The sequence below is a fragment of the Mirounga angustirostris genome, unplaced genomic scaffold (assembly GCF_029215605.1).
Source record: "Mirounga angustirostris isolate CCGP_5_RB_7025 unplaced genomic scaffold, mMirAng1.0.hap1 SCAF_9, whole genome shotgun sequence".
Classification (NCBI taxonomy): Eukaryota; Metazoa; Chordata; class Mammalia; order Carnivora; family Phocidae; genus Mirounga; species Mirounga angustirostris.
The window spans coordinates 91,630,568-91,702,656 of NW_026991717.1; the positions used below are offsets into that span (position 1 = coordinate 91,630,568).

Sequence of the window (72,089 nt, forward strand, 5' to 3'; positions counted from 1 at the left end):
GGTGATAACCACCATTCCAGGAATTGTCAATAAATTTTTATTACTTAAGCTGAAAATAAAAAACTGGTGGCTTTGAGAGTTCCCCCAAATTTGGAATTGGTGTCAGAAGTCAGAGCAGTCTTAGGGACACTGTCCTTAAACCCTATAGTGTGCTAATTCTTGAGTAAAATGATTTTTTATCATGTAAGTTCATATAAATGACAATTCTTGACTTTGGATTTTCCATCTGTGGTAAAGTGTTCAAAAAAAAAGATTAGGGCGCCTGGGTGGCTCAGTTGGTTAAGCGACTGCCTTCGGCTCAGGTCATGATCCTGGAGTCCCGGGATCGAGTCCCGCATCGGGCTCCCTGCTCAGCAGGGAGTCTGCTTCTCCCTCTGACCCTCCTCCCTCTCATGTGCTTGCTCTCTCTCATTCTCTCTCTCTCAAATAAAAAAAAAATCTTTAAAAAAAAAAAAGATTAAATAGCAAATCACTAAACTCTTCATAAGCAAAGTGATGTATGATTCTACCAATCATAATTTTCTTGACAAAGAAGTTATTACCTAATTTTAAAAATATCTCCAAGTACTTAATCCTTGTTTGGATAAAGATAGATATGATTTTCTAATTTTTCCTGAAGGCCATACCCATAAGATCTACCAATTATTTAAGATTTTTGCATATCGAAAAGGGTTACACCATCATTAAGGTTTTGTTTTCTTATAAAATCATGATGAATTTGTCTAAATTGCAATATTCAGGCCAGAGTCCTGTGACACCTGACAAATTTTTTTTAATTCAAGAAACAATATCCCATCTACCTCCTTTTAATTTTTGGAAAGCATTTATATCCCACCAAGATCAGTCCTGAATGTCTATATCATATCCTGGAGAGGCCATAGGATAAAAAAAAAACAGGTGATTAGGGCAGCTCTTTTATGTATAGTATAAAGATTTTTAGAGCTTGATTAAATTACCATCAGTGTTCTCTCCTTTCTCAGCAGTATTCAATTGAGTGTGATTTTTCCCCCAGGGACATTTGACCATGTCTAGTGACATTTTTTGGTTGCAACAGTTGGGGAGAGGAGTGCTACTGGCATCTAGTCGGTAGAGACCAGAGATGCTGATAAACACCCTACACGGGGAGGTTTCCCACAACAAAAAATTGTCCCATCTCAAATACCCATAGTCCTAAGGTTGAGAGATCCTGTTCTAGAGATGTTATACAATTTAAGTCAAACTGAATGTTTTGTCTGAGATCAATACAGAATTTCATCTTGGTTCTTTCTAAAGATATCATTGTTCTTCCCATATTTAATGAGGCAACCATACCTATAGGCCCAAATCAAATACTCTTTCTTATGTGAAGTAAAATCCTGAGGTATTTATGCTTCATAGGGGCTACACATGGATATCCTTTGGAGAAACTAAAAGTGCAAATTTCTCAAGTTCTTCTTTTGGAAATTCTTAATATTTATGGATGGGACCTATGAATCTCTATGTGTGACTACTCTCCAGATGATTCTAATTAGAAACTACCTTTGGGAACTGCTAACCTAGAGAGCCATCTGGAGTCTTCAATAAAAATACAGATTATCAGGCCTACCCTAGAGCCACTGAATCTGAATTTCAAGGGCTAAGACCTGAGAAGTTGTATTTTTAACATGTTTCCCCAGATGACTCTTATCATCAGGCATGTTTGGGAAACTTTGGCAAAGAGGGTATCTAAAAACTTAGAATCTGTGATCACTGCTTACAAAGAGAGTAGCATCCTTTCATGAGGATGACATAACTAAAAGAGACAAAAATTGTTAAAAGCTAAATTCAGTCTATAGTGCCCCAGAGGAGCAGGGACTATTATATTTTTGGTTGCAAGAAAATTGAAGTCTGACAGAACACCATGGGAGGAAGTGTTTGACCTCTCCTCTGTGAAGCTATTGTCCCTAGAACTGTTGAAAATATTCTTTGTAGAAAGAAATATCATTAGTAACTTTCCCTTTCCGTGGATATTGTAGAGGGAATTTTCTCCACGATTGCTTTGGATACCATGTCCAGATTTGTGAACATTGACATAATGGTCAACAGAGACAATGAAGAACAGCAGACCAGGACCCATGATATGCTTCACCCTCTGCCAGGGTTGAAGCCCTCCAAAATTAGAATTCCCAAGTGACCTCTTTAGTCATGGGTACAAGACCTCAGCCTTGAAGTGCACTCCTGCTAGTACTTCTGACTTCTTTTCTCTCAGCTAAATGTCTCCAATCTTTCCACTGCCCAACATGTGACGTAATATTGAGCCAAGTCCCTAACATCTGCCTGGCCACCCATAAATGTTCTAGTTAGAGTATCACAGCCCAGAAGAAATGCAGCCTTATAGTGCAGAGTGGAATGGGGCACATTGTAGATACCATTTCTATTAGTGCAACCTAGCTGTTCCCATTCATGCATCACCGTTGACCTTACCTTAGCTAAATCTCAATCCCTCTTTACAATCATGTTACATTTCCCGGTCAAGTTCCTCTTCCATTCCCCCACACATCCTAGTCTAAATCTTTATTTAACATTCTATTAAATCCCATCTCTGATACCCTTATTCTTAGCTGATAACCATGCTCATAATCCATGGAGAAAATACAGGTCTACTGTGTCTCCAACCCACCAAATTAACATCTGACACAACACATACTATCAAATTACCAAATCAAAACCACACATATCAAAGACTTTACATATTTTGATTTCTAGTAATAATGTCAAGCACACAAGCAATCTAGAGGCACAAAGAAAGAGAAGTCTGGGATACCCTGTATGGCTCCCTAGGCCCTTCCTTTCCACATTGGACAAAAGTCATCTGACCCAGAATAGATGAGGTCTCCTAGTGAGGTTTGTGGATCACCTTACATAATCAGAAGGGTTCAATTATGAAACATCTTAGTTTATACCCCAAAGAATTGTAGAACTTATGTGACATTTTTCAGGACCCTTGCCTCATAAATCCATAAATCCTAGATGCATTTCCATAAGCAATTATAAGCCAGGGATGGCCTATAAAGAACATTCCATAGATAAAGACTCTCCTCCCAACAAATATTACTCAAAGGACCAGTTGCCATGTGTATAAGGAAATGAGAACAGGTCACCTGCCTTCTTTTCTTTCCCTCAGAAACATCACCCTGGTAATCAGGGGAGAAATGAATCATGGGCCTGATGCTTTAACTCTTTTCTCCCCAATATATATACTTATTCCTTACTTATTTCTGTCTTAGAGAAAGAAGTCCTGCATTATATTAATCAGGTGTTCTGCATGTTATTCTCCCAATCATTCTTTTTCATTATGCCATCTGATATAGCTTTATTACTATTATTATCATTATTATTATTGTTATTTTGCCTTTTTCACTTTTATATGATGTCTAATAAAGCTTTAATGTATTCCTATCAGCATCTTCTCCTTAACATATAAATATACTAATTCTCTCCCATTTAAGAACTATTCTTCAATAATTTATTACCCAGGAGATATCTAATATCCTCTCTTTCTTTACTACAACTAGAATTCTTGATACTTGCTTAGACCTAAATGCTGCCTACTGAACATCTCCATATGGGTGTACCATAAGCACCTAAAACTCAGAATATCTAAACCTAAAACTGTCATTTCTAATTTCTCTTCCCCAACATGTATTTCTGTGTCTAGTTTCCCCTTTTAGTGAATGGAATACATGTATTCCCACATGTCCAAACTATGAAATCATGTGAAATGTTCCTTTCTCCACTGAGACTGACATCCAGTCAGTCAGTGACTGCCATTATTTGTGTGTCTCCATAATAAATCTCAAGTCTACTTCCCTTTCACCCCCAATAACAGTGTCTTGATTCAAGACTTTATCAGGTGGATTCAATAACAAAATCTAAATCAAGTCATATCCAGCCTACAGTTCTTCATATTTTCTAGTCATCAAAAGAAATCTCATTAAATTCTAAAATCAGGATACACTAAGTCTAACATGTTTTTCTAACCTGCTAATTCAGAAACTTCATCAGTAAAGGAAATTAGCCAGTAATATGGTAATATGATTTATTCTATCATATCACTTGATTGTTACATACTACATGATTTCTTTTGGGTTTTTTTGTTTGGTTGGTTGGTTTTGTTGTTGTTGTTTTGTTTTTGGTTTTTGGTTTTTTGACTCTATGCCAGTTCTTACCATAGCCATAAAGTCTTTCTAATCATCAATTCCCATGGTGACATTTTAAAACAAGCTTCAAAGGGGAAAAAAATCAAGATTTGTTTGAAACTTCAAATACATAATTTGAGTTGGCCCAACTTTACATGCAAATTGCAAATATCTCTCTAGAAAAGCCAAAAGTGACAACTTCTCATCACAGAAATCATGTTTTCAGAATTCTCTTAACAGTTCCTAAATACTTGGGAGATTGGTCAAACCCAGTTATGTTATTTTACTGAAACAGTAAAATATGTTCATTAAAGACAATGTGGTGTATAGAAAAATAAAAAGTAAAAAAAAGACAACCATAATCCCAAACTCAAAGATAACCATTATATCAGTCAAGATATAATAGGATATATAGAGATGTATATTATATATATATAATAAAATACTTTTTATCATAAATATATGTAACTTTATATATGTGTGTGTGTGTGTATAATGAGACTTATTTTAAGGAATTGCCTTCCATAATTGTTGGGGTTTCCAAATCCAAAATTCATATAGTAGGTTGGCAGGCTGGAAACTCAGGTGAGCATTTTATTTCAGTCTTAAGACAGAATTTCCTTACAGGGGGAAACCTCTATTTTTGCTCATAAGCACTTCAACTGATTGGATGAGGTTCACCTACATTATCAAGGGTAATCTCCTTTACTTAAAGTCAACTTGTAGCTACTATCCATATCTGCAAAATACCATCACAGCAACAGTTAGATCTAAATATGTGATTAAATAACTGGGTACGATAGCCTAACCAAAGTAATAATATTATCAGCCATCACAGCCATATAACAATTCCTTTAGTCTTTTTTCTAGGCCAAAGTGGGAAAGCACATGTGAGTTCTATGACAAAACCTAAAAAAAGAAAGCATCTCAAAAGAAATTTCTTGTGTCAAATTAAAAGGTCATGCTAATAATGAAGAGTTTATATTAAATTTTTTTTAATTTTACTTATATACTGTTGTAAAAGGAGACACTGACACCTTCACATTCTCAGAGATGTGTTTCATTTGCTAGTTGAATTGTGTGTAGTTGGCTTCAAAAAGAACTCCCAATGATCCGGGAATTTTTTCTGGTTGATGGTCTTGTAAATATCAGTTACGACCTGAAGAGTAACTTCAAGTTCCCTTTTTCAAGACTCATTCTTGGAGTTCTGCCGAAGGAGATAAAAATTTCTACCCAACCTCCTCCCCACTCACATGACACTTTAAAATAATGGAACATACTTTGATTTATAATATCAACATATGCTCAAAGCAGAGCACTTTTCCTACTTCTCCATCTTATCTCCATTTTCTATTTTTTTTCTTATAGGACTGCACTTGTCAGGATGCACTGTGCCACCATAAGTATTCCTATCTTTCATAGCCAGTTATGTTCTCAAAATTGGTTTCATTGTCTCAGGTGCAAATAAAAAGATATTGATGGAGATGGAAAACAACATTCCAGCTATTTCAAAATTGTAGCACCTTTACAGGGGAAAGATATCTATCAGTCATACAAAAGGAGGTTTTGAGTAGGCCATCTGAGAGGTCTGGCTGGGGAGATATACACTCAGATGATATAGATGGGATTTGAGCCACAAGATTAAGTGAGCTCACCAAGGAAGTAAATGTAGAGAGAGGAAAAAAAGAGAAAAGAAGAGATACAGGAACATAACCCTAAGGTTCTTCAGCATTAGGAGGCGTGGAGACAAGGGAAATCAGCAAAGAAGATTGAGAATAATTAGCAATAAGATAGGAGGAAACATCTCAGAAGCAAAGAGGATGATATAGCAAGGAAGAACAAATACCAAATGCAAATGTTCCACTGTGTTAAATTGTGTTATTGGACTAAATGAGGATAGGTGTTACCTATTGGATTTGTCAATGATTACTGAGCAGTTTCAGTGGAGCCATAGGAGTGAAAGCCTGTTTAGAACAGGTTCAAGAGAATGGGACAGAGTAATTGAATATGGTACTTACTGTCAAGGAAATCCAGTAACTTAAAGAGACAGTATGAACAGGATATCTATTTGCTTATTTATTTAAGGTGGGTGAAAATAAAAAGCATGTTTGAAAGATAATGAGAATGAATAGGAAGAGAAACTTTGATGAAATTTGATGAAACACTGATGGTGCAGGAGGAAAAGGAGAGATTTACCAAATCTGTATCATTGAGTAGGCAGGAAGGGATAGAATCTGGCACCTTGGTAAAGGGATTGGCCTTTGTTAGGACCAAGAAGAATTATTCATGGTAACAGTAAAGGAGATACAATCCACAGGGACAGAAACTTGTCAGTGAGTAGATATAAAAGATGATGAGCACTAGCTTCAAGATAGTTCTCATGCAGAAGATGCTGGCTAAATTATGACCTGACAATAGGATCTCATAAGTCAGAGATTATTAATGGAGATCAAGAAAATTCCAAATAAGGAAAAAGAGACTTCCAGTCCGAGCAAGATTGCATATATTCATTTCTCCCTGTTCTACCCTGCTAAGTACAACTCTAAACCCTGGGATGTCTGGGTGGCTCAGTCAGTTAAGGGACTGCCTTCAGTTAAGTGTTAAGGGTCCTGGGATCAAGTCCCGCATCAGGCTCCTTGCTCAGTGGGGAGCCTGCTTCCCCCTCTGCCTGCTACTCCCCCTGCTTGTGCTCTCTCTGACAAATAAATAAAATATTAAAAACAAAAAAAACAAAAAACTCTAAACCCTGGAAATAATTCAAGAGGCAAGAGACAATGACAGGAGAAATCTGAAAGGTGGAAAAGTGGTAGGCAAAGTGGTTAGAGACCCCAGGACTAGAGGTCCAGCATATTGGTAGGACATTTTACAACCCTTCACCCAACCAAAGACCATGACACACTGTTACCCAATGGATAACGTAGCAACAGAAGGCAGCCCAGGTAGAATTCTTCCTCCCCTGGATCAGAAAGGAGCCCTGCCATCAAGATCAGGCAAACCCAGCAGGTACTCGAAGGGAAATTGATCAGAAGCTCTACTAATAATGTGGAGCCAGGGAAATTCTCTCCTAGCCAGATCTGAGATTAGCCATTTCTCCACCTAGAGACACTAGTGGCACCAGGAAGAGGAAATCCCATCACAATAATGTCTAGCCTGGAAGCCTGTTTGTCCCCATGGGCCGAGATGCTCCATCCTCCAGAAGGAGACACGGTGTGACAGGGGCACCAGCAAGGAAGATTCTGCCACACAACTGCCTGTCAGGGAAACTTCCTATTCTTGGTGAGAATGAAACTCCCCCTCCTCTACCCCAGAGGCACCAGGCAGCCTGGCCAAGGAAAGCTCCTTTTGCTCCCTCAGGTAGCTTCAGCAGGAACCAGTGGAAATTCCAGGATAAAAAGCAAACCAAAATAGCACCACAAAGTCTTTGAAAATTAAATTTTCATTGAAACCACAGCCCATAAAAGTAGGCCAGGATCTGTATGCTAAACCAAAGCAGGACAACTGCCTTTTATTTAAATAAAAACTTTAAATATGACCCAGGGGCATCTGGGTAGCTCAGTCAGTTAAATGTCTGACTTGATTTTGGCTCAGGTCATGATCACAGGGTCATGAGATCAAGCCCCATATCGGGCTCCATGCTCAGCCAGGAGTCTGCTTGAGATTCTCTCTTTCCCTCTCCCTCTGCCCCTCCCCCTGCTCACATGTGCTCACTCTCTCTCAAAATAAACAAATAAATATTTAAATAAATAAGTAAATATGACCCAGACTACCCAGGAGTGGGACTAAATGACTAAAACACAATGAACAAATAAGAGGCAGTTATAGCATAATAATCATTGCCAGGTATGGTAAAAACTTAAATACAAAAAATGAATGTCACAAGAAAGAAGTATGCAAGTAATAATGATGAAAGCAGGAACCAGCATTTGTTCCTGGTTCTGTACTAAGTACCAATCAAAGAACTTAATATGGATTAACTATTTTGTTACAACAATCCTATTGGTTAGGTATTATGCTTATTTTTCTTATTTTTCAGATGAGTAAATGAGGCATGGAGCAGTTAATTAACCTGAACTTGCTAAACAGCTCATAAGTAATGGAGTCAGGATTTGCTAAATGGCAGTCATGATTTTAACCTTCACTTTCTACCACTACCCTGTATTTGATGAGGGTGGTATAAAGTAGGCTATAGTGGATGTAAAGGGTCATGACTATCATTTTAAGGAATATAGGATTTATTCTGTAAGCAAATGACTGCATGAGCAAATGTGTATTATAAAAAATAACTCTGGCATAATAGGAAAGATTATTTAGAAGAAGAAAGACTAAAATAAGAAAAGCACAAAATGGCCACCATAAACAAAGCAAAGGATATTTAGGGTCTAAACCTGACAAGTAACAATGAGAGGCTCTTACCAAGAATAAAATGAGTCTTTTCCAAGAAGACAATAATTCTAAACATTTATGCAACTAATACCAAAGCTTCAAGATATATGAAGCAAAAACTGATAGAACTTGAGGGAGAAACTCTCAATAATCTAGAGAACAGGTGAATAGAAAATCAGTAATGATATAGAAGAAGTAAACGACACTATCACCAATTGTTGATTCTAAAACTGACATTTATAGAACCTTCCAACCAAAAACAATAGAATATTTTAGAACACAGAACACTTACCAAGATAGGCCATATGCTAGGCCATGAAACAAGTCTCAATAAATTGAAAAAATCAAACTAAGTATATTTTATGATAAAAACACAAATTAAAATATCAATAGCAGAAATAAATCTGGAAAATCCCCAAATATTTAGAAATCAAATAACACACTCTCTAGTAACTTATATGTCAAATAATAAATCTGAAATGAAATTATAAAATATTTGAACTGAAAGACAGTGAAAGCACAAGGTATTGGAATTTATGGGATGCAGCTAAAACATTGCTGAGAGAAATGCAGAGTACTAAAAGATCACATTAGAAAAGAAATAAAAACTAAATCAGTGACATCAGATTCCATCTAAAAAAAATAGAAAAACAGTACATAAGGAAGTAGAAGCAGAAAGATACAAATAATAAAGATGAGAGAAGTCAATGAATTAAAAAAAATAGGGACATAAATGAAACCAAAGGTTGATTCTTTGAAAAGATCAATTAAACTGATGTACCTCAAGCCAGACTGATTTTGTGAAAAAAGAGAGAGAGATACAGAAAGAGACAGAGAAAGAAAATAGTTACCAATATATATTGATATGTAAGGTATATATATATATATATATATACAGATCCTGTGGACATAAAAAAGATAAAAAGATAAAAAGATATGTTATAACAGATACCACAAATAGCCCTACATTTATTCAAGAAATAGAATTTTTTAGTTAACTTTCTTGTGGAAATTTTCCTAAGCAAAAGTCCCACTCAGGGTCCAGACCAAGATGGCGGGACATAGGATGTTCCTGTATTTCCCTCCTTCCACAGATGCACAGATACAGCTACATATAGAGCAATTCCCTCTGAGAGAAATTCAGAAACTAGCCGAATGACTTCTACACACCAGGCAAATTAGAAAATAATTGAAATGGATAAGAAAGTCTGAAACATACTCTTTCTATAAATCCTACCCCAAAGCACAGCACCATATAATCAGGAAGGAACTCTCTAACTTCCAGGTTCTTCCTCAGAAGTAAAAGGCTTGAACCATACATTTAGTGCCCCAACTTTTAAGCCTGCCACCCAGGGCTTGGGCCTCTAAATCATCTATTTCTGAAAGCCAACAAGGTTTGCACTCATAAGTCACAGAAGACCATAACAAATAAAAAAGCACCTGTTAGTCATATAATCACCTTAATAGAGGCAGACAAAATCAACATACTTTCATGATAAAACTATAAGCAAATTGGATAGAAAAGGAACTTACCTCCATCATAATAAAGGCCACATATGACAAGCCTACAGCTAATATCATACTCAAAGGTAAAAAGCTGAAAGCTTTCACTCTAAGATCAGGAGCAGGACAGGGATGTCCCTTTTTGCCACTTTTATTCAACATAGGACTGGAAGTCCTAGCCAGAGCAATTAGGTATGCAAAAGATATGAAAGTCATCCAAATTAGAATGGAAGATGTAAAATTGTCTCTATTTACAATGCCATATTTTAAAAGAAAACCCTACAGATTTTACCAAAAACTGTTAGAATAAATGAATTCAGTAAAGTCGCAGGATACAAAGTGAACATACAAAAATCAGTTGAGTTTCTATACACTATAAATGAACTACTGGAAAGAGCAATTAAGAAAACAATCCCATTTATAATATCATCAAAAACAATAAAATACTTAGGAATAAGTTAACCAAGGAGATGAAAGATCTGTACACTGAATAAGACATTGATGAAAGAAATTAAAGACACAAATAAGTAGATATTCCACATTCATGCATTGGAAAAAATAAATATTGTTAAAATGTCCATACTACCCCAAGTCACCTATAGATTTAATGCAATCCCTATCAAAATTCTAATGGCATTTTCACAGAAACAGAAAAAAAAAATCTAAACTTTTGTGGAACCACAAAAAAACCCTAATAGTCAAAGAAATCTCGACAAAGAAGAAAAAAGGTGGAGGCTTCCCACTTCCTGATTTCATACTATACAACAAAGCTTTAATAACAAAAACATTATGTTATTGGCATTAAAACAGACAGATAGATCAATGGACTAGAGAGCCCAGATTAACCCATGCATATAATGATCAATTAATTTTCAACAAAGGTATAAGAATATGCAATGGGGAGGGGAAGACACCTGAGTGGCTCAGCTGGAAGAGCATGCTACTCTTGATCTTGGGGTTGTGAGTTTGAGCCCCACACTGAGTACAGGGATTACTTAAATAAATAAAAAACTAAAATATGCAATGGGAAAGTCTATTCAATAAATGGTATTCAATAAATTGGATATTCACATGCAAAAAAGTGAAACTGGATCCTTATCTTATATCATACATAAAAAATAACTCAAAATAGATTAAAGACTTGAATGGAAGACCTGAAACCATAAACCTCCTAGAAGAAAATATACAGGGTAAGCTCTTTGACCTTGATCTTGGCAATGATTTATTTTTTAGATGCCAAAAGCAAAGAAAACAAAATCAAAAATAAATAAGTGGGACTACATCAAATTAAAAAGCATTGGTACAGCAAAAGAAAATCATCAACAAAATGAAAGGGCAACCTATGGGATGGCAGAAAATATTTGCAAAGCACCTATCCAATAAAGAATTAAACCCAAAGTATGCAAGGAATTCATACAATTGCAAAACACACACACAAAAAAACCAATAACCCCATTAAAAGAGACAAAGGAGGGGGGAGGAGCAAGATGGCAGAGGAGTAGGACACCTAAATTTCATCTGGTCCCAGGAATTCAGCTAGATAGCTATCAAACCATTCTGAACACCTACGAACTCAACAGGAGATCGAAGAAAAGAATAGTAGCAACTCCCCCTTCCACACGATCACGCTGAGCTAGTACCCGGGCTTGGAATCGGGCCGCAACCTCAGCCGCGCCTGCCGCCTTTCACCGCCTCTGGACCATGGACCCCCGCAAAGTGAGCGAGCTTCGGGCCTTCGTGAAAATGTGTAAGCAGGATCCGAGCGTTCTGCACACCGAGGAAATGCGCTTCCTGCGGGAGTGGGTGGAGAGCATGGGAGGTAAAATACCACCTGCCACTCATAAAACTAAATCAGAAGACAATATCAAGGAAGAAAAAACAGATAGTAAGAAGGCGGAGGAAAACATAAAGACAGACGAACCATCAAGTGAGGAAAGTGATCTAGAAATTGACAATGAAGGTGTGATTGAACCAGATACTGATGCCCCTCAAGAAATGGGAGATGAAAATGTAGAGATAACGGAGGAAATGATGGATCAGGCAAATGATAAAAAAGTGGCTGCCATTGATGCCCTAAATGATGGTGAACTACAGAAAGCCATTGACTTGTTCACAGATGCCATCAAACTGAATCCTCGCTTGGCCATTCTGTATGCCAAGAGAGCCAGTGTCTTCATCAAATTACAGAAGCCAAATGCTGCCATTCGAGACTGTGACAGAGCTATTGAAATAAATCCTGATTCAGCTCAGCCTTATAAGTGGCGAGGGAAAGCACACAGACTTCTGGGCCATTGGGAAGAAGCAGCACATGATCTTGCCCTTGCTTGTAAACTGGATTATGATGAAGATGCTAGAGCAATGCTGAAAGAAGTTCAACCGAGGGCCCAGAAAATTGCTGAACATCGGAGAAAGTATGAGCGAAAACGTGAAGAGCGAGAGATCAAAGAAAGAATAGAAAGGGTTAAGAAGGCTCGGGAAGAACATGAGAGAGACCAGAGGGAAGAAGAAGCCAGACGACAATCAGGAGCTCAGTATGGCTCTTTCCCAGGTGGCTTTCCTGGGGGAATGCCTGGTAATTTTCCTGGAGGAATGCCTGGAATGGCAGGGGGGATGCCTGGAATGGCAGGAATGCCTGGGCTCAATGAAATTCTTAGTGATCCAGAGGTTGTCGCAGCCATGCAGGATCCAGAAGTTATGGTGGCCTTCCAGGATGTGGCCCAGAACCCAGCGAATATGTCAAAATATCAGAGCAATCCAAAGGTTATGAATCTCATCAGTAAATTGTCATCCAAATTTGGAGGTCAAGCATAATAATGCCCTTCTGACAAATAAAGCCCTTGCTGAAGGAAAAAAAAAAAAAAAAGAATAGTAGCAACTCTCTGAACAGAAAAGCGACCACTTTTTGAAGGTGGGACATGTGGAGAAGTGAATCCCAGGCAATATTCGGGAAGACAGACCACAGGGGAGGGGCCTCTGTCAGCCACTACCGGCAACTGACAGAACCCTGGAGTACAATATTGGAACTTTTAGAAGTCTGCTCCTCTGAGGGACGTTGCTCCAGTGACTAAGCGGGGGGTGGAACCTTCGCGGGACAGTGTGGTCTCAGGACCCTCGGGGTCACAGAAAGACCAGGCATGCCTGAGTGCGGCAGAGCTCCCAGGTATCAGAGCGGGGAAGCCGGCTGCAGAGACAGAGCCAAGGAGCAAGCTCTCAGCTTGGGGTTGCCATAAACTGTGATCCGTGGCACAGTTGGGCCACTGCTCTCCCAGCAGGGACCCAACAAGCAGCAGATCTGGGGAGACTCACCTTCTTCCCCCCCAGGGAGTGAAGGGAAGCTCACCACAAGAATCTGCTGGATTGGGAGACACCAAATGGGATCGTGGGCCAGAGATAGATATGCTCAATCACAGGCTGGGTGAGCACAGAGTGCAGCCGGAGACCAGGGAGACAGGAGTGATTGACTGCTTTTCTCTGGGGGCTCACTGAGGAGTGGGGCCCCAAGCTCTCAGCTCCTCCAAGGTGGAAATTGGGAGGCTGCCATTTTCACTCTCATCCTCCAAAGCTGTACCGAAAGCTTGCAGGGAACAAAGGCTCCTGAGAGCAAACCCGAGCAGATTACTTAGCCCAGACAGGTAAGGGCAGGGCAATTCCACCTCCAGCAAAGACATCTGGGAACCACGGCAACAGGCCCCTCCCACAGAAGATGAGCAAGAACAGCCTGCCAAAAACTAAGTTTACTGATCAATGAGAATGGCAGAACTCCAGCACTAGGGGAATACAGCACATAGAATTCATGGCTTTTTCCCCCCTGATTCATTAGTCTTTCGAAGTTAATTTTTTTACTTTACTTTTTTTTTCTTTTTCTATTTTTTTTTTATTTTTCTTTTTCCCTTTTTCAACCAACATCTTATCAATCCCTTTTTAAAATCTTTTTTATTTTTCATTTTTAGAGTCATATTCTATCCCTTCATTGTAGTTAACCTTATTTTTGGTGTATATATAACTTGTTCTCTCTTTAAAATTTTGGATTACAGTTTCTTCTAACAGACCAAAATATACCCGAAGTCTCTAGTGTATGGCTTTGTTCTAGTCTCCTGCCTGATCACATTCTCTCTCTCTCTTTTTTTTTTTTTAATTTCTCTTCTTTTTTTTTCAACCAACTTCTTATCAATTCCTTTTATAAAATCTTTTATAGTTTTCATCTTTACAATCATATTCCATCCATTCATTTGTATTTACCCTTATTTTTGTACATATATAAGTTTTTTTATTAAAATTTTGAAAGGCACTTTCTTCTAACAGACAAAAATATGCCCAAAATCTAGTGTGTGGCAATGATTTATTCACCAGCCTGATCATATTTGATCCTATTCTTTTTTTTCTTTTCTTTTTTCTTTCTTTCCCTTTCTTTTCCCCCAGCTTCAGGTCTTTTCTGATTTGTTTAGTGTATATTTTTCTGGGGTCATTGTTACCCTGTTAGCATTTTGTTCTCTCATTCATCTGCTCTCCTCTGAACAAAATGACAAGATGGAAAAACTCACCTCAAAAAAAAAAAAAAAACAAAAAACAAGAGGCAGTACTGACTGCCAGGGACCTAATCAATATGGACATTAGTAAGATGTCAGAATTAGAATTCAGAATGAAGATTATAAAGATACTAGCTGGGCTTGAAAAAAGCATGGAAGATACTAGAGAAACCCTTTCTGGAGAAATAAAAGAACTAAAATCTAACCAAGTCAAAATCAAAAAGGCTATTAATGAGGTGCAATCAAAAAAGGAGGCTCTAACTGTTAGGATAAATGAGGCAGAAAAGAGAATCAGTGATATAGAAGACCAAAGAACGGAAAATAAAGAAGCTGAGAAAAAGAAAGATAAACAACTACTGGATCACGAGGGCAGAATTCGAGAGATAAGTAATACCATAAGATGAAACAATATTAGAATAATTGGGATCCCAGAAGAAGAAAGAGAGAGGGACAGAAGGTATATTGGAGCAAATTATAGCAGACAACTTCCCTAATTTGGGGAAGGAAGCAGGCATCAAAATCCAGGAGGAACAGAGAACCCCCACTCAAAATCAATAAAAACAGGTCAACACATCTAATAGTAAAACTTACGAGTCTCACAGACAAAGAGAAAATCCTGAAAGCAGCTTGGGAGAAGAAGTCTGTAACCTACAATGCTAGAAACATTACGTTGGCAACAGACCTATCCACAAAGACCTGGTAGGCAAGAAAGGACTGACATGATATATATAGAGCACTAAACCACAAAAATATGCAGCCAAGAATACTATATCTAGCTAGGCTGTCATTGAAAATAGAAGGAGAGATAAAAAGCTTCCAGGACAAACAAAAACTAAAAGAATTTGCAAACACAAAACCAGCCCTACAAGAAATATTGAAGGGGTCCTCTAAGCAAAGAGAGAGCCTAAAAGTAACATCGACCAGAAAGGAACACGGACAATATACAGTAACAGTCACCTTACAGGCAATACAATGGCACTAAATTCCTATCTTTCAATAGTTACCCTGAATGTAAATGGGCTAAATGTCCCAATCAAAAGACACATGGCATCAGACTGGATAAAAAAAAAACAAGATCCATCGATATGCTGTCTGCAAGAGACTCATTTTAGATGCATAGACACCTCCAGATTGAAAGTGAGGGGGTAGAAAACCATTTATGATGCTAATGGACATCAAAAGAAAGCTGGGGTGGCAATCCTTATCCCAGACAAATTAGATTTTAAACCAAAGACTATAATAAGAGATGAGGAAGGACACTTTATCCTACTTAAAGGGTCTATCCAACAGGAAGATCTAACAACTGTAAATATCTATGCCCCTAACATGGGAGCAGCCAATTATATAAGCCAATTAATACCAAAAGCAAAGAAATACATTGACAACAATACAATAATAGTAGGTGACTTTACCACCACCCTCACTGAAATACACAGATCATCTAAGCAAAAGATCAACAAGGAAATAAAGACTTTAAATGACACACTGGACCAAATGGACTTCACAAATATATTCAGAACATTCCATCCCAAAGCAAGAGAATACACATTTTTCTCTAGTGCCCATGGAACATTCTCCAGAACAGATCACATCCTAGGTCACAAATCAGGTCTCAACCGGTACCAAAAGATTGGGATCATTCCCTGCATATTTTCAGACCACAATGCTTTGAAACTAGAACTCAATCACAAGAGGAAAGTTGGAAAGAACTCAAATACATGGAAGATAAAGAGCATCCTACTAAAGAATGAATGAGTCAACCAGGGAATTAAAGAAGAATTAAAAAAATTCATGGAAACAAATGAAAATGAAAACACAACTGTTCAAAATTTTTGGGATGCAGCAAAGGCAGTCCTAAGAGGAAAGTATACAGCAATACAAGCCTTTCTCAAGAAACAAGAAAGGTCTCAAATACACGATTTAACCCTCCACCTAAAGGAGCTGGAGAAAGAACAGCAAATAAAGCCTAAACCAAGCAGGAGAAGAGAAATAATACAGATCAGAGCAGAAATCAATGAAATAGAAACCAAAAGAACAGTAGAACAGATCAATGAAACTAGGAGCTGGTTCTTTGAAAGAATTAATAAGATTGATAAACCCCTGGCCAGACTTATCAAAAACAAAAGAGAAATGACCCAAATCAACAAAATCATGAATGAAAGAGGAGAGATCACAACCAACACCAAAGAAATACAAACAATTATAAGAACATATTAGGAGCAACTCTATGCCAGCAAATTAGATAACCTGGAAGAAATGGATGCATTCCTAGAGATGTATCAACTACCAAAACTGAACCAGGAAGAAATAGGAAACCTGAACAGACCTATAGCCGCTAAGGAAATTGAAGCCATCATCAAAAATCTCACAACAAACAAGAGTCCAGGGCGAGATGGCTTCCCAGGGGAATTCTACCAAACATTTCAAGAATTAATACCTATTCTTCTGAAACTGTTCCAAAAAATAGAAATGGAAGGAAAACTTCCAAACTCCTTTTATTAGACCACCATTACCTTGATCCCAAAATCAGACAAAGACCACATCAAAAAGGAGAATTAGAGACCAATATCCCTGATGAACATGGATGCCAAAATTCTCATCAAAATACTAGCCAATAGGATCCAACAGTACATTAAAAAGATTATTCACCACGACCAAGTGGGATTTATTCCTGGCCTGCAACATGGGTTCAACATCTGCAAATCAATCAATGTGATACAATACATTAATAAAAGAAAGAACAAGAACCATATGATCCTCTCAATAGATGCAGAAAAAGCATTTGACAAAGTACAGCATCCTTTCTTGATTAAAACTCTTCAGAGTGTAGGGATAGAGGGTACATACCTCAATATCATAATAGCCATGTATGAAAGACCTACAGCAAATATCATTTTCAATGGGGAAAAACTGAGAGCTTTCCCCCTAAGGTCAGGAACACACCAGGGATTTCCACTATCACCACTGCTATACAACATAGTACTAGAAGTCCTAGCCACAGCAATCAGACAACAAAAAGAAATAAAAGGCATCCGAATCGGCAAAAAAGAAGTCAAATTCTCACTGTTTACAGATGATATGATACTTTATGTGGAAAACCCAAAAGAGTCCACCCCAAAACTGCTAGAACTCATATAGGAATTCAGTAAAGTGGCAGGATATCAGAAATCAGTGGCATTTCTATACACCACCAACAAGACAGAAGAAAATTAAGGAGTCAATCCCATTTACAATTGCACCCAAAACCATAAGATACCTAGGAATAAATCTAACCAAAGAGGCAAAGAATCTGTACTCAGAAAACTATAAAATACTCATGAAAGAAATTGAGGAAGACACAAAGAAATGGAAAAACGTTCCATGCTTATGGATTGGAAGAACAAATATTGTGAAGATGTCAATGCTACATAGAGCAATCTACACATTCAATGCAATCCCCATCAAAATACCATCAACTTTTTTCAAAGAAATGGAACAAATCATCCTAAAATTTGTATGGAACCAGAAAAGACCCCAAATAGCCAGAGGAATGTTTAAAAAGAAAAGCAAAGCTGGCGGCATCACAATTCCGGACTTCCAGCTCTATTACAAAGCTGTCATCATCAAGACAGTATGGTACTGGCACAAAAACAGACACATAGATCAATGGAACAGAATAGAGAGCCCAGAAATGGACCCTCAATTCTATAGGCAACTCATCTTTGACAAAGCAGGGAAGAATGTCCAATGGAAAAAAGACAGTCTCTTCAACAAAGGGTGTTGGGAAAATTGGGCAGCCACATGCAGAAGAATGAAACTGGACCATTTCCTTACACCACACACAAAAATAGACTCAAAATGGATGAAAGACCTAAATGTGAGACAGGAATCCATCAAAATCCTAAAGGAGAACACAGGCAACAACTCTTCGACCTAAGCTGCAGCAACTTCTTCCTAGAAACATCGCCAAAGGCAAGGGAAGCAAGGGCAAAAATGAACTATTGGGACTTCATCAAGATAAAAAGCTTTTGCAAAGCAAAGGAAACAGTCAACAAAATCAAAAGACAACTGACAGAATGGGAGAAGATATTTGCAAATGACATATCAGATAAAGGGCTAATATCCAAAATCTATAAAGAACTTATCCAACTCAACACCCAAAGAACAAATAATCCAATCAAGAAATGGGCAGAAGACATGAACAGACATTTTTCTATTTATACAATGGAATATTATGCAGCCATCAAAAAAATGAAATCTTGCCATTTGCAATGATGTGGCTGGAACTAGAGGGTATTATGCTAAGTGATATAAGTCAATCAGAGAAAGACATGTATCATGATCTCATCAATATGAGGAATTCTTAATCTCAGGAAACAAAAAGGGTTGCTGGAGTGGTGGGGGGTGGGAGGGATGGGGTGGCTGGGTGATAGACATTGGGGAGGGTATGTGCTATGGTTAGCACTGTGAATTGTGTAAGACTGTTGAATCACAGACCTGTACCTCTGAAACAAATAATACATTATATGTTAAAAAAAAGAAGAGAGAGAAGATAGTAGGAAGGGAAAAATGAAGGGGGCGAAATTGGAGGGGGAGACGAACCATGAGAGACTATGGACCCTGAGAAACAAACTGGGAGTTCTAAAGGGGTGGGGGGATGGGTTAGCCTGATGATGGGTACTAAAGAGGGCACATATTGAATGGAGCACTGAGTGTTATACGCAAACAATGAATCATGGAACACTACATCAAAAACTAATGATGTAATGTATGGTGATTAACATAACATAATAAAATAAAATTTATAAATAATTAATTAATTAATTAATAAAATAGACAAAGGACCTGAATAAACACTTTTCCAAAGAAGACATAAAAATGGCCAATAGGTGCATGAAAAGGTGCTCAACTTCACTAATTATCAAGGAAGTATAACTCAAAACCAAAATGAGGTATCACTTCACAATTCAGTTGTTCAGATGTCTATTATCAAAAAGATAAGCAGTAACAAATGCTGGAGAGGATGTGAAGAAAAGGAAAACTTGGTCACTGTCAGTAGGATTATAAATTGGTATGGCCATTATAAAAAGACTATGGAGGTTCCTTGAGAAATTAAAAATAGAACTACCACATGATTCAGCAATCCCTCTTCTTTGTATATATCCAGAGGAAATGAAATTATTACCTTGAAGAGGTGTGTACTCCTATGTTTATTGCAGCATTATTCACAATAGCTAAAGTATGGAAAGAACCTAAGTGTCTATCAAAGGATGAATGAATTGAGAGTATTATGCTAAGTGAAATAAGTGAGGCAAAGAAAGACAAATATTGTAAGGTATCATTTAAATATTGTACAATATTATTTGTACATGGAATCTACAAACTCAGGACAGTAGAATGGTGGTTGCTAGGGGCAGGTAATGGAGGAAATGGGAAATTTTGGTTAAAGGGTACAACCTCCAGTTTTAAGATAAATAAGTTCTGGGAAACCAATGTACAGAATGCTGAGTATCATTTAAAAATACTGTTATATACTTAAAAGTTGCTAAGAAAGATCTTAAGTTGTCTCACTAACAAAAATAAATTGTAATCATGTGAGGAGATGGATATCTTAACTAAACTTATTGTGATAATTAGTTTACAATATTACATGTATCATATCATCACCTTGCCCACATAAAACTTACACTGTTATTAGTTAATTATATCTCAATATAGCTGGAGAGATAAAAAATTAAAAAAGCAAATACAAAAAAAAATTTTTTCAAAGAAGAGGAACCACAATAGAAAATCTAAAATAGACCTGGGGAAGATGGCAGCAGAGTAGGAGGACCCTGGCTCACCTCATCCCATGAATACAACTAAATCACTATAAAATCATCCTAAATACCCCACAAATTTGACAGACTCTAGCAGAAGTCTAGCAGAACAAACCTGACAACTAAAGGTAGAGAAGAGGCCACATCAAAGAAGATAGGAAGTGTGGAGACATGGTTTAGGGGAGAAACAGAACCTGGCTGCTGCAGATGAGAGGGAGCTGCAGTCATGGAGAAGCGCTAGAGAGAGGGGAGCACATAAGAGAATGAACAAGGAGAATGTTTCCCCACAGCCATTGGGTTAGAAAGTGAGAAGAGCTGAATTTTGTGAGCTCTTGCAAGCGAGGGGCATAAAGCCTGAAGTTTTAAATCTCAGTAGGCTGGCAGAGTTCAGAGGCATTGGGGCTGCTCTTGGAAAGAAGGTGGGCAAACAACCTGAGGAAATAGAGCATGGAAACAGCAATCTGAAGAGTGCCTGGAGGCACAGTGAGGAGTTTATTTGTTCTTCTTGGAGTATGTCCCTAAGAGGCAGTGTTCATGGACAAAATTCTCCAGGAACAAAGGAGCTAGCTGGTGCCATTTCCCTCCCACACTCCTCAGCATAAGTACAGGGCCACCTGTGGAAACTAGTACAGTGTGGACAATGGCTGCCTAACTTGCTTACACTAAGCTCCCCGGTACTCGAGTGGAACTGCCTTTCTCAGTCACACTTCAGTCCCAGTATGGTGGGCCCTTCCCCCAGAAGACCAGGACAAACCCCTGCCCACACCATGTCTCCCAACCAGATAGTTTTGTAGGGCCTCAGTTCCAGTGGAGGTGGTGACAGCTCTTATTTCACAAGCAGACCAGAGTATACCTAGTTAAAACCTGCCATATTCAGGCCAGGGACAAAACACTGCCCACAGCACGCAAGCAGAGCCTCTCCAGATGACTTCCCTGAGGGACAGAACAGCCAGAACACAACAATAGAGTGCATGCAGCACACACCAGAGACACTCCCTGAAGCACCAGGTCCTGGGCACTACATGACCTCTCCTTCCTAAGGCCATTACTTTCAGGAGCAGGAGGTTTAACTTGCATTTCTAACACACAGAGCAGGCAGAGACTTAGACAAAATGAGAAAACAGAGGAAATTATCCCAAATGAAAAAAAAAAAAAAAAAGATAAGGCTATGGCCAGAGATCTAAGTGAAACATATATAAGTAACATGCCTGATGGGGGATTAAAAGCAATGATCATAAGGATACTCACTGGACTTAAGAATGGAAGAAATCATTACTTACTACAGAGATAAAAGAGTTTAAAAAAAGAATCAATCAGAGAGGAAAAGTACAATAAATGAGATTAGAAACATGCTTGATGCAATGAACAGCAGGTGGAAGAAGAGGAGGAATGAATTAATGACCTAGAAGACAAAACAATGGAAAACAATGAAGCTGAACAAAAGAAAGAAAGAATTATGCAAAACGAGAATAGACTTAGGGAACTCAGTGACTTCATCAAACATGTTATTATGTTTGTAATAACATTTGTATCATAGGAGTCTAAGGAGAGAGAGAAAAGGGGGCAGAAAATTTATTTGAAGATATAATAGCTGAAAATTTCCCTAATCTGGAGAAGGAAACAGATATCCAGATCCAGGAGATACAGAGAACCGCCAACAAAATCAACAAAAGCAGATCCTCACCAAGACATATTATAATTAAACTGGCAAAATAGTTATAAGGGAAAAAATCTTGAAAGCAGCAAGACGAAAGAAGACTGTTACTTATAAGGGAAAACTCATAAGGCTCTCAGCAGATTTTTCAGCAGAAACTCTCTAAGTCAGAAGGGACTAGCATGATATATTCAAAGTCCTGAGTGGGAAAAATCTGCAGCCAAGAATACTCTATACAGCAAGGCTACCATTCAAGATAGAAGGAGAAATAAAGAGTTTCACAGACAAACAAAAATTAAAGGAGTTCATGACCACTAAACTACCCTGCAAAAAATATAAAGGGGACTCTGTCAGTGGAAAAGAAAGACCAAAAGTGACGGTATGAAGGTAGGAAACACAAAAGCAGTAAAAATGAATATTTCTATAAAAAATTAGTTAAGGAACTCACAAAATAAAAGGATGTAAAATATTACAAAAACTACCTAAAACTTGGGGAGGACAACAGTAAGGAATGGATTCAAACATAAACAACTATCAACTTAATATGGACTGCTATATACAGAAGATATTGTATACAGACCTAATGGTAACTACAAATCAAAGTCACTAATAACTATGTAAAGAATAAAGAGAAAGAAATACAAATATATCACTAAAGAAAACCAGCAAACCATGAAAGAGACAAAGTTAAAGGATCAGAAAAAATCTCCATAGATAACCACAAAACAAGAATAAAATGGCAATAAATACATACCTGAATAAATAAATACTTTGAATGTAAATGGACTGAACACTCCAAACAAAACACATAGGGTGTCAGAGTGGATAAAAAAAATACCCATCTATATGCTGCCTACAAGAGACCCATTTTAGACCTAAAGACACGTGCATATTGAAAATGAGGGCATGGAGAAACATTTATCATGCAAATGGAACTCAAAAGAAAGCCAGAGGAGCAATACTTATATCAGACAAACTAGACCTTAAAACAAAGACTGTAATAAGAGACAAAGAGCACTATATCATAATAAAGAGGATAATCCAACAAGAAAATGTAACAATTGTAAATATTTATGCATCAAACATGGGAGCACCCAAATGCATAAAACAATTAATAACAAACATGAAGGAACAATCTATAATAATACAAAAATAGGAGACTTTAACATCCTGTTTACATTGATGAACAGATCATCTAAACAGGAAATCAACAAAGAAACAATGTTTTTGAATGGACACTCTGGACCACATGGACTTAACATATATTCAGAGCATTCCATCCTAAAATAACAAAATATACATTTTTTTCAAGTGCACATGGAACATTCTCCAGAATAGATCACATATTAGGCTACAAAACAACCCTCAACAAATTCAAGAAGGTTGAAGTCATACCATGTACCTTTTTCTGACAACAATGCTGTGAAACTAGAAGTCAACCACAAGAAAAATCTGAAAAGACCACATATATATGAAAGTTGAATAACATACTACTAAACAATGAATGGGTCAACTAGGAAATTAAAAGATGTAAAAAAAAAAAAAACACAGAAACAAATGAAAATGAAAACACAATGGCCTACAACCTTAGGGATACAGGAAAAGTGGTCCTAAGAGGGAAGTATATAGCAATACAGGCCTATCTCAAGAAGCAAGAAAAGTCTCAAATAAACAACCTAACCTCATATTTAAAGGAGCTAGAAAAAACAACAACAACAACAAAACCTAAAACCAGCAGAAGGAAGAAAATAATAAATAGAGCAGAAACAAATGACACAGAAACTAAAACAAAACAAAACAATAGAACATATCAATGAAACTAGGAGCTGGTTCTTTGAAAAAATCAGTAAAACTGATAAGCCTCCAGCCAGATTTATCAAAAAGAAAAGAGAAAGGACTCAAATAAATAAAATCACAAATGAGAGAGGAGAAATAACACCACTACAGACATATAAACAATTATTAAGAGAATATCATGAAAAACTATATGCCAACAAATTGGACAACTTACAAGAAATGAAAAAAATCCTAGAAACAAATAAATTACCAAAACTGAAACAAGAATAGAAAATTTGAACAGACTGATAAACAGCAAAGAAATTGAATCAGTAATCAAAAAACTTCCAACAACAAAAAAAAAGCCCGGGACCAGATGGCTTCACAGGCGAATTCTACTAAACATTTAAAGAAGAGTGAATACCTATTCTTCTCAAACTATTCCAAAAAATAGCAAAGGAAAGAAAACTTTCAAATTCATCCTATGAGGCCAGCATTAACCTAAAACTAAAACCAGATAAAGACACCACCAAAAAAGAGAACTACAGGCTAGTATCTCTGATGAACATAAATACAAAATGCTCAGCAAAATACTAGCAAACCAAATCCAACAATACATTTAAAAAATCATTCACCATGATTAAGTGGGACTTATTCTTGGGTTGCCAGGGTGGTTCAATGCTCGCATATCAGTCGATGTGATATGTTCCCATAAATAAAAGAAAGGATAAGAACCATGTGATCATTTTAATAGATGAAAAAGAAGCATTTGACATAGTACAACATAAATCCATGATAAAAACTCTCAACGAAGTAGGTTTAGAAGGAATATACCTCGACATAGCAAAGACCATATGTGAAAAACTCACAGCTAACATCAATCTCAAATGGGGGAAAACTGACAGCTTTTCCTCTACAGTCAGGAATAAGACAGAGATGTCCAATCTCACCACTTTTATTCAACATAGGACTGGAAGTTCTAGCTACAGCAATCAGACAACAACAACAACAACAACAATAAATAAATAAATAAATAAATAAATAAATAAATAAATAAATAAATAAATAAATAAAATGGCATCCAAACTGGCAAAAAAAGAAGTAAAACTTTCACTATTTGCAGATTACATGATATAATATATAGAAAACCCAAAAGATTCCATCAAAAAGCTACTAGTACTGATAAATGAGTTCAGCAAAATCACAGAATACAAAATCAACATACAGATATCTGTTGCATTTCTATACACCAGTAAAGAAGCAGCAGAAAGAGAGATTAAGAAAACAATCCCATTTACAACTGCACCAAAAAACAAGAAACCTCAGAATAAACCTAACCAAAGAGGTGAAAGACCTGTACTCTGAAAACTATAAAACACTGATGAAAGAAATTGAAGGTGACACAAAGAAATGGAAAGATATTCCATGCTCATGGATTAGAAGAACACATATTATTAAAATGTCTATACTACCAAAAGCAATCTACACATTTTATGCAATATCTATCAAAATATCAACAGCATGTTTCACAGAACTAGAATGATCCTAAATTTTGTATGGAACCACAAAAAACCCAAATAGCCAAAGCAATCTTGAAAAAGAAAAACAAAGCTGGAGGTATCACAATTCCAGACTTCAATTTATATTACAAAGCAGTAGTAATCAAAACAATATGGTACTTGGCATAAAAATGGACACAGATCAATAGAACAGAATAGAAAACCCAGAAATGAACTCACAATTATGTGGTCAATTAATCTTTGACAAAGCAGGAAAAAATATCCAATGGGAAAAAGACTGTCTCTTCAAAAAATGATGTCAAGAAAACTGGACAGCAACAGGCAAAAGAATAAAACTGAACCACTTTCTTTCACCATACACAAAAATAAATTCAAATGGATTAAAAACCTAAATGTGAGACGGGAAACCACAAAAGTCCTTGAAGAAAATACAGGCAGTAATTTTTCTGACATCAGCCATAGCTACATTTTTTTGATAGGTGTCCCAAGGCAAGGGAAGCAAAAGCAAAACTAAGCTATTGGAACAACATCAAAATAAATAACTTCTGCAAAGCAAAGGAAACAAGCAACAAAACTAAAAGGCAACCTAGGAAATGTGAGAAGATATTTGCAAATGACATATTCAAAGAGGATTAGTATCCAAAAAATATGTAAAGAACTTATAAAACTCAACACCCAAAAAATGAATAATCCAATTAAAAATGGGCAGAACACATGAACAGACATTTCCCCAAAGAAGACATACAGATGGCCAACAGACACATGAAAAGATGCTCAACATCACTTATCAGGGAATTGCAAATCAAAACTACAAGATATCACCTCACACCTGTCAGTATGGCTAAAATCAACAAGAAACAACAGGTGTTGTGAAGATGTAAAGAAAGGGGAACTCTCATGCACTGTTGGTGGGAATGCAAACTGGTGCAGCCACTCTGGAAAACAGTATGGAGGTTCCTCAAAAAGTTAAAAATAGAACTATCTTATGATCCAGCAATCACATTACTAGGTATTTACCCAAAGAATATAAAAGTACTAATTCAAAAGGATACACGTACCCCGATTGTTATAGCAGCCTTCTTTACAATAGCCAAATTATGGAAACAGCCCAAGTGTCCATCAACTGATAAATGGATAAAGAAGCTGTTATATATATATATACACACACACACAATGGAATATTAGCCAGAAAAAAGAATGAAACTTGCCATTTGCAATGACATAGATGGAGCTAGAGAGTATTATGCTAAATGAGATAAGTCAGTAAGAAAAAGACAAATACCAAATGATTTCATTCATATCTGCAATTTAAGGAATAAAACAATCAAACAAAGGGGGGATAAAAGAGAGAGAGAAACCAAGAAACAGACTCTTAACTATAGAGAACAAACTGATGGTTACTAGAGGGAAGGGGAGAGAGGTGATAGGGATCAAGGAGGGCACTTGTCGTGGTGAGCACTAGGTGTTGTATGGAAGTGTTAAATTAGATTATATACCTGAAACTAATATTACACTCTATGTTAACTAACTGGAATTTAAATAAAAACCTTAAAAAATCTAAAATAGAAAAAGAAAACTTCAAATTTAAAAAAAGGCATTTAACTGGATTTAAGTATCCCAGAAAACAAAATAATTTAAGGGATTTGGAAATATCAAAAAAGCAATCCTCATCAAGAAGTCTAGGATAATGTTTCCCAACCTCAAATCTGGCACATATTAAAAAAAAAATTGTACTCACAAAAATTTTTATAAAGTTCCAGAAGAAAAATCACTTAAAAATGTCACATGCTCTTATTGTACACACTGTACAGAGGTAATGAAGAATGTGAGAGGGGCGCCTGGGTGGCTCAGTCGTTAGCGTCTGCCTTCGGCTCAGGTCATGATCCCAGGGTCCTGGGATCGAGCCCCGCATTGGGCTCCCTGCTCCACGGGAAGTCTGCTTCTCCCTCTCTCACTCCCCCTGCTTGTGTTCCCTCTCTCTGTCAAATAAATAAAATCTTAAAAAAAAAAAAAAAAGAATGTGAGAAACATCTAACAATTATAGGGCATCAAAGTTTAACAAGGTCTGGAATCATCAATCTAGAGTTTTTACTATACAGGGAAAAACACTAACAAAATTAAATTTTTAAGAGAATAATCTCATTATTTCAGCATATAGTAACTAAACTATAGTATAGCTAAAGAAAATATTTTCCCAAAAGTGGCCATAACCATAGAAACCAAGATGTCATTTATTAACAGACATCTTATATTAATCCATAATTACTCTTTAAAAATGTCAATAGCTTATCCAGTAGTCCCCCATTACCCACAAAGGATACCTTCGGAGATCCCCAGTGAATGCCTGAAATTGTGGATAGTACCAAGTCTTATGTATACTGTTTTTTCCTATTCTTACATACCTACAATAAAGTTTAATTTATAAATTAGGCACAGTAAGTGATTAACAACAATAACTAATAATACAATAGAACAATTATAACAATATTCTGTAATAAAAGTTATATGAATATAATCTCTTTCTATTTCAAATATCTTATTGTACTGTACTCACCTTTCTCCTTGTGATGATATGAGAGGATAAAATGCCTACATAATGAGATGCAGTGAAGTGAATGGTGTAGGCATTGTGACGTAGCATTAGGCTACTACTGACCTTCAAGGAAAGATACATCAGAAGGAAAATATGCTTCTGAACCACAGCTGATTGCAGGTAAGTGAAACTATGGAAAGCAAAACTGCAGGTAAGGGGAGACTACTGTACTACAACTACTCATTCAACTTTATGCAAGTTTCTCTTCATCACAAGTTCAGAGTACAAAAAATGAGCCAAGCTTCCAAAGGATTCATCACATTCCAAGTTGAAATGAAATTAAAACTAAGTAGAAATATGCCCTCAAGGCCATCTAAGTATACTTTTCTTTATGTTTACACACCTTTTAAAATACTTTATCCAGGCTATCTTCATTAAAAAGAAGGTTTTTACAAAGGAATTAAGTTTCCCTATCCAGATATGGAAATGTAAAACATGCAAGAAGAGAGGGATGAAAACAGGAAAGAAACGCTGGCCTCAGAAGGAATCAAATATAAAGAGAATTAGAGATATTATGTATTATAATAAGGAGAAAAAAAACACATACCTCTAGCTATGTGACTAGAACTCAAGGAATTTAGATGAGAGAACTGCAGCAAAGAAACTGCCTTTTCCACTACAAGCTACATGTAGTGAAAAGAAAATATAGCTATAGAGTATATTTTACCCTTTTCAACAGGGTTTATTATAGAAAGGATATTTCAAGTAATTATTTCAATCAACAACTTACTTTGTTTCCAAATGGGTATTTTATATATGCTAGATTTGAATGAAAATAACACAGTAATTTTAAACCACTAGTTTTTATTGTCCATTTTCCAACCAGTGGTCCACGTCTTGGGGTTTCCTTTTATCTCCCTGTTCACAAAGCTACTTCCAAATGCCTACACTTTTCTAAAGTGTTTATGTCCCCTAGCTTCTGATTGCTAACTTAGTTAAGACCTGATTACAGCTGAGGAAGAGGCCTCTATTTTATTTCTATATGAAAGACACCCTCCACTTTGAAGGCCAGGACCTGTTCTTTCTTGATATTAGACAAATCTTCAGGGGCAGGATCCAGTTCTAAAGGCTCTTCAAGTTTTTGCTGATCTTCCAAAACCAGTGATTCTAATTTTACCACTGGGACATCTGTTGTCTGGAGATATTGATATTCAGTCGACATATGTTCTACCAAAGCTTCATTTACAGCAATGTGTTCAGATGGTGGAGGCTGAACTTTAGCAAGGACATCTTCTATAGAGATTTGTGTAATAAAGTCCTCTTCAGCTGCTGGAAACTATTTGTCAACAGGGACCATTTCTAAAGTAGTTTCTTCATCTGATGGATGAAGTTCAATGAGGACTCCTCCAGCTGGTGCAGACCCAACTTCAGCTGGGGTATCTTCTTTAGGGACCTCCTCTGCTGGTGGAGACCAAATTTCAGCTGAGGCGTCCTCAGCTGGTGCAGACCAAACTTCAGCTGGGGTATCTTCTTTAGGGACCTCCTCCGCTGGTGGAGACCAAATTTCAGCTGAGGCCTCCTCAATCGGTGGAGACCAAATTTCAGCTGAGGCCTCTTCTGCAGGGCTTGCCTCAGCTGGTAGATACCAAACTTCATCTGGGGCCTCTTCTGCAGGAGCCTCCTCAGCTGGTGGAAAATGTACTTCATCTGGAGCCTCTTCTGCAGGAGCCTCCTCAGCTGATGGAAACTGTACTTCATCTGGAGCCTTTTCTGCAGGAGCCTCCTCAGCTGGTAAAGACCAAATTTCATCTGGAGCCTCTTCTTCAGGGCCCTCATCAGCTGGTGGAGACCAAACTTCACCTTGGGCCTCTTCTGCAGGAGCCTCCTCAGCTGGTGAAGACTGAACTTCAGGAGATGTCTCAGCTGGTGGAAGCTGAACTTCAGTTGGGACCTCTTCTGCCAGGGTCTCCTCAGCTGGTGGAGACTGAACTTCAGGAGATGTCTCAGCTGGTGGAAGCTGAACTTCAGTTGGGACCTCTTCTGCCGGGGTCTCCTCAGCTGGTGGAGACTGAACTTCAGGAGATGTCTCAGCTGGTGGAGGCTGAACTTCAGCTGGGGCCTCTTCTGCAGGGGTCTCTTCAGCTAGTGGAGGCTGAACTTCAGCTGGGGCCTCTTCAGAGAAGGCCTCCTCAGCTGGTGAAGACTGAACTTCAGCTGGGGCCTCTTCTGCAGGGGCCTCCACAGCTGGTGAAAGCTGAAGTTCTGGGGCCTCTTGTGTAGGAGGCTCTTCAGCTGATAGAGGCTGAACTTCAGCATAAGCCTCTTCTGAAAAAGCCTTTTCAGCAGGGATAAACTCTACTTTAGCAGGGGCCTCTTCTGCAGGAGTCTCCTCAGCTGGGGAAAGCTGTACTTCAATAGAAGCTTCTTCAACTTTTGGAGACTGAACTTCATCAGGAGGCCCTTCTGAAAGAGCCTCTTCACCCAGTGTGGGCTCTACTTTAGCAGGGGCCTCTTCTGCAGGAACCTCTTCAGTTGGTGGAGGCTGAAGTACAGTTGGGGAGTTTTCTGTAGTAGTCTCCTCAGCTGGCAGAGGTTGCACTTCAGCAGAGATCTCTTCTGCAGTGGGAGGCTGTACTTCACCTAGAACATACTGCTCATCTTCTGAAAATTCCAAAGAACCTTTTTTGCTTTGTTGACCAAATAGAAATCTGCTATGTATCTGCCCAATTGCTTCATCTTTACTTGTTGAGGGTTGCAATTCAGGATGTTCACTAATGAAAAACTTCCCTGAGGATTTACGTTTCTGCACAACTTCATTTGACTTTGAAAAAGAGCTATCTGGCCTGCCAATAACCATTATTTCTGTTTCACTAAAGTACGTCTGCTGTTCCTTGTCCACTTTTTGAGGAATGTTCATCATTGTCCAGTCTCCAGTACAACTAGTCTGCTGAGATCTATCTATTTTGAATTGAACTGAATGTCTGCTTGGTGGAATTTCTACTTCCTGAACACTCTCTGGAAAGTCAGGGACTGCTTCTCCAACAGCAGCTAGCTTTTCTTCAGGTATCACTGTTTCACTAATTGACATGATTTCTTCTTTTTTCTCTTCTACAGTAGCGTCTGTTTGCAGAGATTTATCAGTCATATCCTGTACACGCTTTCTCTTTGTCCAAGTTTGCTGAAGTTGAGAAGATACTCTGAGAGACTCATAGTTGACTTTGCTTCCAGGAATATTACCAATACTAAGGGTAGCTTTAGGGCCAGATGATTGTGCTATAGGCAAGTGTTTCTTTTTCTCTGTCACTTCAGTCTGCTGGGATTTGTCTACCATTGGTTGGCTGGGTCGTCTTCTCTTTCGAATTTCTTGTCTCCCTGCTGAGATAGGCTGATCAGGTTCATCACCTTCTTCCATTTCTAAAACTGGTGAATTTCAAACATATTACTCTTCAAGTAATTAATCATCAAGAATCACAAATGTACCAGATAGGTAAGCCTTTGTCTTTCTTCATTAAGTGTTGTTCTGTTGAGCTACCTTAGAAAAAAGTAATTAATAAATTACTGCATTCTGTACTACACTCTTGTTGGATCCCACCTCAGTAAGCATCTCTCTTGTTTAGTCTCTCATATGACTAATCTCACTTCTAGAAGTTTCCCTTAAAGGTCTATGACATCACAGTCAATTCTCCCTACAAGGTTACATTGGTGGTGTTCCAAGCACATTTTAACTTGGTATAAACACTCATAAACAATGGCTACAAGTGAGAGAGCTACTATTTGAAACATCAAGTTGAAAAAAGCATTTGTCTATCAGAGGGACATCAAGTAAACTCCAGTAATGTTGCTTCCTAATTGTTGAAAGTGTTGTTTTTGAACTTTCAATTCTGTTATTTTCACCCTACTATCAAAGACAGTTATATTGCAGAACTCAGAATGCTGCAGCCTATTTTCAATTGTTGGAGAAAACAAATGATATATGTATGTGGCAATGTTCTATCAAAATGTATACTTACCTGATTTAGAAGAAAGTGAATATTGTTTTAAAAATTTGAGTTCTGAGGTCCATTCCATGTAAACTCCATTCCTCTGTCCTCAGCACTCAGGAACTACAAGAGTCTACTATCTATATTGATAGTAGGATATATAGATATAGATATATATGTATATATATATATACTACCTATATATTATAAATGCAAATATGGTACCTATATATATAGCATATTTGCATTCTCAAACAACTTGAGATATTTTTATTTTCAACTATTTCAGAAAATAGTTCCACCCAAAGTTTGCCAAATAAAAGAATGTTAAGTCTAAAGATCTGTCAAATGAAATAAAATGCCTTTTTAAATATACAAGCTACTGAATAGCCACCTAGGAATAAATTCCCCAATGAAGATAAAACTGTAAACTGAAGCCTTGAAATAGAGGAAACCCAGTTAAGCAAATTATAAATGATATTATAATAGATTAGGAATGTAAATAAAACTTTAACTTACACATCTCACAAAAATTTTACTAGCAAGATGAAAATATATCAAAAGATGTGCAAAAAACACATCACTTTGGTCTACAGAAAGTTAAAGGGAAGAAAACAGACTTCAAAAATGTAGTCACAGAGACAAACATATCTAAACAATCATTATGACTTGATTAACCTAGAAATATTTTTAAATTTCTTTATGCCTCAAGGAAATATAAAAATGTCATTGAATAATTACACTTGTTTGACATGCATTAGTCTTAATTGTAGTTAGGTCATCTTAGCCAAATAAATTAACATTTTTCACATTCTTTGACCCAGTTCCTAAAACAACCTCAGTCTCTTGGTAGGGATCAGTGAATATTTGTTCAGTATAATTGGATGAATGTGTTAAAAACCATGTTGCTTGTCTTACAGCTCAACTGGCTCTGCTTTAATTTTTGTCCATTCTGCTTCACTATGTTCTATCTTTCTAAGAATTAATAAAGTGAAGTATAACAATAGTCATTTTACAAAAGAACTGACATAGGTTTTCATCAGACTGGCTATAGTTTGAAAATTAGGTTGTTTATCAACCTCTTTGTGGTCTGGTGTTCTCAACTGCATCTGTCACACATTGCATGTGTCTTTTGTAATCAAGTTTCTGAGATTTTATAGAATATCTTCAAAGTCCATTTGGGGTTGATTTATAACAAGAAATAAATTTCAAAACCAACATTTTATTCATTGGATTATGCAATTGCATGTACTGGATTAATTTTGCTGCCTCAACTTAAATAAGATTTTACCAAATCTTCCATAGCTATAACTTGAATTTTCAATATCAGTTAAAATTTCAATTTCTAATTATTTGATATTTACTTTCCCCTCCAAGAAATAATAAAGAATTTGATCAATCTTAATTATACACCAACCTATTGCACTAAGCTGCCTTTATCACTAGCTTATTTATAGAAACAAATTAGCATGCCTAAATAATCAATTAAAAATTTACTTGAGGGCGCCTGGGTGGCTCAGTTGGTTAAGCGACTGCCTTCGGCTCAGGTCATGATCCTGGAGTCCCAGGATTGAGTCCCACATCGGGCTCCCTGCTCAGCGGGGGGTCTGCTTCTCTCTCTGACCCTCTTCCCTCTCGTGCTCTCGGTCTCTCATTCTCTCTCTCAAATAAATAAATAAAATCTTTAATAAAAAAAAAATTAAAAAAAAAATTTAAAAATTTACTTGAGATTCCAAATGGAATTACAAGGGATTTCATAGAGCAGTTTCTCATTACATTTCTTAAATCCACAAATGCTCCTTTTCCCCTGCTGATCTACCTACCCAACTAATCATTATTCAACCTATCTTGTCAATTTAGGATTTGGTATTTTACCCTTTGTTCTAGAAATCTACATGATTCCATTTTCTCCCATTTACTTGGTTCACATCTGTTATGGATTGAATTGTGTATCCCAAAAAGATGTGTTGGGTACTGTGAATGTGACGTTATTTGGTAAAAGGATCTTTGCAAATGTAATCAGGTCAAGTGGTTCTTATAAAAAGAGTGGGAAAAGACACAGAGGGAAGATGTTCATGAGAAGATGGAGGCAGAGATTTGTGTTATGCTGCCATAAGGCAAGGAATACCTAGGGCTACTAGAAGCTGAAAGAAGCAGGCTTCAGAGGGAGCATGGCTCTGCCAATGATTTGGGACTTCAAGCCTCTAGAACTGTGAGAGAATAAAGTTCTGTTGTTTTAACCCAGTATGTGGTACTTTATTACAGCAGCTCTAGGACACTAATACAACATTCTTTCAGGACCCCATATTTCTGATTTCTGCTTGGAATGCTGTACTCCAACTCTTTCTCAATCTCTAGAGCTAGTTTCTTTATTTCTAATTCAGGTCTGGCATTTGGTTTCACACAATATTTGACTCATTTCCATAATCATAAAACCAGAAGGATTTGCTGAAAGGCTTCTACGTGATGATTTACATTTAATGTTAGCACAAACAAATTTGCAAAGTAGCCCTTAATTTCATTTTTTATTATAATAACTTGGAAAGCTATCATTTAGAAGTGGCAGAGATATTTCAAATCAATGTAAACCAAATATCTAAACTGTGACCTATATTGCTTTGTTCTCAGTATATCAAATAAGGTGAAGTCTGAAAAATGCCCACTGGATATAATAACTATAAGATTATTGGTAATTTTAGTAAGAGCAGTTTCAGTGAAAGGGTGGGAATAGATGCCATAAAATTCTAAAATCTCTGTGAATTAAAAGTAAAATTAAAGTGCAATGAAAATCTAGGAAAAATAAGTGCAAACTATCACGTAGACAAAGAGCTGTATTTAATATACTAAAAGATTTTAGAAATCAATATAAAGGTAACAATAGAAAAATTAACAAAGGACATGAATAAAAAAATTATAGAAGAAAAATAAGTGAACAATAAATATATAAAAGAGATCAAGTTCACTTCTAAAATAAAAATTAAAATACCAATGTAACATTAGCAAATATTTATTTTAAAGTTAATACCCCCCAAAAGTGAAAGTATTATTAAATGGATAGCTTCATACATTACTGGCAGAAGTTTGAATTGATACAAACTTTATTCTGGATAATCTGAAAGTAAATATCAAATATTTCTAAAATGTGCATACTATTTGCCCACAATTTTACTTCCAATTCTACTTAATTTTTGGAAATAATTATTACCTCAAAAAATATGTATTGAGTATCTATATATTCTAGGGACATTGCCAGGTATTGAGGAAACAAGAACACAAAAAGACATTGTTCCCTATCCTTGTGAATCTCACAGTCCATTGGGAGAAACTGAATAAACAAATATAAAAATTGTAAAAAATATTGTTAAGTAGTGAAGAGAAAATATATTTTACCTGGAGTAATAGGACCAAAAGGGTTTTTTTTTTTTAAATATTTTATTTATTTAATTGAGAGAGAGAATGAGATAGAGAGAGAGAGCATGAGACAGGGGAGGGTCAGAGGGAGAAGCAGACTCCCTGCCGAGCAGGGAGCCCGATGCGGGACTCGATCCTGGGACTCCAGGATCATGACCTGAGCTGAAGGCAGTCGCTTAACCAACTGAGCCACCCAGGTGCCCCTTTTTTTAAAAATATTTTATTTCCAAAAGGGTTTTATAGGAGAGAGCATCTAATTGAGAAAGCATCCAAGGGAGTAACAATAGAAAGAAAATTCTAAAAACTGTAAGAAAAATCTGCTGTGGCAAGAGGAAAGGCTAAGTGAGCAAAGGAAATCATTCATTAGAATATGCTGGAAGAAGTAGATAGGGGACTGATGATGCATTGACTTGCAAACTCTAAGTATTGTTATTTTGGATCTAACAATTATAAATATTTATGCACCCAATATCAGAATACCTAAATATACAAAACAAATATGAAGAGATCCGAAGGGATAAGTAGACAACAACACAATAAAAGTAAATGAGTCGATTACTCTGCCGTCATTAATGAATAGATAATCCAGATAGAAAATTAATAAGAAAACTTGGCCTTGAACTACACTTTAGATCAGATGGACCTCACAGACGCATATAGAACATTCTTTCCAACAGCAAGAAAATAAACATTCTTCTCTAACACAGACAAAACATTCTTTAGGATAGATCATATGTTATCTGACAAAACAAGTTTTTTAAACATTTGAGAAAACTGAAATCATATCAAGCATCTTTGCTAATCACAATGGTATGAAATTAGAAATCAATTACAAGAAGATAACAGGAAAATTCACAAGTATATGGATGTTAATCAACATATTGCTGAACAACCAACCCCAGGCATAAACATATGGCTACCTGAGAGAACCACCTCCACAACAACATTCACTATCTAACATGTTTACACCAAGCCCTGCCCCCCCACCCCAGGCTTTGGCAGATCTGCCTTTTCTAGTCACACTTGCTTCAGTCCCAAAACTGCAGGTCCTCTACCAAGCAAACCTTGCCAACAAAGCATCTACTGGCCCACACACCGTGCAGGGCCTTGGTCCCCACTGCAGTGGTGGCAGCAGCAGTGGTGGAAACTGCAAGTCTCATTCACAAGCAGGTTGGTGTACACCTTGTTAAAACTGTGTGCCCCATCCCAGCTGGCCCAGCCCCCCTACTATGCTCTTAGCTGGAGTCCATTCAAACGAGGGTCACCAGCCTGGCAGTGTGCAAGCAGCCCTGATAGGGACCGTCACCACTCCAAAGTGAATCCTTCCCTGGAATGAGGGAAGATAACCACACACAGCAGTCACATGGCACCCCCAGCCAGGGGCTGGGAGCAGACAGTTGGTCTGATTATAGGCCCTGCCCATTAATGAGAACATCTCAGTGGAAGGCACAGGGAAAGTGCCCTGCATTTTGGTACTATTGCCTCTCTGGCAAATGCCTGGTCTGACCCAACTCAAGCCCAAGGGGGTCCCAGACTAGTCCACTAACCAAAAGAAACCAAACACTGCCCACAATAGACAAAGAGAGACACTGTAGACAAATGGACTGAAAGAAAAAGCAGCCAAGGCAAAACAGCAGGGTGAATGCAATACATATAGGAGATACCCCTGAAGTCCAGCTTCTGGTGAACAGGGGACACTGCATTGGCACTACAGGACCTCTTCCTCATAAGGCCATTGCTTTCAGGAGCGAGAGATATAGCAGACTTTCCTAACACATAGAAACAGACACAGAGAGTTAGACAAATTGAGGAGACAGAGAAATATGTCCCAAGTGAAAGAATAAGACAAAACCACAGCAAGAGGCGTAAGCATTTTATTTTATTTTTAAATTATTTATTTATTTATTTACAGAGAGAGAACACAAGCAGGCAGAGTGGCAGGCAGAGGAAGAAGGAGAAGCAGGCTCTCTGCTGAGCAGGGTGCCAGATGTGGGGTTAGATCCCAGGATCCGGGATCATGACCTGAGCCAAAGGCAGCTGCTTAACTGACTGAGCCACCCAGGCACCCCAAGGCCTAAGCATTTTTAAATGGATAAAAGTAATTATGCCTGCTAGAGAATTTAAAGTAATGATCATAAAGATACTCACTGGACTTGAAAAAAAAGTGGAGGACATCTGTGAGACCTTTGACAAAGAGAGAAAAAAGAACCAATCAGAGATGAAGAATACAATACATGAAATTAAAAATACACTAGATGGGGAGAGTCCAAGATGGCAGGGGAGTAGGAGACCTTAGTTTAGTCTGGTCCCAGGAATTCAGCTAGATAGATATCAAATCATTCTGAACACTCTATGAACTCAACCGGAGATCAAAGAAAAGAAAAGCTGCAACATTTTGAATAGAAAAGTGACCACTTTCTGCAAGGTAGGAGGTGCAGAGAAGTGAATCCGAGGCAATATATGGGAATATAGACTGTGGGGGGCGGGAGCCTCTGTCAGCCAGCTATCAGCAAGTGATAGAGCGGCAGAGCACTAAATTGGAAATTTTTAGAAGTCTGCTCCAGTGATGGACATCACTTAGGAGGCTAAGCAGGGGCAGAACCCTAGCTGGGACAGTGTGGTCTCAGGCCCCTCAGAGTCACAGGAAGACCAGGGGTGCCTGTGTGTAACAGAGCTCTCAGGCAACAGAGCAGGGAAGCCAGCTACAAAGAGTGAGCCCAGGAGTGGGTTGGTGAGGATGCAGAGAAAGGGAAACCGTCCTACACTATTTGTGGGAATGCAAGCTGGTGCAGCCACTCTGAAAAACAGTTACAAAAAGTAACAAAATGGCAGTATGGAGCTTCCTCAGAAAGTTGAAAATAGAGCTACCCTATGACCCAGCAATTGCACTACTGGGTATCTACCCCAAAGATATGAATGTAGTGATCCAAAGAGGCACCTGCACCCCAATGTTTATAGCAGCAATGTCCACAATAGCCAAACTATGCAAAGAGCCCAGATGTCCATTGACAGATGAATGGATAAAGAAGAGGTGGTAATAGAATATTATACAGTCATCAAAAAATGAAATCTTGCCATTTGCAATGATGTGGATGGAACTAGAGGGTATTATGCCAAGTGAAATAAGTCCACCAGAGAAAGACAATTATCATATGATCTCACTAATATGTGGAATTTAAGAAACAGAGAATGATAGGGGAAGAGAGGAAAAAATAAAAAAAGATGAAACCAGAGAGAGAGATAAACCATAAGAGATTCTTAATCATAGGAAACATTCTGAGGATTGCTGGAGGGGAAGGGGATGGAGGTATGGGGTAACTGGGTGATGGACATTAAGGAAGGCATGTGATGTAATGAGCACTGGGTATTATATAAGACTGATCAAGCACAGGCCTCTACCTCTAAAACCAGTAATACATTATATGTTAACTGAATTTAAATTTAAAATTTTTAAATAAATAAATACATACCTACCTACATACATACATACACTAGACAGAATAAGTAGACTAGAAGAGACAGGGAATGAATTAGTGACCTGGAGGACAGAGTAATGGAAAGTAATCAACCTGAGTAGGTGAGAGAGAAAAAATTACACAAAATCAGAATAGACATAGGGAACACAGTGATTCTATCAAGCATAACATTTCAGTATATGGATCCCAGAAGAGAGAGAAAAGGGGGCAGAAAATTTATTTGAAGAAATAAAAGCTGAAAACTTTCCTAATCTGAGGAGAGAAACATATCCACATCCAGAAGGCACAAAGATTCCCCCCAAAAATCAACCCAAGGAGGTCTACACCAAGACACAGAGTATTTAAATGGCAAAAAATAATGATAAAGAAAAAATTTTTAAAGCAGCAACAGGAGAGAAGACAGTTATATACAATGAAAACCCCGTAAGGCTATCAGTGGATTTTTCAACAGAAACTTTGCAGGCAAGAAGAAAGTGGCATGATATATTTAAAGTGCAGAAAGGGAAAAATGTGCAGCAAAGAATACTCTACCCAGCAAAGCTATCATTCAGAATAGAAGAAGAGATAAAGAGTTTCCCAAACAAAAGCTAAAGGAGTTCATGACCACTAAACCAGCCCAACAAGAAATGTTAAAGGGGACTTGCCAAGTGGAAAGTAAAGACCATAAGTCAGAAATGTAGGAAGCACAAAAGCAGTAAAAATAAGTATATCTTAAAATACTTAAAACAAGGGTGCCTGGGTGGCTCAGTTGGTTAAGTGACTGCCTTCGGCTCAGGTCATGACCCTGGAGTCCTGGGATCGAGTCCCGCATCGGGCTCCCTGCTTGGCAGGGAGTCTGCTTCTCCCTCTGACCCTCCCCCCTCTCATGTACTCGCTCTCTCTCATTCTCTCTCTCTCAAATAAATAAATAAAATCTTTAAAAAAAAAATACTTAAAACAAAAATAAGTATATCAGTCCAGGTACACAAAAAATAAAAGGTATGACAACACTTACCTAAAATGTGGGGTGAGAGGAGTAAAGAAAGTTTCAAATATCAACTTAATATAGACTGCTATATGCAGATGTTATATATAAACTGAATGGTAACCACAAATCAAAACATAGTAATAGATATGCAAAGTATAAAGAGAAAGGAATCCAAATATATTACTAAAGAAAGCTAGCAAACCATAAGAGAAGAGATCAACAGAAGAAAGGATCAGAGAACTATAAAACAACCAGAAAAAGTAACAAAATGGTGGGGCGCCTGGGTGGCTCAGTCGTTAAGCGTCTGCCTTTGGCTCAGGTCATGATCCCAGGGTCCTGGGATCGAGTCCCTCATTGGGCTCCCCTGCTCAGTGGGAAGCCTGCTTCTCCCTCTCCCACTCCCCCTGCTTGTGTTCCCTCTCTCACTGTCTCTCTCTGTCAAATAAATAAATAAAATCTTTAAAAAATAACAAAATGGCAATAAATACATACCTACCAATAATTACTTTGAATATAAATGGACTAAACACTCCAATCAAAAGACATAGGGTGATAGAATGGATTTAAAAACAAGACCAATTTATATGCTATAAATAAGAAATAATTTCAAGCCTACTTACATTGAAAGTAAGGGAATGGAGAAATATTTACCATGCAAATGGATGTCAAAAGAAAGCCAGGGGAGCAATGGGTACTCCAGTTAAAATACACATTAAAACAAAGACCGTAACAAGAGACAAAGAAGGATATTATATAAAGGGGACAATCTAACAAGACAATATAATAATTGTAAAAGTTTATGTACCCAACATGGGAGCACTCAAATACATAAAACAGTTAATAGCAAACATAAAGGAACTCACCGATACTACTACAATAATAATAGGGGACTTTAACACCCCATTTACATCAATGAATAGATGATCCAAACAAAATCAACAAGGAAAGAGGGTCTTTGAATGACACACTCGACCACATGGATTCTACAGATATATCCAGAACATCCCATTTTAAAGGTACAGAATACACAATCTTTTTAAGTGCGCATGGAACATTCTTTAGAATAGATTACATAATAGGCCACAAAACAAGTTTCAATAAATTCAACAAGATCAAAGTCACACCGTGCATCTTTTCTGACCACAATGCTATCAAACTAGAAGTCAACCACAAGAAAAACTCTGGAAAGAGCACAAATACATAAAGGTTAAATAACATGCTACTAAGCAATGAATGGGTCAGCCAAGAAACCCAAGAGGAAATTTAAAATACATGGATAGAAATCAAAATGAAAACACAACCATCATTGGGTCACGGGGTGGAGGGAAGAGCAGGAGGGTGGGAGGCGCCGGGGTCACACGCGGAGGAGAGGAGCTACGACCAGCCGCGAGGGGACGCCGAGCAAGCGACTACCAGCCAACCAAGCCGCTGCCGCACCCCCATGGCGTCTCCAAGGACACCCATGAGGACCATGACACCTCCACTGAGAATGCAGATGAGTCCAACCACAATCCCCAGTTTGAGCCTATAGTTTCTCTTCCCAAGCAGGAAATTAAAACACTGGAAGAAGATGAAGAACTTTCTAAAATGCGGGCAAAGCTATTCCGATTCGCTTCAGAGAATGATCTCCCAGAATGGAAGGAACGAGGCACTGGTGACGTCAAGCTTCTGAAGCATAAGGAGAAAGGGACCATCCACCTCCTCATGAGGAGGGACAAGACCCTGAAGATATGCGCCAACCATTATATCACGCCGATGATGGAACTGAAGCCGACCGCGGGCAGTGACCGTGCCTGGGTCTGGAACACCCACGCTGACTTTGCCGACGAGTGCCCCAAGCCAGAGCTGCTGGCCATCCGCTTCCTAAATGCTGAAAATGCACAGAAATTCAAAACGAAGTTTGAAGAATGCAGGAAAGAGATCGAGGAGAGAGAAAAGAAAGGGTTGGGCAAAAACGACAATGCCGAGAAGGTGACAAGCTAGAAGCTCTCTCCACGAAGGAGGAGCCAAGGAGTCGTAAGATGCCAAGAACAAGGCTGGAGCAGAGGAGGAGCAATAAGCCACCTCCCCTTGACTTCTCTTCCTTCCGTTCTTTTCCTCCTTTTTCTTTTTTTAAATTTTGCCCTGCCCCTTCTTTTCAGTTTGTTTTTATTCTGTTTTGTTTTTACAAGGGACCTTATATAAAGAACTGAATTCCAACAACAACAACAAAAAGAAAACACAACTATCCAAAATCATGGAGATGCAGCAAAAGCAGTTCCAAGAGGGAAGTTTATAGCAATGCAGGCCTATCAAGAAGCAAGAAAAATCTCAAACAACCTAACTTTATACATAAAGGAGCTAGAAAAAGAACAAAAAACAAAACCACAAACCAGCAGAAGGAAGGACACAATAAACATTAGAGCAGAAATAAAAGATATAGACACTAAAAAAACAATAGAACAGATCAATGAAACCAGGAGTTGGTTCTTTGAAAAGATCAACAAAATTGATAAACCCAACAAGACTCATCAAAAACCAAGGAGAGACTCAAACAAAATCAGAAATGAAAGAAAAAAAAAACAAGTGACACCACAGAAATACAAAGGATTATAAGAGAATATTATGAAAAATTATATGCTAAAAAACTGGACAACCTAGAAGTAACAGATAAATTCCTAGAAACATGTAAACTACCAAAACTGAAACCAAAAGAAACAGAAAATTTGAACAGACTAACTACTAGCAATGAAATTGAATCAGTAATTAAAAAAAAAAAAAAGAAAAAACACTCCCAACAAAAAAAAAAGTCCACAACCAGATGGCTTCATATATGAATTCTAACAAATATTTAAAGAAGAGTGAATACCTATTCTTCTCAAACTTCTCCAAACACTGGAAGAGGAAAAAAAACTTCCAAATTGATTCTATGAGGCCAGCATTATCTGGGTACCCAAACCAGAGAAAGACACCATTAAAAAAGAAAACTATAGGTGAAAATCTCTGATGAACATTGAGGCAAAAATCCTTGACAAAATACTAGCAAACCAAATCCAACAATACATTTTAAAAAATCATTCACCGTGATCAAGTGGGATTTATTACTGGGATCCAGGTTAGCTCAATATTCAGAAATCAGTCAGTGCAATACTTCACATCAATAAGAGAAAGGATAAAAACTCTTTGATCATTTCAATAGATGCAGAAAAAACATTTGACAAAGTACAACATCCATTCATGATAAAAACTCTCAACAAAGTAGATTTAGAGGGAACATACCTCCACATAATAAAGGCCTTACGTGAAAAACCTACAGCTAACATCATACTCAATGGGAAAAAAACTGAGAGCTTTTCCCTAAGATCAGAAACAAGACAAGGATGTCCACTCTCACCACTTCTATTCAAAATAGTACTAGAAGTCCTAGCCACAGCAATCTGACAGCAAAAGGAAATAAAATTTATCCAAATCAGTAAGGAGAAGTAAAACTTGCACTTCATGCAGATAACATATTATATATAAAAAACCCTAAAGAGCCCACCAAAAAAACTACTAGAACTGATAAATGAAATCCGTAAGTCGCAGGATACAAAATCAATATACAGAAATCGTTGCATTTTAAACACTAAAAATGAAGTAGCAGAAAGAGAAATTAAGAAAACAATCCTATTTACAATTGCACCAAAATAATAAAATGCATGAGTAAACTTAACCAAGGAGGTGAAAGAAATGTACTCTGAAAACTATATAACACTGATGAACAAAACTAAAGAGGACACAAATAGAAAGATATGCCATGTTCCTGGATTGGGAGAACCAATATTGTGAAAATGTCCATACTAGCCAAAGCTCTCTACAGATTTAATGCAATCCCTATCAAAATACCAACAGTATTTTTCACAGAACTAGAACAAACAATCCTAAAATTTGTATGCAACCACAAAAGACCCCAAATACCCAAAGCAATCTTGAAAAAGAAGAACCAAACTGGATGTATCACAATCCAAAATTTCATACTACAAAGCTGTAGTAATCAAACTAGTATGGTACTGGCACAAAAATAGACACATAGATCAAGGGAACAGAATAGAGAACCCAGAAATAAGTCTACAATTATATGGTCAATTAATCTTACACAAAGGAGGCAAGAATATGCAATGGAAAAAGAAAACAAGTCTCCTCAACAAATGGTGTTGGGAAAACTGAACAGCTACATGCAAAAGAATGAAATGGGGTCACTTTCTTACACCATACACAAAAATAAACTCAAAATGGATTAAAGACCTAAATGTGAGACCTAAAACAATAAAAATCCTAGAAGAAAGCACAGGCATTAATTTCTCTGACATTGGCCATGGCAACATTTTTCTAGATATGCCACGTCAGGCAAGGGAAACAAAAGCAAAATTCAGCTATTGGGACTACATTGAAATTAAAAGATTCTGCGTGGTAAAGGAAACAACCAAGAAAACTAAAAGACAACCTACTTGGTGGGAGAAGATATTTGCAAATGACATATCCAATAAAGGCTTACTATCCATAATACATAAATACCTTATACAACTTAACACCCAAAAAAACCCCAAATAATCCAATTAAAGACTGGGCAGAAGACATGAACAGACATTTATCCAAAGAAAACATCCAGATGGCCAACAGACACATGAAAAGATGCTCAACTTCGCTCATCATCAGGGAAATGCAAATCAAAGCCACAATGAGGTATCACTTCACACCTGCCAGAATGGCTAAAATAATAAACACAAGAGACAAGTGTCAGCGAGGATGTGCAGAAAAAGGAACCCTCATGCACTGTTGGTGGGAATGCAAACTGGTGCAGTTATCATGGAAGACAGGATGGAGTTTCCTCAAAAAATTAAAAATACCCCATGATCCAGTCATCACACTACTGGGTATTTACCCAAAGAATACAAAAACACTAATTTGAAAATATATATGCACCCCTATGTTTCATGTAGCATTGTTTACAATAGCCAAATTACAGAAGCAGCCCAAGTGTCCACTGAGAGATGAATGGATAAAGAAGTTGTAATATATTCCATTATATATATTTTATATATATATATATATATATATATATATATACACACACACACACACACATTATATATGTAAAATATCCCACTGTATATATTATATACATAAAATTCCATTGTGTATATATATATAATTTTTTTTTAAAAGGGGGTGCCTGGGTGGTATAGTCACTTAAGCATCCAACTCTTGGTTTCTGCTCAGGTTGTGATCTCAGGGTCGTGAGATTGAGCCTTGCATCAGGCTCTGCATTCAGCAGGAGTCTGCTTAAGACTCTCTCTCCCTCATGCAAGCTGGTGCAGCCACTCTGGAAAACAGTATGGAGGTCCTCAAAAAGTTGAAAATATAGCTACCCTATGACCCAGCAATTGCACTACTGGCTATTTACCCCAAAGATACAAATGTACTGATTCAAAGGGGCACCTGCACCCCAAAGTTTATAGCAGCAATGTCCACAATAGCCAAAATATGTATTATGTATTATGCTAAGTGAAATAAATCACTCAGAGAAAGATATTATCATATGATCTCACTGATAGGAGGAATTTAAGAAACAAGGCAGAGGATCATAGGGGAAGAGAGGAAAAAATGAAACAAGATGAAACCAGAGAGAGAGACAAACCATAGGAGATTCTTAATCTTAGGAAACAAACTGAGGGTTGCTGGAGGGGAGGGGAGGAGGAGGGGGGATGCAGTGGCTGGGTGATGGACACTGGGGAGGGTATGTGTTGTGGTGAGCACTGGGTGTTGTGTAAGACTGATGAATCACAGACCTATACCCCTGAAACAAATAATACATTATATGTTAATTAAAAAAAATAAAAGACTCTCTCTCCCTCTCCCTCTGTCCCTCCCCCTGCTCTCTCTCTCTCTCTCTAAAATAAATAAATAAATCTTAAAATTATCCAAGAATACACTAATACACTGAGGCTTCTAATAATCTGTGTTTATACATCTCATTAAAAAATATTGAACTGGGGCGCCTGGGTGGCTCAGTTGGTTAAGCATCTGCCTTTGGCTCAGGTCATGGTCCCAGGGCCCTGGGACTGAGCCCCATGTTGGGCTCCTGAGCAGGGAGCCTGCTTCTCCCTCTCCCTCTGCCACTCCCCCTGCTTCTGTGCTCTCTCTCTCAAAAAAATAAATAAAATCTTAAAAAATATATTAAACCAAAATGTAAGTTTCTAACATATAAGAGTAAAAAATAATAGATCCTAGGAAAAAAATAATTGCCAGACCAATTTATGTTTTTGTCAGAGAGCAATTTCCCAGATTAGGCAGATATCCTCAACAATATTGAGTTGTATAATTAACAATACTGCCAATTTTTCTGAATGGTCATGAAATAAATGTTTGACGGTTATATTCAACCAGGCAAATATCAGTGATATTGGAACACCTGATAGAACTTTAAAGAGTGCCAACATACTTGGTAATTGGCAAAAAGAAAATTTCAAGGGATATGGGGCTCTCTCATATGAGATAATGCAAATAAAGCATTTGGAGAGGGAGAGAAGACAAGATGGGCTACAGTGAAAGTCAGTAAGTAGACCAGTGCTCCCCTCTTCCAACAAAGAATGAATTCATTCATACACTAGTCACCATTTCCTTAAATTCATCCAGATTGCTTATATTCTTTTTTAATTATCTAAAGAAATATTTGTAGAACTTTGTATGGTACTAAAAAATAATCTCTATTAATGGCCTACCATGGGTCAGGCACTTCATATGCATTACTTAGGTAATATTAAGTATGGCAAGCAGAATAATGACCTCCCAAAAACAACCATTTCCTAATACACAGAACCTCTGAATATATTAGTTTATATGGCAAAAGAGAATTAAAGCTGCAGATGAAATTAAGGGTGTTCATCAATGACCTTGAGATGGGGATATTATCCTAGATTATCCAAGTGGTCCAAATGTAACTACAAGGGTCCTTATAAGTGAAAAAGGGAGGTGCAAAGAGTGAGAGATTTGAAGATGCTATGCTGCCACCTTTGAAGATAGAAGAATGAGCTACAAGCCAAGCATGTAAGTAGCCTCTAGAAACTAGAAAAGGCAAGGAAATGGATTCTCCCCTTGAGCATCTAATAGCAGCACAGCCCTGCTGACACCTTGATTTTGGCCTACTGAGATCCATTTCAGACTTCTGACCTCCAGAACAGTAAGAGAATAAATTTGTGTTGTTTTAAGGAGCTGAATCTCAGATAGTTTGGGTAACTTGCCCAAATTTTACCTAGCTAATGGGTGCCTGAAACAAGATTCAAAACAATTCTAATTCCAAAGTTTACTCACTTAATTCTACACTATGATTCTTCACTCATGTATTGATATTACCATAAATTCAACATTTCAAATCCACACCAAGTATTTATTCCAGAAGAAAATTCCATCACTAGGGTTTGACTATGTATCAACACATGAAGCATCTGGTATAGACTGCACCCTTCTGACTCAGAATGAATGAAAAGATGGTATAAAACAGTAGGAAAGTAACTAAAAGCAGGAGCAAGACTAGGAGTTTTACACCTGTAGTTGAGAGCAATGAAGCAGGGAAGCATTCTGACAGCTGCTGATGACAAGCAGATTGCTGCTACAGACATCAGACTCCATGAATGACAACAGAGCTTTCAGTATGGTTCCTACCAGTACAGCCCATTTTTCAGTGTTGACAGACTCAGATAAACATTCCCATTTCCAGTGACTCATTGGGCAGAAACAATTTGACATTTGGACTGACCCATAGAGATCTCTCTACTAAAGAACATTAAAGTATACTGTATTTTTACTATTAATCATTTAAAGTATGTTTTTTTCTCCTGATTTTTATTGGTTTTCATGAAAATATCCACTGACTAATACCTCACATTCAACATGAATCCATTCAGATGTTCCTACTCCAAGTCTTGAGTTTTAGTTTCTCCCCAAGCAACTTTCTCTCTTATAAGAGACTTGGCAAGATTGCACCTTATGTTTTAATTCTGCAACCTGTATAATTAAATTTTGTGCCTCATTTTCAGTAGCTATAACAAATAAGATGTTTTTCTAAGAAGCTCTCTGGGGATGCCTGGATGGCTCAGATGGTTAAGCATCTGCCTTCGGCTCAGGTCATGATCCCAGGGTCCTGGGATCAAGCCCCACATCAGGCTCTGTGCTCAGCAGGAAGCCTGCCTCTCCCTCTCCCTCTGCCTGCCTGTCTGCCTACTTGTGATCTCTCTCTCTCTCTGTGTCAAATAAATAAATAAAATCTTTAAAAAAAAAAAAAAAAAAGGAAGCCCTCTGATTCCCTGGTAATGACTTTGGCTGAGAGTTTAAAGGAATTAGAACTGAATTTCTTCCATGAATACTCCTGTGCATTCAAAGGAAGCCACCTCATGCCACAATGCTTATAGTCACATTACTGCCGTGCCAGTCAGAATTACCAATGTACTTTACTATTAGGCACTTTAAGACAATCAACGACAGCAGAAAATTTTATTAATCCTGATAACACTCCATACCGTGGATTACTAACCTCCCACTACACATTTATACAGAACTCAGCACTGCATTTAGGCTCAAGTACAACCAAGCCAATCATCAACTCTCACCTTTGAGATCATTTTTCCTGAGACAACTCCTCATACCAATTCTATATTGGTTAGGAGACAAAAGACAGAAACTATACCAGTTATTGGAGGGGAGAGAATCTAATATAAAGAAATATTAACCTTGTATTAGAAAATTAAAAAGGCAAAAAGGGAATACCTACGAATCATGGAAATAGTAATTACAAGGAGAAGATACAACTCTCAACAGCTAGGGGGCAAAGGGAAGAGGTAATAACGACTAAAACTTAGGTGCCTGGAGAAGGGATCCAAGGACCTGAAACTCATGATTTCTGTCTCCAGCCTTGCAGGTTCCCTCTAGTGCTTCTACTGGCAGATCCTAACAGAAAGCCAGCCAGCCTGCAAACCAGAAAGTTTTCAGTGTCCCAGCTCCAGCAGAGAGGCTGTTGCTAAATAATCAGCACATGATGAGATGTTCATCCATTCATTCATTCATTCACCAAATATGTTTTAAATACCTACTATATTCCATACACTTGTAAGCACTGAACAAAAGAACAAAGTCCCTGCTTTTGTGGAGCTGACATTTTGGCAGGGGGAAACAGACAATAAACAAATAGACAAATAAATAGTTAATATTTTAGGTGGTAGTAAGTGCTTTGAAGAAAAATAAATCACGGTAAGGGAATGGAGAGAAACTGGGCCAGAAGCACTATAGATAGAGACAATACAGATAAAACATGGAGGATGGAAGGAATCCGTAATGCTGGAGTTTGAATCCTGGTTCTGCTTCTTACAACTCTACAATCTTAGGCAAGTCACTTAAAGGGTCTGTATCTCATCTGTGTTAAGTGTCAAATGGAGATAATGATGACAATAAATATACTGACCTCATAGGATTGCTGTAAAGATTAAATAAGTGGTATTGATAGTGTTTAGAATATAGTATCATATTATTATTATTTTTTTAAGATTTTATTTATTTGACAGAGAGATAGACAGAGCTAGAGAGCACAAGCGGAGGGAATGGCAGCGGGAGAGGGAGAAGCAGGCTCCGCACCAAGCAGGGAGCCTGATGTGGGGCTCGATCCCAGGTCCCTGGGATCATGACCCGAGCCGAAGGCAGATGCCCAACCATCTGAGCCACCCAGGCACCCCAAATATAGTGTCATATTATTAAAGAGTGGTACAATTAGTAGCAAGAGCTACAAAAAGCCTAGGTTGGGAGTGAAGAGGTTTAAGGTAAAAGAAGAGTTAGAAGTTTTGGAAGCAGTAATGAGGAACAAAGAAGACAATGCCTCATCTCCAGACCAGTGGTATACAAGGAATAAGAAAGAGAAAACAGCCAGCACTTGAGAGGTCTATGAGGATGCTGACTCTTCAAGGGGGAGTGATGTTTGAGATTAGCAATATGAAAGCCACATTCAGAAAGGAGGCTGAGAATGTTGCACTGCAGATGGTAATGGAAGCAATTAAGGCAAAGAGGACACAGAGGTGGGAAAGAGGTATTTACCACTTACTACTTCACTTTTACTGAAAGTAAAAACACTGATTATAATGATAATAGTTTTGTGGTGGTAAGAACACCAAACACTTATTATTAACAATAATAAATATTTCTATAACACTTTCCAGTTTACAAAATACTTTTACATCCACTCATTTATTGCTCATAATAAAACTATGAAACTGGCAGACAACAGACACTCACAAGGAGAGTGAAGACATAAGCAAACCCAGTATCAGTCCAATAACTCCCAAATATTTAACTATTGCTAGGAGAGTGAATACGTCTACAAAAAGCTAAACTAAAGCCTTGGAGAAAATATATTGTAGACACTTAGATGTTTTCACATATGTGTGAAACTGTAGTTGGGTTCTGAGCTGATGGTGTATCTAAATTAAAAAGGCTCTTTGGTGGAGCAGTCTTCTAACTAAACCACAAATTACCTCAGCAGATGGTGTAGATTCCTGATGGCCCAAACATGAGGCTGCTTCATAGAGATTGTCATATTGGAAAATGGCCCCTAAAATGTGGGCATTCTGCACACCTGTCAACACACTGAAGCCACAAGGTGGGGCTAAGACAGTCTGTTCACTGCCTTCCTACTCAGCTGACACTCCTGGCATAACTTAGGAGACATTTGGGGAATTCTAACAGACTGCTTAGAATTTATATGTTAAAAAGTTGAAAACACCTTTTTAGGATAAATGAAGCAGAATTATTTCCTAGAGTGACACAGGATCCTATAGAACCCTCATCTACTCTCTTAATTTACTGATTAAAACAAAGAAGTAGAGTGAAGTAAAGTGACTTGCTCAAGGGCACACAGTTTCACAGCTATCAGTGGCAAAGGCAAGGCTAAATTCTGGTTTCCTGGATACTGGTGCAACATTCTCTTTTAGCTCTGTATGGTACCCTCTCTTAAATGTTATTGGGAGGCCTGTACAGGAAAGACAACTAATCCAAAATCAAAACCGACATAGGAAAAGAAACTGGTGGGGAGGACATCTTTACAAGAGGCTTGTGACTAAGCTTAGAGAAGGGACCCAATTGTCTCATTAGTGAGTTTACTCATTGTGTAAAATGCACATATATTTTGCATACCTCAAGTGACATGGCTTAGAAGGACTTAACTTCCACAGCCTCTATTCTACCCAGTCTCTGCATTCAAACTAAATTTGTAAACACCATGAAGACAATGACTCCATCCTCAAGGTCTTTGTAGTCCCTTGACCCAACACAAAGCCGGACCCACAATAGTTACTCAATAACTGCTTTCTATGTAGCTGATTGTAATATTTGCCAAAACAGCCACCCTTTGAATATGGAAATTATTTTAAAACCTTTCTTCTTGGTTTAGCAAAGTAACATTTATAGTTCTTCTAAAGGAGTCTACTGATGTCTTGATTTTCCTACTCAATTTCAACTCTAAAGTCTGTGCTATTTTATTTAGAAAACATTTCTGTTTTATTCAGTCATTTTTCAGCACAATTGACAAGTCAAAATTATGATTTAGATTAATATAAAGTAACATATTTGAAGTTATAAAGCTTTGTTTCGTGAAAGACTTAAGCAACCAAAGTTATTCTACATAAAATGCCACATAATGCAATTTAGCTGACTTGAAATGCAAGAAAGGGGAGGGAATATATACAAAGAATTACATACAAATGGAGCACTTCTGGTTTCTATGGTAACCAACATAAAGAATACCTTTTTGGAAAATGGACAAGCAAAGTCAGTGAGATGTAAATTTATGAGCAAAAAACCAACAAACCAATCCAATCCTATGGTATGTAAAGAAGTCCACAATTTTCCCCTATATAGAATTGCAAATTAAAAAAAAAAAAGTCCTATTGCTAGCAGACCTATTCTTAATTCATTGTTTTGCCTTGTGGATATTTGTCTACTACACAAACATTTATCAATAATTAGAAATGACTTTTTTATTGTTTACAGGACTAGTGATTACAATTATAGTAGGGAAGACAATAAGGCCATGATTCTCCAATAACCCCTTCTCATCAGGAAGCTGACTCTGGGGACCAGGACACCCAACAGGACGATGTATTTGAAATTAATTAAAATATCAATAATGAATTTTGTATAAAAAGGAAGATACATATATATCATTTGATATTCTATTATTCAGATAAGTAAACAAATCCCCATTGCTATAAAGACTATACTAAATATATGTTTTTAGTTTTATAGATGGGGAAGACAGAGGACGTGAAAATCCTGTGGAGAACAATGGCAAAGGAAATGTAGATAAAATTAAATTTCCTTATAACATGCAGCCCATTGACAAATACTTGAGGCAGGCAGAATATGACATTCCTCCAGGAACTCCCAACTGTCTTAATATTAATGCCTGCCTACAGGGAAAAACAACCTTAGCTTGACATTAGCCAGGCCGCCAGGATCCTATGGTAGTGTTCTTTAACATATGAAAATCCTTTTGGAAACTTCCCTTGTCTTTACCTCCCCCAACTCTAAAGTATATAATCAGTTGCTCCCCATAATCCCAGGGCAGCCTTTTCTGTCCATGGGTCCTGTCCATCATTTTTTGCACCAAAGATATCTTAAGTATTCTTTCTTGGCCATTGTCTCTGAACCCCAACATTTCCACATCAAAACTATTTTCAAGGACAATGTAAAAACCAATGGCAGCACCCTGTTGCTTTTCTGACTAGTGTATGCTTAACCTACTCAATATAATAAAGATGGTCAAAGATTATATAATGTATAACCATTTAAACATATATCATTTTACTTCCAAAGTGAATAATAACTAAAATAAGAGATTTATCTGAAGAATCATCTTGTAATCACATAAGAGTTACAGTGATGAAGAGAGTTGAACAACGATTTCACATTTCATATAAAATTGTCATGAATAGGAGAAAATTTCACAGTGTACATTGGAAAATACTTTCACTTAATACTGTATCATTAATATCATAGAGATGTCTAAAAATCAGTCTGCTGATGACTTTGAGTGTATTTAGTTTGTATTTCAACATGCCAGTTCTCTCACTCCATGTGTTATTCCAATGCTTTAAAAAGAAAGGGCTGTCTCTAAATACTGAGTGTCTGGATATCACACCAGCTTGATGAACTGATGCTGCTGCTTCCCTCAGTCTCATTGTAAAAAGCTGATCCGACATCATTCACAGGGTCTTGGCTTCCCAAACAAGTTTTCAAAATCTATCTTCTAATGCCTTTTGCTTTGTTTGGAAATATTCCTACATTTGAAATTCCTAGTTTTCCAAAAACAGGATTAGTAGGAAATTATCAATGATGCCCTGAAAGTCTAAAATGAGCTATGTTTAGGACAATTTCAAATACATGTGAGGCAACACTCTTGAAATTGCCTTCCATGAAGTATTTTCCTGATTCCTGAGCCTTTTTCTACTGTCTAGAAAACTTATAAAATGTTACGATTAAATTTCATACAACTGAAAAATATGGATACTAAAAAAACAATAATCATTAATTCCTATAAGATATGAAAGTTTATTTTTCCTCAACAAGTATAAAATATACCAGAAAGAAAATTTTGAATTACATGATCATCTAAAATTTTAGTGTTTCAAAGATGACATCACTTGTTTTGTTGTATTATGGAAGAGTACAGATGTTTCTGGGAGGCACCAGAAGCCCTATCCACATTCAGCAGCTATAAAGTCCACCTGTCCTTCTCCCTCTATACAACACCAACTTCCAGACAAAGAAGACTAATTTCATCTCTGCAATCTGCCTTCCAGACAAACCAATAGCCTCAAATGAAGTCCCAGCCACCTATAAAGATAATTTGCCTAAAGATGAGTACCATGAAATGTTTAAAGTGCTTTTGCAATATGCACTATGTTTGAGCAATGTATTCAAAGTATACAAAAAGAATATTTTGGCTGTGCTTTTTTCTTCTTAAATACGTAGGACACAGAGCTGAAAAGTAATAAATATCTCAGTGCAGCAAACTTCCTCAATTAAAAGACTCCATTGTTATTGATCTTGTCCTTTTAGGATAGTGTTAAGAGACTTTGTGGAGATTAATTTTGGCTTGAAAATTGTGACCACTTTGGCACTATACAACCTGTCAGTTTTCTTAAAGGGTTATTAATATAGTTCTTTCCTTCTTTGTTAATCAGTATATCCCTGTGCACTGGGCTTAAATGGAGACTTTAGAAATGAATTTCAGTTCTGCTACACTTACATATTAAGACTTTTTGGTGCTCTTCATTCCTTTCTTCAGATCCATATTTCCATCTGATATCATGGTCCTTCTACCTGAAGGGTTTCCTTTAACATTTCTTTTTTTTTTTTTTAAGATTTTATTTATTTATCTGACAGAGAGAGAGACAGCGAGAGAGGGAACACAAGCAGGGGGAGTGGGAGAGGGAGAAGCAGGCTTCCCGCGGAGCAGGGAGCCCAATGCGGAGCTCGATCCCAGGACCCTGGGATCATGACCTGAGCCAAAGGCAGATGCTAACGACTGAGCCACCCAGGCGCCCCTCCTTTAACATTTCTTAAAATATTTATGTGGTCATGATGAATTCTTTCCACTTTGCTGATGTCTGGAGACCTTTCTAGACAGTATACAGAAACAACTGTAGAGCTCAAGTTGTTTGTTTCTCTTCTCTCAGGAATCATTGTCCTGTGTTACTTACTGTTCAATGTCTGAAAACACTTGTTTTATGTATTCCATCTGTTTTTGTTGTTGTTGTTATTGTTATATTGGGAAGGTAAATGTGGTCCCTGGTACTCTGTCATGGCTAAAGCAGAAGTCTTATTCATTTATAGATGAAAAACTTAATCAACTTTCAATGAAACCTATGTCATGGAATATGTTAATTGTTTTTCTTTGTGCTTAGTCCTTCTATGCTTTATTTAAAATGTTATAAAAATAAATGCAACAGGATTTTAAAAAAGAATTTTGGCTGAGTCAACAAGACACCATAGATAACACATCCTAAAGGAGGTGATAGAACATAACACACACCTTACAAAATTTCAAAGCCCTCAAACCCCTCACTCATATTGAGGGTATAAAAGGATCTGGAGTTGAAGGATAGGGAAGAAAGTATTTCTTTAAAGAAACCTGGAACTGTGTTGTGGATTTCACTTATTGCAAAGAGGAAATGCACTTTCAACTCAGGGAAAGGGATTTCAATAAGGTAATTCAGGGGATTAAATAAATACATGTCTTTTGTAATTGGAGGACCTAGTGGTCTGATGTCTACTCACACTTCTGCAATCTAAAGCATGATTTCTTCTGGCTAGCTGTTCCCAAAATGGCAGAACAAGGAAGTAAATCCTGAGTTGCTTATGACTTGCACTTCAAGAACAAGGGAAAAAGAGCTGGCCTTCAGTATCAAGCCTGTCCAAAACCCTACTTGGAGAGCAAAATAGATTACAGCAGAAAGAATAAAAAATACTGCTAGATTAGTTGGGACTGAAAAAGAAGTAAATGACTAGGTGACAATTGCATGCTTATTCTCTTTTTTTTTTAAGATTTTAATTATATAATTGTCAGAGAGAGAGAGAAAGCACAAGCAGAGGGAGCAGCAGGCAGAGGGAGAAGCAGACTCCCTGCTGAGCAAGGAGCTTGATGTGGGACTCAATCCCAAGACCCTGGGATCATGACCTGAGCCGAAGGCAGGTGCTTAACCAGATGAGCCATTCAGGCATCGCTACATGCTTATTCTCCTTAAGGAAATTTATCTTAGTGAGATATCCCTAGCACCCACAAGAAATAGACTCACTTTTAAACATCTGTTGAGCCCAAAAGAGAACCAGACCAGAATGGCAATGTCAATCAAAAAAGAATCCACCTACTCTTCTACTTCCACCCTCTCTCAAGGACCACAAATAGCATTAGTAAAATGAGGAAGGAGAAGAAATGCTGATTAGAGAAACCTCAATCTTAAAACAAGTTTGGATATTTGATTATTATGAAGAACAGAAAAACGATTGTTAAATTGTGGCATTTAGTGAGTGCTGAAACTTCTATATTACCTGAGACACACCAGAGAAGTCAAAAAAGATCTGCCCAAGGAACAGGAGCAGAGGAAGAATTAACTACATAGTTTAGATTTAAAGGACAGTCAAGACAAAAGGAGTCAAAAATAAGGTGGCCTGCAGAAAGGACTGGCATGATATATTCAGAACACTAAACAAGAAAAATATGCACCCAAGAATACTATATCCAGCTAGGCTGTCACTGAAAATAGAAGGAGAGATAAAAAGCTTCCAGGACAAACAGGAACTAAAGGAATTTGCAAACATGAAACCAGCCCTACAAGAAATATTGAAAGGGGTTCGCTAAGCAAAGAGAGAACCTAAAAGTAACATAGACCAGAAAGGAACACAGACAATATACAGTAACAGTCACCTTACAGGCAATACAATGGCACTAAATTCCTATCTTTCAACAGTTGACCTGAATGTAAATGGGCTAAATGCCCCAATCAAAAGACACAGGCTATCAGATTGGATTAAAAAACAAGACCCATCAATATGCTGTCTGCAAGAGACTCATTTTAGACACATAGACACTTCCAGATTGAAAGTGAGGGTGTGGAAAACCATTTACCATGCTAATGGACATCAAAAGAAAGCTCGGGTGGCAACCCTTGTACCAGACAAAAAAGATTTTAAACAAAAGACTATAATAAGAGATGAGGAAAGACACTATATCATACTTAAAGAGTCTATCCAACAAGAAGATCTAACAATTATAAATATCTATGCCCCTAACATGGGAGCAGCCAATTATATAAGGCAATTAATAAAAAATGAAAGAAACACATCAACAACAATACAATAATAGTAGGGGACTTTAACATCCCCATCACTGAAATGGACAGATCATCTAAGCAAAAGATCAACAAGGAAATAAAGACTTTAAATGACACACTGGACCAAATGGACTTCACAGATATATTCAGAACGTTCCATCCCAAAGCAACGGAATACACATTCTTCTCTAGTGCTCATGGAACATTCTCCAGAATCAATCACATCCTAGGTCACAAATCAGCTCTCAACTGGTACCAAAAGATTGGGATCATTCCCTGCCTATTTTCAGACCACAATGCTTTGAAACTAGAACTCAATCACAAGAGGAAAGTCGGAAAGAACTCAAATACATGGAGGCTAAAGAGCATCCTACTCAAGAATGAATGGGTCAACCAGGAAATTAAAGAAGAATTTAAAAAACTCATGGAAACCAATGAAAATGAAAACACAACTGTTCTAAATCTTTGGGATGCAGCAAAGGCAGTCCTAAGAGGAAAGTATATAGCAATACAAGCCTTTCTCAAGAAACAAGAAAGCTCTCAAATACACAATCTAACCCTACACCTAAAGGAGCTGGAGAAAGAACAGCAAATAAAACCTAAACCCAGCAGGAGAAGAGAAATAATACAGATCGGAGCAGAAATCAATGGAATAGAAACCAAAAGAACAGTAGAACAGATCAACGAAACTAGGAGCTGGTTCTTTGAAAGAATTAATAAGATTGATAAACCCCTGGCCAGACTTATCAAAAACAAAAGAGAAATGACCCAAATCAACAAAATCATGAATGAAAGAGGAGAGATCACAACCAACACCAAAGAAATACAAACAATTATAAGAACATATTAGGAGCAACTCTATGCCAGCAAATTAGATAACCTGGAAGAAACGGATGCATTCCTAGAGATGTATCAACTACCAAAATTGAACCAGGAAGAAATAGGAAACCTGAACAGACCTATAACCACTAAGGAAATTGAAGCCGTCATCAAAAATCTCCCAACAAACAAAAGCCCAGGGCCAGATGGCTTCCCAGGGGAATTCTACCAAACATTTCAAGAAGAATGAATACCTATTCTTCTGAAACTGTTCCAAAAAATAGAAATGGTAGGAAAACTTCCAAACTCATTTTATGAGGCCAGAATTACCTTGATCCCAAAATCAGACAAAGTCCCCATAAATAAGGAGAATTAGAGACCAATATCCCTGACGAACATGGATGCAAAAATTCTCACCAAAATGCTAGCCAATAGGATCCAACAGTACATTAAAAGGATTATTCACCACGACCAAGGGGGATTTATTCCTGGCCTGCAAGGTGGGTTCAACATATGCAAATCAATCAATGTGACACAATACATTAACAAAAGAAAGAACAAGAATCATATGATCCTCTCAATAGATGCAGAAAAAGCATTTGACAAAGTACAGCATCCTTTCTTGATTAAAACTCTTCAGAGTATAGGGATAGAGGGTACATAACTCAATATCATAAAAGCCATCTATGAAAGACCTACAGCAAATATCATTTTCAATGGGGAAAAACTGAGAGCTTTCCCCCTAAGGTCAGGAATGTGGCAGGGATGTCCACTATCACCCCCGCTATTCAACATAGTATTAGAAGTCCTAGCAACAGCAATCAGACAACAAAAAGAAATCAAAGGCATCCAAATCGTCAAAGAAGAAGTCAAGCTCTCACTCTTTGCAGATGATATGATACTTTATGTGGAAAACCTGAAATACTCCACCCCAAAACTGCTAGAACTCATACAGGAATTCAGTAAAGTGGCTGGATATAAAATCAATGCACAGAAATCAGTTGCATTTACATACACCAACAACAAGACAAAAGAAAAAGAAACTAAGGAATTGATCCCATTTAATTGCACCCAAAACCATAAGATACCTAGGAATAAATCTAACCAAAGAGGCAAAGGATCTGTACTCAGAAAACTATAAAATACTCATGAAAGAAATTGAGGAAGACACAAAGAAATGGAAAAACGTTCCATGCTCATGGATTAGAAGAACAAATATTGTGAAGATGTCAATGCTACCTAGAGCAATCTACACATTTAATGCAATCCCCATCAAAATACCATACACTTTTTTCAAGAAATGGAGCAAATAATCCTAAAATTTGTATGGAACCAGAAAAGACCCCGAATAGCCAGAGGAATGTTGAAAAAGAAAAGCAAAGCTGGTGGCATCACAATTCCGGACTTTCAGCTCTATTACAAAGCTGTCATCATCAAGACAGTATGGTACTGGCACAAAAACAGACACATAGATCAGTGGAACAGAATAGAGAGCCCAGAAATGAATCCTCAACTCTATGGTCAACTAATCTTTGACAAAGCAGGAAAGAATGTCCAATGGAAAAAAGACAGTCTCTTCAACAAAGGGTGTTGGGAAAGTTGGACAGCCACATGCAGAAGAATGAAACTGGACCATTTCCTTACACCACACACAAAAAGAGACTCAAAATGGTTGAAAGACCTCAATGTGAGACAGGAGTCCATCAAAATCCTAAAGGAGAACACAGGCAGCAACCTCTTTGACCTCAGCCACAGCAACTTCTTCCTAGAAACATCGCCAAAGGCAAGGGAAGCAAGGGCAAAAATGAACTATTGGGACTTCATCAAGATAAAAACCTTTTGCACAGCAAAGGTAACAGTCAACAAAACCAAAAGACAACCGACAGAATGAGAGAAGATATTTGCAAATGACATATCAGATAAAGGGCTAGTATCTAAAATCTAAAGAACTTATCAAACTCAACACCCAAAGAACAAAGAATCCAATCAAGAAATGGACAGAAGACATGAACAGATATTTTTCCATTTATAGAAAGGAATATTATGCAGCCATCAAAAAAAAAATCTTGCCATTTGCAACGACGTGGATGGAACCAGAGGGTATTATGCTAAGCGAAATAAGTCAATCAGAGAAAGACATGTATCATATGATCTCACTGATATGAGGAATTCTTAATCTCAGGAAACAAACTGAAGGTTGCTGGAGTGGTGGGGGGTGGGAAGGATGGGGTGGCTGGGTGAGAGACATTGGGGAGGGTATGTGCTATGGTGAGCACTGTGAATTGTGTAAGACTGTTGAATCACAGACCTGTACCTCTGAGACAAATAATATATTATATGTTTTTAAAAAAAGAAAAAAAGAAGATAGTAGGAAGAGAAAAATGAAGAGGGGGGAAAGGAGGGGGAGAAAAACTATGAGAGACTATGGACTCTGAGAAACAAACTGAGGGCTCTAGAGGGGAGGGGGTGGTGGGATAGGTTAGCCTGATAATGAGTACTAAAGAGGGCACATACTGAATGGAGCACTTGGTGTTATATGCAAACAATGAATCATGGAACACTACATTAAAAATAATTAATTGATTAATTGATTTAAAAAAATAAAAAATCAGGTGGCCTGGTGATTCACTCCCACAGATTGTTCTTTTTTTTTTTTTTTAAAGATTTTATTTATTTATTTGTCAGAGAGAGAGACAGAACACAAGCAGGGGGAGTGGCAGGCAGAGGGAGAAGCAGGCTCCCCGCCGAGCAAGGAGCCCGATGCGGGACTCGATCCCAGGACCCTGGGATCATGACCTGAGCCGAAGGCAGCCGCTTAACCAACTGAGCCACCCAGGCGTCCCTCCCACAGATTGTTCTTGTTCAACATAAAACTTATACAAGAACCTATGAAAGATAAACAAACAAAAACCACAAGTGAAGAAGTGAATGTTAGATATATGAAGCTAAACCGGAATTCTACTATATAGAAATGTACCAAAATGATTAAGAAAAGAATAATGTTTATTTACAAGCTTACATAAATGTGTAGAATAAGTACAGTTTTCCCCAAGAGGATAATTGAAATTAAAATAAAAGTTTATTATGATTTATTTTAAAGCTCTTCATTGTGTCCTTTCAAGTTCTTGCTTAATTTTAAGAACTCTTTTCCTTTCAGTGTAAACATTTTGACTTCAGCAACATTTTATAATCTATCTAACATATAAAATCACAATGCATTGCCTGACTAAATTTGATTTTCAAAAGTTTTTGTGTTCATTAAAGACAAGAAAATGCACTGTGACGAGATCAGGAATTATCACACTATGTATTACAGCCATTTATTTGTGGAAATGGAGCATGAAATAAACTATTTAGTTCATTAGCTCAAGTAGGAGAGTATAGTTCAAGCATGTTGTCCATTAATCACTGATAACCAGTGTTTAGTGTGCAGACATGCATGACTACGAACATGACTAAATAATGTAGAATCCTCCACAAAAATCATAATGTGTGCACTTTTTATGTGTGATTTATCACAGTATCCATGGTAGAGCCCCTGGGAAAAGCTTGAAATGGAGATTAATTAAATAGTAAATTTTTATATGTTTTTAGAAAACAGATTTTGAATGTTCAAATATCCTCCTCATTCCCCTTTTTCTCTTATGTTATCTCAAATGAAATTTGTCAAGACATCAGTAAAACCAGTTAAAGCTCTAACTCGTTTCTGAAACTAATGTCTACCCTCTGTACTTGATAAGATCTTATAACAATTTATTGATTTCATGTCAAGAAGCATCTTCTGATGAACACTACCTAACACTCTCAGTAATAGTGAAAGGGAGGAAATCCAAAGGAAATCGTGTACAGGGTGTGTTTAAATCATCATTTTCATGAATATTGAAATACTAAAGGTAGGCTGATTATATTTTAGAGGTAAAGCAGTGGATAATGTTTTGTTCCTGAGGTTACCAATAAGACAACTTATAATACTAACTCTGTCACTTACCAAATACACTTCCCAACTTTAATAGCAAAAGTTTTAAATTTAAAAAAAAATAGCAGCCTTATTCAAAATAGTGATAATGTGGGATTGTCAAAGGTTCCTATGACATCTGAATAAAATAACACAGTCACACAAAGGAGTACATAGAGCAATGAGAATAAACACTCTGCATTTCAACAATATAGATGAATCTCAAAACATGGTAAACAAAAGAAGCACACTCAAATATATATATATATATATATATATATATATATATAGTACAAAAACAGAGCAAAACTAAAATTCTGTTAGTAAAACTAACGTTCTGTTAGAAGTCAAGTGGTTACCTTTGATGCAGGCAATGGTGATAGGAATAATTAATGACTAACATGAGAAAGGTTTCTGGGGTGCTAGTATAATCTGTTTCTTGAGCTGGGTGCTGGTTGAATGGAAATGTTGACTTTGTGAAAATTCAATGAGCTGTATACTTGTAATATGTGCTGTTTTCTATATCTATATTATACCTCAATAAAATGTTAAAAATAATCTTACTTGGATGCAGAATGGAATATATATATCTATATACAACTTCCTATTGATAGCCAGAGAATCTAGGTGAAGACAGACTGGGATGCAGGTGCCCTACAGCAGAGGACAACAGCAAGTATAGAAAGAGGACATTGAGCTGAGGGCAGGCAGCAGCAACAGAAACCCATGCCATCTGAAGGCAGCACTCAAAGCAGAGACGCAGGTAAGAAAACACCAAGAGAGGTATAAAAGGGAAAGAATGGACAGTTGTCATTAATGGGATGAGATAATGCTGTTATCAAAATATACTTTCTGATAGTTAGGAAATGCTTGTTATCGAGTAAGTGCTGGCATTTCAAAGAGGCATATTTCCCAGATTTCTATGACAAGAGCTACAGCCACAAGAAATGTGATATCAAAACAAGGCAAATCAAAAAGTAATGTCATCAAAATGGCAAATAGGAGTTTTATATCATCTTCTCCACAAAGAACACTGATTTTTGACAATCACCTACAGACAGGAGTGCTTTTGTGGAAGTCCAATAGTCAAGTGGAGAAGTTCCAGCACACCATTAGAGCAAAAGAATATGAGACTGGACACAAAGAAGAGGTAAGTAAAGACTGGAGGATTTGACACCTTCAAATGGAAAGACAGCAATGCAAGACTTCAAGGAACATGAAAAGTCAGAGAAACATGATACCACCAAAAGAACATCATAATTTTCCAGGACCAACTGCAAATAAATGGAGATCTGTGATTTTCCAGATAAAGAATTCAAAATAGCTGCTTTAAGGAAGCTCAGTGAGCTATAAGAAAATACAGAAAACAAACTAAATTTTAAAAATCCATGAAAAAAAGCAGAAATTTAACAGAGAGATAAAAATCATTAAAAAAGAAGAAAACAAATACTGGAGCTGAAGAATACAATGAAAAAATGAACAATAGAGAGTATCAATGGCAGACTTCATTTAAGGATAGAAGAAAGAATCTGTGAAGTAGAAAACAGTTCATTTGAAATTATCCAGTCAAAGGAGAACAAACTAAAAACAACTTTAAAAGAGTGAAGAAAGTCTATGTGAACTATGGGATAACATTAATGAAACAGTATATGAATTATTGGAGCCCAGAAGGCAAAGAAAGGGAGAAAGGGGCAGAGAGCTTATATAAAGAATTAATGGCTGAGAACTTTCCAGTTCTGGAGAGAGATCTGGACATCCAAGTTCCTGAAACTCATAGGTCACAGAACAAAAACTCAACCTAGAGAGAGCTTCTCTAAGACATTATAATAAAATTATCTAAAATCACAAAGATAGAATTTCAAAATTCTATTCAAAGTTAGATTTCTCAGTAGAAACTTTAAAAGCCAGGACAGCGTGGGAAGATATATTGACAGCACTAAAAGAAAAGGAAAACAAAACTTGCCAACTAAGATGAACTTACCTGGCAAAGTCGTCTTTTATTAATGAAGTAGAGATAAAGACTTTCCCAGAGAAACAAAAGCTGTTGAGTGAGTCACCACTGGACCTGCCTTATAAGAAATGCTGAAAGGAGTTCTTCAAGCTAAAATAAAGGATACTAATTAGTAAAAGAAACATATGACAATATAAAACACACTGATAAAGATAAGCATATAGTCAAATTCAGAATATTTAAATGTGTAATATGGTGGTGTGCTAATCACTTACTACTAGTATAAAGGTTAAAGGACAAAATATTAAAAGTAACTATAGCTATGATAATTTAATAATATAGCAATATAAAAAGATGTAACTTGTGACATCAAAACATAAAATGTGTAGTAGTGGGAGCAGAGCTTCTGTATGCAATCTAGATTAAGTTGTTATCAGCTTAAATTCTATGTAAGCTTTATGGTAACCACAAAGCAAAAACATACAGTAGATACACAAAAAATAAAGAGAAAAGAATCAAAGCATACCACTACAGAAAATCATAAATTCACAAATGAAGACAGCAAGAAAGAATGAAAGGAACAGGGAACTAAAAACATCAGAAAACAATAAGATGGCATTAGTAAGCGCTTGCCTATCAATTACTTTAAATGTAAATGGATTAAATTCTCAAATCGAAAGGCAGAGAGAGCCTGTTGAACAGATTAAAAAAAAAAAGATCCAACTATATGCTGACTGCAGGAGAGTCATTTCACTTGATGAACACCCATTAAGCTCAAAGGGAAGGATGAGAAAGATATTCCATGACAATAGAAACCAAAAAAAAAGTGGAGGTAGCTATTTTTATATCAGACAAAATAGATTTTTAAGTCAAAAACTATAATGAGACAAAGAAAGTCATTATATAATGATAAAGGGGTCAATTCATCAAGAGAATATGAACCTAACATCAGAGCACCAAATACTAACAAATCTGAAAAAAGGAAAAGGCAATACAATAATAGTAGTAGGGAACTTCAATATCCCACTTTCAACAATGGCTACATCATTCAGACAGAAAATCAATAAGGAAACACTGGACTTGAAGTAACTTGAGACCAGATGAAACTAATAGATACAGAACATTCCATTCAACAGCAGCACAATACAATACACATTCTTCTCAAGTCACATGGAACAATCTCCAGGACACATAATATGTTAGGTAACCAAACAAGTCTTAGCAAATTTAAGAAGACTGAAATCATATCAAGTATCTTTTCAGATCATAAGGGTATGAAACTAGAAGCAACAGAAAGAAAACTGGAAAATTTAAAAATGCAGATTTATACAACAGTGGGTCAAAGAACAACCAGTGGGTCAAAGAGTGAAATCGAACCCTTATCTTACATCACTCACAAAAATTAACCCAAAATGGATTAAAGACTTCAATGTAAACTTGAAACTGTAAAATTCCTAGAAGAAAAGAGAAGAGGAAATGTCCTTGACACTGGTCTTGGCAACAACTGATAACGACTGTTTCCTTGACTGAATTTTAATCAGGTTTCTCTGACCCTCTTCTTGACTATGCCTTGACACTGGCCTCTGTTCTGTTTTAAAGAATCCTACTAAATCAGTTTAGCAAGAATCTCCCAACTCTGATATCTGATCACCCTTGATATCTGATCAAGTTCTTCATCTCTCACCTTTGATGTACAATTCCTTGGTCTACTCCTATAAAGAACCCCATTAGGCCAGTTTAGCAAGAATCCCACTACTCTTGATACCTTTTATTAGTAATTTTCCATCCACTGATACCCTCTGCTCTTTGGCTCTAAGTCACAAGCTGCATTTGCTGTATTCAGACTTGAATCCAATCTCTCTCCCCTATTGCCATAGTCATAACCCCTACTGCAATAATCTTCCTTACCATTTTTAACATGTGTCAGAAAATTTTTTTCTTTAACACAACCACCCTATGAAGTACGTAATATTTGTATTCCCATTTTTATGAGAGAAAACTGAGACTCAGGGTTCAAATAAAACTTTCAAGTACACACAATAAGAGCCAGGATTTAAAAGCAGGCATTGGGACTTCAGAGGCTGAGCTCAGCCATTATCCTCTACAGGAAAATGCCATCCAGCTTCAAATTACGTTTCAACCACAAAGAAAGTTCAATCGGGGTGATGTTAGACTAGGCTTTTATGGCTTATGATGACATAGGTTAGCAGTAGAGAAACAGACTAAGTTAATCTTCCTCAGACAACTCCTTTTAAAGGGAATGATGCTACATGAACTTCAATGGAAATAGAATTTAGTGTCATGAAAACTTAGCAAGTGAGAATGAAGTGGAGGGAATGTTGTTTTAACAATATCCACAGATAGTAAAACCTTCAAGGTCACTGGCTTTTTGTTGACAAAACGTAGACTCTGCTGATGAGAATTTTAATGAAAGAAAATATATTAGCTTCTACCCATACGTCAGTGAAATCCACATTACGGACCACTTTTGTTACATATCAGAAATCCTTTTATTAGATATAATGCAGTTCTTTCACTCTCTGTGCAAGGCAACCTGGCAGGTTAAAATAATTTCATGTTTTTGAAGGTCATGCTTCAGGTTGGAGCAATAGGTTTAAGAGTTCAGCTATCCATGAGAAGAATAGGAAGGATTTTATTCCTCCTCAAGCAGTCAATCACTATCAAAACTGGAAGAAGCATCAGCAGGATAAGAACACAGTTGCTGTAGTATCAGCTGTGAAGAAAATGGGCCACCTGATGGGGAGGTCTGAGGCTGAGAGAGAAAAAGGAGGAGGGCAGCAGCGGGGAGGAGAAAAATCAACGTTTTAGGCCACAGTAGTGCACAAGCCAAGTTCAAAGGTCTGAGGACTCCCCAGGAGCCTGGCTGAGCTCAGGGCATTTCTCAAGTCCTGGGAGAACTGTTCTGAACCTGCAGAGAGTAGAAGGACATCACAGAGCACAGGAGGACATATGAATGCAAGGCAAAGGCTGACCAAAGACCACTATTTCTCCTCTTCTTCTTTTTGGTAACAGAGTACCCATGTTATAGTTGGGAACATGATCTATCAGCTCAAAGCTCCACTTCCCAGCCTTCCTTGCAGACAGTTATGTTACAAAGTTCTTACCAATGAAATGTAAGCAAAAGGAGTATGTACAACTTTTGGGACCTGTCCTTAAAACAAGTAGGAGTGCGCTACTTCATGCTCTTTTTCTTTGCCCCTTCCTTCAGAGTTGGAACACAGACAGGGTGCAGGCAGGCCAGCCACAGCCAAATGGACAAGAACCACACCCTAGGACAGTGGCTCTCAAAGTGTGGTTCTAAGACCAACAGCATCAGCATCCCCAGGAAAATTGTTAGAAATGCAAATTCTCACAACCCACCCCAGATCTGAATTGGAAACTCTGGACATGGAGCCCAACATATCTTCTAATGTATAATAAAGTTTTTCAACCTCTGGTCCAAGGAATAAAACAGCAATAAGGCAAAAGGAACCAAGGCCCATGAATGACCTCAGAGAACGGAGCCCGCACTTACCCTGAACTGGCCACATATTTCCAGACTGTTGCATATTTTGAGGTCTCTTTCTTCTAGCAACTTACCCTTAATTAATGTGCTAATTAATACAGGTCCTATGTCAAAGTTTTTGGCCCAACTCCAGCCAACAAATCAAAGAGACTTTGGGAGTTTTGGCAAGTCAGCTTCTTCCATATCCATTCCAATTTTTGCTCCAGCCCCCTAAGACACATATGGAGAATTCTTCATCATCTTAAGAATAATCCTTGGCATTGTTTCCAACACAACCTCATATTTACTACATCCCAAAATGAGTGAGATAAGAACAAAGATATCCTGAATGATGAATTCTAGGATAGTCTCAGCCACCATGTGGTTTGATAAATCGATCAAAACTGACTCTTCTCTCAGTGCCTACAGATTCCTAGACATAAAATCCATGGCCTCTGCGAAGACAGTTGCAACCTCAGCCAATCTGTATCACCCATCTTCGAAACACCAAAGACCCACAATTAATTCCTCTTTGATGCAACAGTGATGGTTCAGTTCCAAATCTCTCAGGTAAACAAAACACAACCTGAAGACTTGTCTCTGTACCACCTGTAAGCCATGTGGACAGTATACCAGGATCTGTGCTCTGTTTATGCATCCATTCAAGAAATATTTATAGAGATCTACTATATACCAGGTACTATGCCAAATACAGGGAATGTATCATCCTCCTCTCGTAAGTTCACAGCATAGACAGGAAGACGCCAAATGAAGTATCAGCCAAGTAAAAAAGTTACAATATAATGCAATAATGGGTGGTAAATTTTCTGAAAATATGTTTTAGGAATAAAGCAGAAGGGCAAAAAATTAAGGCCAGAAGATTGAGTCAGATTTCCCAGACACAAAGACACCTGGATAGAGTCTGCAAAGGAAAATCAGGAGTGAGACAAGTGAAGACAGTAGATAAAGTCATTGCAGGGACAAAGAAAGCCTATGTAAAATGACAAAACAGAACAAATTCAGTAGACTACAAGTGGATGTAATGGTGGACATATCAGTCATGTGAGAGCACAAAATTACATACAGGGCAGTTAAGTAGAAACTGATACTAAAGGTTATTGTGAAACACACCATAACAATTTCACTTTATTCTGAATATTAAGGGGAATATTTAGGATTTTAAGTAGAAGATAGACATCATTATGCTTGAAATAGAAATAAAAATAGAATGGCAGCAATAGAATTCAGAATGGAGGCTACTATGTTAAGTTGGATGAGAAACAAGGCACACCTGAACTAAATAGGGCACAGGAGATGGGGAAGAGAGATCAGATTTAAGAGATAATAAAAAGGCAAACTCTGTAAGATTTAGTGGATATGGTGGAAGACATAATTGATAGCCAAGGTGTCCAGGCATATGTAATTGACTGGATGGTGGTGCTTTCCACTAAGATAGACTACAGTAGAGGAACAGGTTTAGGGGATTGAATAGAAACTTTGTTAGTTATCACACTATGACTGATGCATTTAGCAAATGCATTTAGCACTGCCGAGCACCAGTGCCCTCAAAATGCCGAAAGAGGACCTTTATGCATCCCTCCCACAGGTCAGAGGACCTCAGGCTTAAAAGCACATCGCTATGTATTATTGGAAGGACCAGGCACCAGGCACCAGATCAACTATTCAAGCATTCTAATATGGGACTGTTTCTACCTCTAAAAACACCTCCCCATGTGAGGGCCCCAACTCAAAGGTGGCAGGAGGAATAGAACCTGGGAGGGGTACATAGGCCAGGCACACAACAGAATTCAGACACAAAGGAGAAGTGTGAAAATTTCATACCATGGACCCTCCAGCAAGGGAAAAATCAGTAGAAATTGAGGACTAGTGTAAGAGATAACAGCCACTCCATACTTTCTCCCACTTGCTATCAAATAGAGTGCTCGTCTCCAAACTATTCATTGTTGCCAATAAACTTCAGTATTTTCCTTGATTTCTATAAGGATTGTGTTACAAATGTAATCACTGCTATTTGCATTACAAATATGGCCACATCTCTGATTGGAATCACCTGTGGGGGGGTGTTCACATCACAGAGATGGATGGAAAAGCTTGAGAGAGACAGATAGATGGGTCTACTAGACCAGAATCTGGTCTGTAACATTATCTGCTGCCCATCAAGGTAGCTTTTTTATCTGTTTGGAGGCACCTAATAGTCTGAGATCCACCTGGAAATAGAAAACACCCTTCCTGTGAATGAAGGAGACCTAAGGGAAAAATACTAGGTTTGTTGCAGCACCTGTCCATAGACATCTATGGAAAAGGTGCCTGCTCCAACAAAATATAAGCACAGGCCCAGCTTGGTGGATGCATGAAACTTGCGTTAGATTTTCCCTTGGATGTCTGTTTTTCCATAGCTTTAAAATTATCCACAAGCAGCAGCAAAGCCATATTAATTAAAAGTAACTCTGGAGTAGATGACTTGAGTTCATATTCCAGTTCTGCCACTCAGCTTGGGCAGATGCCATAAATTCTTTTTTTTTCTTTTTTCTTTTTTTTGCCACAGATTCTTTGTGCCTCATTTTCCTAGTCTTTAAAAATAGGGATGTAAGGGCGCCTGGGTGGCTCAGTTGGTTAAGCGACTGCCTTCGGCTCAGGTCATGATCCTGGAGTCCCCGGATCGAGTCCCACATTGGGCTCCCTGCTCAGCGGGGGGTCTGCTTCTCCCTCTGACCCTCTTCCCTCTCGTGCTCTCTGTCTCTCATTCTCTCTCTCTCAAATAAATAAAATCTTAAAAATAAAATAATAAAATAAAATAAAATAAAATAAAAAAATAAAAATAGGGATGTAAAAGTATTCCAGCTTCATGTGCTTGTTGGTTAATTGAGTTGAAATTTGTAAAACAAGGGGCACCTGGGTGGCTCAGTTGTTTAAGAGGCAGACTGGTGGTTTCAGCTCGGGTCATGATCTTATGGGTGGTGAGATCAAGCCCCAAGTAGAACCTGCATTGAGCCCCGCAACAAGCCCCTAATTGGACTCCGTGGTTGTCAGGGAGTCAGCCTGAGATTCTCTCCCTCTGCCCCTCCCCCCACTTGTGTGCACACACGGGCTCTCTCCTCTCGGTCTCTGTTTCCCTGTGTCTCAAATAAAGAAAGAAATCTTCAAAAAAATTATAAAATAGAACATTACCAGATCAGGGACACAGTAAGTGCTGTTTAAGTGTTAATGCTAGTACATACATCTGGAAAAGGAACTGGGGAACTGCAAAGTCCTGTTTAAAAATTGTCAGCAACATTGCCACCTAGAGTCCATCCTGAAGGCTTGCCACGTCAACAGGCCATAGCAGGATCTAGCATTCTTTCACCTGAAATCAGCAATAGCAGTACAGCTCTCCTAAGACATGGAGCATAGTCATCCACTAAGCCAAATACATAGTTTATCTACAAAAATGTTACCTAGTGGAGGGAGGGCTCTCATTCTCTATATTCTTGCCAAGAACAGTCACTCCTACAACTTCCATCTCTTCCAGGAACCCTCTTTGGGCCTATTTAAAATCCTTAGCCCTAGAATCTAAAACTTTTAGTCACCCCAACTCTTAGAGGACATACAGCATCCCATAGAAATATGTAGGGTATGGGAATAAACCAAAGTTCGGACATGGAAATATGAAGGGCTCTCCTACTGCCTGCTTAATTTGGAGCCATTACAGGCCTCTGTCACAGTAAGTGGTATCTGGGAGTTCCTCGCAACTCAGGAATACAATTCCATGCCTATGATCATTGGCACTTTCTCATCAACAGCTCACATGTTGGACCTGTTATCTGATACCTGTTCTTGTCTGTATGTGTTCATTCTGAATCTGCTGCCTCTATAAGCTCTATACCCAGCTGACTGTGGCATGGGCTCTAGATGGTTTTCCATTTTGGAAAAGTTTTTTTTTTTTTCCTTTTCTCCCAATAAAGGTACATTGTTTTTCACCTTAGAAAAGTTCTTTTTTTCTTTTCTCTCAGTAAAAGCACATTTCTCCTAATGTCAAACACACCTTATCACATCATGGAACACTACCAATGGTCCTATATCACACATAACTCCTTCCCACTAAGCTGACTATATTTGAGGGTGCCTGGGTGGCTCAGATGGTAAAGCGTCTGCCTTCGGCTCAGGTCATGATCTCAGGGTCCCGGGATCGAGTCCCGCATTGGGCTCCCTGCTCCTTGGGAGCCTGCTTCTCCCTCTGCCTTTCTCTCTCGCTCTGTCTCTCATGAATAAAAAAAAAAAAATTAAAAAAAAAAAGTTGACCATATTTGATTTAATAAGACACATCCTTCCAGTTGAGGTGTTTCAAGGTTCTCATTTATCCTACCTCCCTCAGCAACAATACTTTGGGGAAATTTTGAGAATCACTCCTGCAGTAAGACAAAGGACCACAAGGTAAATCCAAAAACAAAGATCTTTGAGGAGTTCTCAATATAAAGAAATATGGTTCTTAAACAAATATTCTATTCCATTCAATCCTTCAAAAGAATAACTAATTCTTAGGCCCCAATACAAAAATCTATAAAATATGGAGACCCAGAAAATGCAAACTCTTCCACATTCCCCTTTCTCCCATTGATTTTCTCTGCCAAACCTGACAACAGCAAACTATAATGTGCTCGCCTTCTTGATTAGTGAATGATACAGAGTGTGAAAATAATACTGTTCTGCATGCCCTGTATCACTAGAGATAACCCCAGTTCCTCACTGGTGGGAAGCTAATCAGGTCCAAACATGCCTTCAAGTTAGTGAGGACATTCCCCCAAATTCAGGCCAGCACACATACTGGAAATAACCTGGGCCAAGGAAAATGGAAACATGTCAGAGTCCTCAGACAAGCACTGTTGGTCATCACACCCAGGACAGCATCTGCTGGTCTCCAAAATTAGCTTAATCCACACATAAAACATTGGCCACAGCTTATCAATATATCTCATTCTACTAATTTCCCATCTATTGTTTTACACACACACACACACACACACAAACACACACTGAGGTCAAAAACCTCTCACCTCTATTCAAGCAAGTAGAGATAGCTTCTCTTTATTCTTGCTGTGCCATCACTACCAGGTAAGCTGGACCCATTTGCAACCATCTTGCTATATGTAACTCATCTCTTCATTACCACCTCACAGGCCTCTTTTTTCCCCACTTCATTGACTTTATGTCTTATATTAACAGAACCCATTCTTCATTTTTTTTTAAGATTTTATTTATTTATTTTAGAGAGAGAGCATGAGTGGGAGG

General features: G+C 37.6%; 3 protein-coding genes across 3 annotated transcripts; 2 read left to right on the forward strand and 1 right to left on the reverse strand.

Annotated features, from left to right (window-relative positions):
• Positions 1 to 11,654: 11,654 nt before the first annotated feature.
• LOC135361608 (hsc70-interacting protein-like) lies at positions 11,655 to 12,891 on the forward strand. The gene has a single exon (XM_064570982.1). The coding sequence runs from the start codon at positions 11,745 to 11,747 to the stop codon at positions 12,852 to 12,854; it is 1,110 nt and encodes a 369-aa protein (XP_064427052.1). The 5' UTR covers positions 11,655 to 11,744; the 3' UTR covers positions 12,855 to 12,891.
• A 15,986-nt stretch (positions 12,892 to 28,877) lies between these two features.
• On the reverse strand, positions 28,878 to 31,196 carry FSCB (fibrous sheath CABYR binding protein). Its single transcript, XM_045901789.2, is given in 1 exon segment — positions 28,878 to 31,196. A coding segment is annotated over 1 exon segment (2,304 nt). The 5' UTR covers positions 31,182 to 31,196.
• Positions 31,197 to 41,140: 9,944 nt separating this feature from the next.
• On the forward strand, positions 41,141 to 41,667 carry LOC123862427 (ran-specific GTPase-activating protein). The gene has a single exon (XM_045901975.2). It carries the CDS (start codon positions 41,272 to 41,274, stop codon positions 41,665 to 41,667), a length of 396 nt encoding a protein of 131 aa, XP_045757931.1. The 5' UTR covers positions 41,141 to 41,271.
• Positions 41,668 to 72,089: the final 30,422 nt, after the last annotated feature.

Coding starts and splice junctions, on each gene's coding strand:
- LOC135361608 (XM_064570982.1), top strand. CDS start 11,745: ATGGACCCCCGCAAAGTGAGCGAGCTTCGGGCCTTCGTGAAAATGTGT.
- LOC123862427 (XM_045901975.2), top strand. CDS start 41,272: ATGCGGGCAAAGCTATTCCGATTCGCTTCAGAGAATGATCTCCCAGAA.